We start from the raw sequence: 69,828 nt of genomic DNA on the forward strand, positions 1-69,828 counted from the left end.
TTAACTTTTATTAATTTTCTTAAATATGACAAGTCAATATAAAATGTGTGATCAATGAATGTTGATTTTAAAAAAAATCTTAATTTAAGAAAAAAGGGGGTTATTATTGGTATTTTAGTACATTCAAAAACGTAACTAGCCCCACTTGAAAAATTTTCCACGAGAGTGACGCAGTGTTAGTGACATCACAAGGTGACATCAGGAAACAATCGTAAGCGTGTAACAGTACCTCACGCGCTCCTTGTATGACGTGTAGAAAAGACAAGGGTATTATGCTGATATAATCCCTCTAGATTCCACGTATTCCGCGCTATTCAAGAGCGTGCATACAAGCGCGCGTGGTATTGTAAAATAAAATGGATGTGGAATTTTCCTCCCAGGTTCCTTCAATCTTCCTTGCATTTGCCTCAGCAAAAAGAAATGAACTCCCCTACATAAAGGGATTTCCTGAGCTCCGTTTCTGGTTTACTACTAAGCCTTAGGAGAAGAGAGATCGGTTCTTGACACGCACCACTCCCCTCCCCCCATAAAAAAAACCAAAAAAAAAAAAAAAAGAAGAAACAAGAGAGAAAAAGATGGAGTCTTCTTGGCCTGAGAATTTACCCTCAAATAGAAAGAAGGTAATCGATGAGCTACTTAGAGGTCAAGAAATTGCAAAAAAACTTAAATTTGTAATGAGTAAATCCACAGGGGACGATGAGTCTATGTCTGCTGAGAATCTTGTCAGGGAAATCATGAATTCTTTCAATAGTACTCTTTCTATATTGAATGGAGGTGGGTATGATGACGATGTCTCTCAAACTCCAGCAACTACAAAAGTGTGTTCACCTCGTTGGGATGGCCGCAAGTTATCAGAGGATTCCGGGGAGAGTAGCAAGAGCACTGCCGCTGTGAAGGTTAAGGACAGGAGAGGATGCTACAAGAGAAGGTAATTCTTAATATATATAGTGTATTTATGTCAACTTAATTACTTACCAAGTAGAGCTTAGTAGAAAACAACTAGGGATAAGTTTAAACGATAATCTGGCCCTTTTATCTGGGTTCATCAAGATTCTCCGGTTCGAATCTTTTCTTTCTTTCTTTTTAAAAATTAGAATGAGAAAGCAATTTAGTTCCAAGCTTGAGGATCCTTGCTGTTTTCTTGGTTAATTAGAAAGATTTTAGACATCTATCAGTCTCCTTAAGAAAGAAAAAACAAAGATCTCGATCGAGATGGTAGATGGGATAGTTTTACCCTTGATGTGCTGTGTTGCTTGTAATTTTTACTTCTTTTAGACTAAAGTCCCATTGTTCTTGCTTAAAGAAAAAGAAAAAAGAACACAAGTTGATAGTTCGGACAGCACGATGGCATCTCTGCTTTTGAGTGGACAATATATATATTGGTTCTATTTGTTATTCTTAAGAGAAAAGGTAGTTGCATATTTTTATTTAATTATTTTACAACTTGTAAGAATAAATAATATACTAAAACTAAGGTAAGTAATCGATTCCATATATAAAAAAGCAATGATCTCTGCATTACGATGACTCTTTTTTAACTACAATTTTTTTTTTTGTTTGGTGCTGCATCGACCTAACTATGAAATTGGATCTACTTGTTAATTACCTGCAGAAGAAGCTCTCACTCATGGACAAATGAGACCTCCACTCTAACCGACGATGGCCATGCATGGAGAAAATATGGACAGAAAATGATCCTTAATGCCAAATTTCCAAGGTAATATTAATATTGGTATAGCTAGAATCAACACGTTAATTAATTAATCTCAATTATTGTTCATATTTTCCAATATATATACCCTTGTTGTGGCTTGCAGGAACTACTACAGGTGCACCCACAAGTTCGACCAACATTGCCAAGCAACCAAGCAAGTGCAGAGAGTCGAAGATGAACCCCCTTTATACCGCACAACATATCACGGATATCACACATGCAAGAACTTGCTGAAGGCTTCTGATCAATTTGTCTTGGACCCGATTGATCACTTCCATACAGATTCTTCCACTCTTATGAGCTTCAACAACAGCAGCAATCACCACCAGATGATGACAAACAAACAAAACCACCCATTCTTTACCACATCCTTCCAATCAATAAAACAGGAATATTACAACAAGGAGGACAATGACATGCCAGGTTATGATCCAACGATCCACAATAACCAAGCATTATCCTCCGATTATCTCTTGCCAACTGACGACCATGATCGCATCTCTACTTTTGATCATGGAGATCTGATTTCTGGGGTCAACTCATCTTGCACCACCAGTTCACATAGCTTAGACATTGATAGCATCATGGCGGAATCTGTTGGTTTCGGTGACGGCGGTGATGTTTTAGGATTTGAATTTTGTGGATAATTTCGGTGCATAATTATATATTGCAGCCTCTTTGTATTTTCCATGTACAAATTAAGATCAGTACTAGAACGTACGAACCATGTAGCTGTACTGTATCATAGGAGTTGAATATCTTTCTTGTGTAGTTGAAATTTGCCTTGAAATTAAGAAAATAATCGGGGCCAGTACTTTTCAGTCTCGATCATTTGAATTTCTAAGTAGAGAGAGAGAATCCCCATGCTTTTCTACCAAGGAAATTATTGAATGGCTATATCAACAATAAACATAAAGGTGTCTTCTATTATCTGATAGTCAGTTCTCAAATAAAAGACAATTTAAAAAAATCACATAAAATTGATTGAGAATTTTTATTTCATAATAAATTAATATCACAACAAAGAAACAAATACATACTTCAAATTTCAACATCAAGAACAAATCAATACATCTTAATTAGATAAATCAAAATCAAAATCAGTCCGCATTCATCCAACCTCATCACGAGTTGTAAAATAAATTTAAGGTTGAATTCACCGCATAATAGTATGAAGCTCAACACTTCAATATTTTATCATAATACACATCAAAAACATCAAAATCAACTACATGTTAAAAATTATTCACATATAAATATTTCATCATAATATTCATAAAAATTAATAACATGTTAAAAAATATTTAAAAAAAATACTAAAAAGAAAAATCTATTCATTTGCATCCATCAAGAGACATTAATTACTCGAAATTCTTAAATATTAATCTCTATTCATAGATTCATCACTAAATTAGAAATATATTACATGCCAACGATAACTTTGTGAATTAAAAATACACGGATGGCACAACCATTTACACTTTAGCATGACACAATGAGCAGTAATCATTTTTTACTCAAAATTTTGATTTCAAATTAAATAATAATAATAATTAAAAATATCTTTCATAGTGAAACAATATCTGACATTTAAAAATAATTATTTCTTCAAAACAAATTGCAGGAGCAGCATGATTTGATAAATGATAATAACCCCTTAAATGACTTGAGTGTGAAGTGACTATTTAGGAATGTGAATGAGGATTTATTTGAAAGTTTTTTTGCTTCAAAATATATTAAAAAAATATATGTTTTATTTTTTATAATTTATTTTTTATATAAATACATCAAAACAATCTAAAAATTTTTAAAAAATCAAAAATAAATAAAACAATGTTGAACTACAACACCAAATAAGAACAGAAGATGAAGACAGAGATGTAACATGATTCAAACTGTACTATAGTTTGTCCCTCATGTTTAACTACTTTTGAGAAGTTTGAGTTTAACTATTGTATTTGTAGTAATAATAATAATAATATTTTATTTTTATTATTATTAATTTACTACTACAATGTTCAATGCTCTGTTATTGTGAGATAATATTGTTTTTGGAAAATGTTAACAAGTTTACCTGGATAAAGTTGTTAATATCACAGTCAACAAGTCAATTTATTAATGTAATATTAGATAATTTAATACCTAATTTCAATAAATTAACATGTTAATTATTATATATTACCATGAGTATTGACATGGTTCTCGACAAGTTGGCTTTGTTTAATAAAAATTTATTTGATTTTTATTTTTTATACAAATAAACAAAAATACCTTTTGACTTCAATTGTTTTTGGATTATTTTTTAAAAGTTGATTAAATTTTCATCATCATCATCATCTATGAAAAAATTCAATTGAAAATAATAAAATATAAATGTTTTAAAAATAAACTTTGTTTAATACTAACGGCCAAATCAAACGGAGGGATAATATTTGCTCGAAATATGATAGTTTAAGGATAAAAGTGACCAAAATTAATAACACATGTCTCATTTTTCCACAACTCCAATAATTCAGAGCACAAAATGCCATTAAAGGGAAGCTTGGATTCATTATTTTATGAAAAATAGATTAAGATATTTCAAACTTTAATTTGAAATTCAGTGATATACTTAGTGACCGGTGAAAGAGACCATGTTCAAATCCTAGGATAATCGTATGAGAGAATATATTTAATTATTCTGAAAGTATTAGGTTGATGTAGAGGATGTGTTTTTGCCATAGATTTGAAACTCTTTCTAATCTGACAGGTTAATTTAGAATTCAGCCAGCTTGAGACTGAAACCAAGCATAGAACCAAGTAGGGTTGAAGAAAAACTAAGAAAATAAAAAATTCAGTGTAACTTGATGGGTTGATCCAGCAAAGCCTGGTAAAAAACTTAATTACAATCCATTGATTTTTATTTTTTGTGTATAACTAAAACAAATTTATTTTGAATTTAAAAAAATCTGTACAACCCGGTAAAAACCCGGCCGGCCATTGATAGAGGTCTAAAAATGGTTTTTATGATATTCTTTTGTAGACTTCTTTTTATTGCATGGCAGAGTAATGATGGTTTGCTCGGAATTAAATAAAAACTAAGACTGACAATAGTGACAAAATTTGAAAGATTCACTTAGAGATTTTTTCCACGGATGGGTTGGTTGTTGAAATATATACATCAAGCAACTATTCTTGGATAGATTTTTCTTCGTGGAGCGTTTGAGATTGTAATATTAATTGTTTTTAAAGTAATTTTTATTTAAAATATAAAAATAAATAGAGTCTACCTTGTTTCACACCAGTAACAATGTGTTGCACGTGATGATTTAATTGATGAAAAAGAAATCATTCTAAGTTACATATTGATATTCTCTATTTATTTAAATGGATATTTTTGTCAATTTGTATTATAATTATCACATATTACACACGTTACTATTAACAAAGACGAGTAATTCATGTGTTTAAGAAGATAATAATGATATGTTCCATAGTCAGGAAAACTAAAATTAGAATAATCCAACCATCTAGATGTTGGTCATTAATAAGAGTTTAGGACCAAGATGTTTGTTCTCTCTATGATCTCAGGTTCGAGCCATGTGGTTGCTTATATAATAGTTACTGGAGACTTAGATGGTCGTTAACTTCAGGGCTTATAAGATTAGTCGAGGTGCGCGTAAACTGACCCAGATACCCACATTAAACTTAAAAAAAATTGAAATAATCCACCATTCAATGCCTTAGGCTAAAGCAATCAATCACTCGTTCGAACCCTACTCAATGATTTTTGTCTTTGCTGACAAAAGAAAGAGCTGTTGGTGGAGAAGGATAGAGAACTTTGACGTGGAAATAGATAAATGCTGAAATAGAACGTGCCCCATGGTTAAAGACAGGAGAAAAGGAAAGCGTACGGATGATGAGTGGGACGTTTATTTTTACATTTTTAAAATAATTTATTTATTTAAAATTAAAATTTTTAGATGTTTTCAAATTATTTTTGATATGTTGATATTGAAAATAATTTTTAAAAAATAAAAAATTATCATGTTAATATATTTTTAAATAAAAAACATTTAAAAATAATTGCTATATCATTTTTAAAAATCACTAAAATAGACGTGTTTGTAGTGAAAGAGAAGCACCACATGGGAGTACGTGCCCCAAGGTTCAAGACAGAAGAAAATGGAATACGGGCCCACGGTTAAAGAAAGGAGAAAAGAGAGTAATGTTTATTTTTATGTTTTAAAAATATTTTAAAAAAATTAATATTTTTTATGTTTTAGATTATTTTAGAGTGTTAATAATAAAAATAATTTTTTTAAAATAAAAATTATTATTTTAATATATTTTTAAATAAAAATCCCTTTACAAAATTATTGGAAGAACATTCTGAGACACCACCAATATAAACATGTCTTGCAGTGAAAGAGAAACACCACATGCAATACGTGCCCCGAGGTTAAAGACAGGAGAAAAAGGAGGCATGTTTATTTTTTTAAAAAAATAATTTTTAAATTAATAATCTTTTATGTTTTTGGATTATTTTATAATATTTATAAAAAAATTAAAAAAAAATCAAAAATATTTTTATATACTTTTAAATATAAAACATTTTTAAAAAATAATCATTTGTACACTCCAAGCATCACCGAAATGGACGAGTGAAAGAGAAACAGCACATGGAAAGCCATGAGGTAGTTTCATATCAATGTGGAAAGTAACTAAACGACAATGAAGAAATGCATAATCTTTTCCGGTCACTGTCAAATCAGTCCAGCTTTAAAGGCCTGCCTGGAAAATTTAGCAAGGAGGAGCGTGTGAACGCATCCATTTTTTCCGAACAGTATCTTCCTTTCATCTTCCACCCCCGTGGAATTTAGATTAATGAGAGGGTCTCATTTTTTTTCTTTTTTTCTTTTTTTTTTTCTATATAAAAGACAAGCTGATTGAGAAAGGAGTTTGCTAGCCACTCCAGCTCATTTGTTCGCATTACAAGGCAGATATTTTTCTCGAGCAGCTTCGTTAACTCTTCCAATGGCACCTGGTACTGTCACATCTCTCTACACAACAACGTTTCGAGGACATCATTTATAAGATGCAAGACAGACAAACGTTTGAACTTGAGGTTGTGTCCCAAAGATGGAAGGAATTTCTTCCCTTTTCTCTGTACTAGGATTCAAGTTTTATTATATATATATGTTTGTCACCTCGTGATGTTTTATATATTTATTAGACTTGTTGGATATTTAGTGAATCTGAAAATTAATTATAATGCATGTAAATGAGTCCAAATATTCCAGATTAAAAGAAAAAAGATAATCGAACGTTTTATATGTTATTTTCATGCTGAGGCTATGCTTAAGCCCGTTTTAGAATATAGTTTTTAGAATAATTTGCAAATATAGTTTTGTGTTTTTTATTTGAATAAAAAATCATCAAAACAATGACTGGATGGACCAGAACCTAACAACAAAGGGCTAAGATGGAAATGTTATATTTTATGGGGATCATTACGTACAAAAATGCTATTCGTTTTTGAAATATAATGATAGTTAATTTAATGCTGTAAAAATATGATTTTTCTCCTAATAAAAATATTGATTTAACAATTTATGAACTCCTAACAAAACTAGTTTTATTTTTTAAAAAGATATAAAAATATTTGAATTAAAAAAAAAACTACATTATGATACATCGTTACGCCCCAATATGCATTTAAAAAATAAACTAGTACATGATGAACATTAACTTTTTGATTGTCTGTCATTTACGGGAAAGAAATGATATTAATAAAAATGTAAAGTTTATTTTTAACATTCTAATATTAAAACAACAAAAAAATCAAAGCAGGAATATATAGTAGTGTTTCAAATCAATCAAAAGATTGATTCATGTTTGGTTAACCTGCCCTTTTCTTTTAAGTACTGTCCTCCATTTTTTTTGTTTTTTCAATCTTATCTCTTTCCACCTTTAAATCATTACGCTGTCCTTGAGGTTCTTTACACGTCGTCTAGTCAGAAATTTTAGTTCGTGGGAAAGATATAGGTAGAAGATTCAATATAGATTAAAGTTAGATTCTTCTAGCGTATTTGGCAGTGTGGTTGCGGATGCTTTTCAAATAATTTTTTGTATCAAAATACATGTTAACGATGTTTTTTCATTTTTTAAAAATTATTTTTGATATCAGCACATCAAAACGATCCAAAAGTTACAAATCATATTAAATTTTAGCAAAAAAAAAAAATTTCAAATTTTTTGGGAACGCGGCCGCAGCCACGTTCCCAAACGGTGCCTTCATCCAAATTATACTGCGGCTCAAGTTAAAGTTTTCTTTGATGTAAAAAGATATTTAAATATTATTATTTTTTATCAAATAAATAAAGATTTAACTCATGAAAAGATTCACTTTTAAAATTTAAAAATAACTTGGATAACTTATAAATATATAATTTAACTAAAAAAAATTTACCATGACATATTTTTTTTAATATTAAGATAATAACATATTAGATTGATTTAGATCAACTCGGATTACCATATCAAATTTATTACCTGGATTATAAGATTATAATAACTCATAGAAAGTAAATTAAAACAAATAATAAAGTATAATTTCTACTCAATTTAATATTAAATGATGAAATTAAAAAAAATTAAAACCTAAAAAACAATTCAAGTTAACTTGTAAAACTTGCGATCCGGGTTATAAGACCAAGATAACTGTATAGAAAGCAAACCAAAGTAAATTATGAATGAATGATGCTTTGTGAGGAGGTGTATAGTAAATCCGCCTTCTCCTTTAGTTTTTCTAAGATAACAATATATTAGATTAAATTGGGTTAACCCGAGTTAACATGATAAATTCATGACCCGGGACTATGATAACTTTATAGAAAGCAAATTAAATTAAATTATGAAGCCCAATTCCCAATTAATCCAATGTTAAAGGATGAAATTAATTTTTTAAAAAAAAAATAACTTAAAAAAACCCGAGTTAACCTGTCAAACCTACAATCCAGGTCATAAGATCAAGATAACTTCATTGAAAACAAATTACAAATTCCAATTACAACTTAATGAGAAATAAATTTTAAAAAACATAAAAAAACTACTCGTGTCGTGCTCATGTCAATCCGTCAAACAAATGACCTAAGTCATGAGACCGAGATAGCCTCGTAGAAAGAAAATAAGAAAATGACATGATTTATCTCAAGTTAACTTTTTAAATCTGTGACTCTAGTCAGGAGATTGATATAACCCCATATAAAGCAAATCATAACAAATTATAAAACTCAATTTTTAATCAACCATGTCAAATCTAACGTTCAGTTATGAAATTTATAAATATTTTAATTAGCAAAATGATACAACGGATTAACCTGTTAAACACTATTTTTGAGTTATGAGGTCGGGATAGCCTTATAAAAGACAAACCAAAACAAATGATGAAGTTTAATTCTCAATTAAACATAATATTAAATGATGAAATTATAGAAAAAAAAAGTCAATTAAAAAAAATTAAGTTAACCGGATTAACTCACCAAACTCACAATCTAGGTCATATAACGTGAATAACTCAATAAAAAACAAATCCAATATTGAAGGACCCATGATCCGAGTCATGAGACCAAAATAATCTCTTAGAAAAAAATTAAAAAAAGAACCCAATTTAACTAGGGTAAAAAAACCAAAACTTGCGATCTTGATCATGAAACTAAGATATACTCATAAAAAGCAAATCAAAACAGAGTATGAAGTTCAATTCACAATTGATCAAATGTTGAATGATTAAATTAGAAAAAATTAATTAAAAAAGGACACAAAAATGACCCGAGTCACTCGGGTTAACCCATTAAATACTATTCTCGAGCATGAGGTCAGAATAACCTAATAGAAAACAAACAAAATAAATTATGAAACCTAATTCTAAATCAACCCAATATTAAAAAAAATTAAGAAAAAAAAATCAATTCAATTGATTAACCGTCAAACACATGATATATGCATTATGAGAATGAGATAACTTAATAAAAATTAATATTAAAAAATAAAATTATATATAAAAAATCAAAGAAACAATATAAAAAAAACATTATTTTAATGAATAGTGCTTTGTGAGGAGGGGTATAATAAATGCCCCTCCTCTTTATTTTTTTTTAATAAAACTAAATGTTTTTAGATAAGAATTAAAAAAAACCTTTTAATTACTTATTCACTATATGATTTCTTATAAAAAAAAAATGCCGTCTTACAAGCTAAAAACAAATGCAAGAGCTTAATTCATTTAACAGAAATTAAATTAAAGTACATAGTAAATAAATAAATAAATACTAAATTTATATTGATAAATATCAAGGACAATAAGGGAATGAACAGGAATTGCGTTCTAGTTGTCTATTTTTTTTTTTTTTTAACATTCTCGATATTAGATTGGGCAGCATAAAATCTTTATTTAATTTGAAAAAAGTACTAGCCACATAATTTCATAAAGAAAGATAACAGAAAAAAATCTATGTTATATTTTTTAATAAAATTGTTAAACCTAAGTCAATTCCAGCTAAATAAAATACAATATACTTGAATTGATCTAGCCCACGCATTCCAGTTACCAGGGTGTTTGGATTCTGGGGGCAAGCAAGGAACTGATCAAGTGTTCTTCCGGGAATTATTTTATAATTTTCACATGAAGATCAAAAGTCAGTCTTAAAGATACAACTTGTTTTTTAAAATATACTTCTCCCCCTTGTTTTAGCTGAGCTTGGGCCTGGTCAATATAACCCCGCAAGGGTCCATTTAGTGTGAGCGGTAATCTTTCAGGGGCATTTTCGAATATAACCAAAGAAACTTGCTAAAAACCTAATTTGTCATCCACCACTCCTTCAAGTCCAATGCCCCTAATTTAAGGTGAGGATTAAGCTTTTGTTATTGTCTTAAGTCCTAAGTAATTGCTTTTTGGTCTTAATAATTATTTTTTTCTTTAATAAGTAAACGTACATGTATCAGTTTAGACAAGATTTTAATATGTAAGCACAACAAGTATATTTTTATCATTAAAAAAATATGAAGCAGTTTACCTTAAGTTAGATGTTTTCGGGTGATTTTTACATTTTTTTAAATATAATTAGCCCCTTACCAAAAAGTTTTAAAAAATCAGTTAAAGTTTCTAATTACCATTATTTTTTTTATTTTAATTCATTTTATAAATTTGCTTCTCAAGATGTCCCTCGTGGTAAAAACATTCAAGTTAGATAGTTTTAGAAATACTAGTTTGAATCTTCATGCTTCATTGTGAGATGAAGCAAAAATATTTCTCAATGCAAAAAAGACGCAAGCATTGTTACTATTTTTTACCATCAAGAAAAATTGTACTTGCAAACTAAAAAGTTTATATATACGTTCAATAAAATAAATCAACATTATATATGCTAATAAATAATAACAAATATGCTTTTTTAAGTAAATATTGAGTCATGAAGTTAAGATAATTATGATATTTCTTAAAAAAAAGGCTAAACTAAATCAAGCATATAACTTTAAGTTATTATTAGCATAACAAAAAAAGAGGCTAAACTAAATCAAGCATATAACTTTAAGTTATTATTAACATAACAAGAATCCCATATAAAGTCAACCAAAACAAAACATCAAACTTAATCTCTAGCCAACTTAATGTGAAATGATCAAATTGAAAAAAAAAATTAATAAAAAAAAGACAACACTGTGGATAACTGTTGCAACCCACATTAATTGTGTTTTTCTCTTATTTTGTATTTCCATTATGTTTTAATATTTCTACAATCCCACATTGTCTTGTGCATTTATGATTTTAAACATCATTTTATAGTTTATCAAGGATTAATTTTGCAAAACTGAATTACAATTGTTGCTAAAAATAATAGTAAAAAAAATAAAAACCAAATTTTATATAAATAGCAAAGAGTTAGGTGCAAAAACTGAAGAGAGGATAAAGAGAAAAAAAATGAAAGAGTTGTTAAAGCCACACAAGAGGGCCTTTATTTCATGTGCCACTGGATAAAAAAGCCCTTGTCGTGATAATTTCATTGGTACCATGAAAGATCATGTCTAGAGCTTGATGGTGGTTGCATATGCCATAATAGTCCTATTGTCTTTTTAACTTGTTGACACGTATGTTACAAGTGTTAATCATGTTTTCTTTATCTGTTCAATCTAGTATTTAAGAGTTGGATATTTATTTCAGATTTAAATTTGGTTTTAAAAGCTTCAATTATTTTAAATTTATAATATTAAATTTTAATCATGCCTAATCAAGTATTAACCAAATGTCAAAAAATTTCTAAACATCTTGAGAGTCTTATATCAAGCCAAACAAAACAAATTATCATGCTTAAAGATAAAAAAATTTAATATGAAATGATTAAATAAAAACTACAAAAATATAAGGATTATTTTAAAAAAGTAGAGAGAGTGAAAAAAAGAAGAAGATAGACGTTTCATTGTTGGTATAAATAATAAAACAATTTAAATATTTAAATATTTTTTTTATAATTTATAATTTGTAATGTGGTTCACAAATACAAAATATTTCATGGTGCACAAAATTAAATATTTATATTCTATTAATTATTTTATAGGCTCATTTAAAAACAAAAACATAGACATAATAAAGAGATAGGTAATAAAACATATATCACACCTAAAAATAATAAAAATATCTTTATTTAAAATTTATATCTTCTATTTATATCTTTTTTAAAAATAACTAAAAAAATTAGTAATAGATCACCATAAAATTTCTCCACCAAATACAACCCAGTAGTTAAGCACATGAGCAAGTGAAGGCAAATAAAATCAGTTGTAATTGAAGGCGAGGCCTTACCGAGCCCAGATCAAACAGCAAACAGCCCTTTTCAGGTCCAGTGTTATTATCAACATTGTAACTGGTCCGGTGCTGGTCAACTGTTCTGGTGGTACCATCCTTACCGATCAAAACGCCGACCATCAGTGTTCTACAGAGATTGGAAACAAGCAGACAAAATCGAATTTGGAAAGAAAAACGAAAAAAAAAATTCAGAGATGGAACAAAGAGGAATTAGGGCTACTAAAACCTGTAGCCAAGGGTTTTGGATAAGCTTACTAGTGTTCTTATGCATGATCACAACAACACAAGTGGAGGGATCAATTCATGAGTACAGAAACGAAGCTTTTACTCCCAAGACAAATGCCTTCTTTTTCCATGGTGGTAGTGAAGGGCTCTATGCTTCTAAAGCTCCTCCTGATTCCTCTGCTACCACCCAATCAGGAAAATCTTTCATAAGGTAATTTTTATTTTCTTCTTTTTAAATAAAAAAAATAAAAATTCTTGCTTCTTTTCATTCACTTGTTAATTTCACTGTTCTCTTACTCAATTTTATGTTTTAATTTCTGGGTTTTTCTTAAATCTCTAGATATAGTAATTAGGGTTGTTATTTTTTAGGATAATGGCGTAAAATGGGTTTTTTTTTTGTGATTTCTTGATGTTAAGTACTGCCATTGTATTGAGAATTGTCAGATTTCAGTATTTGTGGATCCCACATGATGGACCGACGAGTATTGAACTCACTGAAATTTAGCCCTGTGATTGTTTTGGGTGTGTAAGGAAATGTGAATGTGGTTGTGAATTTTAGGTTTGAAGGAGTGACATTTAGGAGGACTAAAGAGTCGGCGAGTAGGCAAGAGGAAATGCAGCAGAGTACTGGAGTGGTTGAAGCAATCATACTTGATGTGAAAGATAGGAAGAGGATTGGAGGGGCATTTTTGAAGACTAATGCTATATGTTGTAATAGTACACTTGCGGAGACGGGTTCTTGCAAGTTAGGAGAGGTGATTTTACAGAAGAATCCAGATATTCCCAGCTGGCCGAGGGTTATCAAGACGCACTTTGCAGGAAAAAATGAAGAAGTGAAAATGGGGAGTGAGGAAGTTGAGATAAACAGTAAAGGAATGTATTACCTTTATTTTATGTTTTGTAACCCAGAATTGAAGGGGACATTGATTAATGGAAGGACTTTGTGGAAGAACCCGAATGGTTATTTGCCGGGAAAGATGACTCCTTTGATGACTGTCTTTGGAATTATGTCTTTAGCTTATCTTGTGCTTGGATTAGTATGGTTCTTAAGGTTTGTTCAATTCTGGAAGGGTATCACACAGTTGCATTACCATATTACAGCAGTTATTGCTCTTGGGATGTGTGAGATGGCTGTTTGGTATTTTGAATACGCCAATTTTAATTCTGCTGGATTGAGACCGATGGGTATTACATTGTGGGCTGTCACTTTCACCACTGTGAAGAAGACTCTATCCCGCCTTCTTCTTTTGGTTGTCTCGATGGGCTTTGGAGTGGTTAGGCCAACCCTCGGTAGCATAACATCAAAAGTGCTTGTTCTTGGTTTGGTATATTTTATTGCTTCTGAGGCATTCGAGCTCGTTGAACATCTTGGAAACATCAATGACTTTTCCAAGAAAACAAAGGTGTTTATGGTACTTCCAGTTGTTTTCCTAGATTCCTGCTTTATTCTCTGGATTTTCTCATCGCTATCAAAAACTTTAGAGAAGCTTCAGGTAATCTTCTCTTACCTTTCTTTCCAAAGTTTTAAGTAGTAATCACTGATGATGTCTCATTAATAAAATAAACCTCTGAGTTTGTGTGTTTGAGTGGGGATGGATGTACCTCTTGGTGCTGTTTACTGTGTGTGGACGCGTGAAAAATGGTTTGTGGGTGGTCTTTCTGCCATTGAATTGCTGGTTGCAATATCTTCTTATTGTGCTTTTGAAATGATTCCTCCTCTCTACTTTTTTGCCCTTGTTTTGTGGCCGCAGATGAGGAGAAACATGGCTAAGTTAGAACTGTACCGGAAGTTTACCAATGCCCTTGCAGTGTCTGTATTGCTCTCCATTGCCTGGATTGGTTTTGAGGTGATATTTATTTTCTTGTTCTGGATCCTAAATTAGTCATTCTTTGATCTTCACCTACAGATGAGATTTGATAGCTATATTATTTGCCGATGTATTTATTAAGAATACTCTTCCTCCTCGGGCCTATCTTGCTTAGCTATACTTCAATGCAACTGATCCACTAAGTGAGCTGTGGCAAGTTGCATGGGTCATCCCTGCTTTCTGGACTCTGCTTGCGTACTTTCTCTTGGTGGTGATATGTGTCCTCTGGGCTCCTTCACGCAACCCAACTAGGTACTTTGGCATCACCTTCACTTTTTTTGTTTTCTACTTTTGTGACTCAATGTCATGGATGCTGTGGGCTCATTTGCCCCTTTCCAATTCAAGCAGGACCTTGGTTCTTTTCTGTTGTTAGGGATATTGATATTGCTACTATTGTTCTGAATTGAATCCATGCTGTTTCATGAACTTGAAACTGATATGTATGTGAATTGAAGTTGTGCTAAATTTGTTGTCATATCAATCTGGCAAGTTGATGCTAATATTCATTTGTTGTTTTTGTTGTTCTCTGTTAACTTTTAAATTTCTGCATACTTCTTGCAAACTTATTTTTCTTTGTTCACTTCTCTCTCACTCTATCACAGCCATTTATACAGTTTCTGTAATAAAGAAGACTAAAGTAATATTTACGTATTTTATGTGTCATGGAAGATTGTAATTTTCACAAATCTAGACAGCAGATGAATTCAACAACTAGAGTGGGTCTTTGGAAACACTATATTTTTCATAAATTTAGACATGAATTGAGCAATTAGAGTGAGTCTGCTGTTGCATGAGATGCCATGTTAGGATAGTACTTCTATCCAAGTTTTGGAGGTAAGTTCTCGGAAGTTCTGGCTTCAAGAGTTGATCAGGGGGGGCAGTATATTATCCTTTTTGGAAATTAATTCTATGACTCTTACACTAAAATCCGGTGGTTATTCTATGGTATAGACAAAGTGGAAATCCCATGCCCAGAAAAGGAAAAAAAAAACAAAAAACTAGAAACAAAATCATTTCTTGTTTTTGTTGTTCCCTACTAACTGTTTAATCTCTGCTTGCTGCTTGCACTCGTCTTTCATTTTTTACATCTTTCTCTCTTCATTTATATGGTTTTCATAATAAAGAAGAGTAAAGATTTATGTATTTTACGGGTAGTGGAAGACCCATAATTTTCATTATAATAGACCGAAGATGAATTCAGTAATTAGAGTCAGACTGCTGATGGCTTGTAATTTCATAAATCTGGACAGAAGATGAATTCATTTATTAGAGGGAGTCTGCTGTTGCTTGAGATGCCTTTGTTAGCACCAAGGATAATATTATTATCTAAGTTTTAGGAAGTTCTGACTTCAAGAAATAATCACAAGCAGCATGTTCTCCTTTTGGAAAACAATAACATGAACTCGTACACAAAATTCTGTTGGTTCTTCTTTGATTTCTTGAAGTTAAAAAAACTATTAAGCATTTTGCCCTTACCCTTGGATTTTTTTACAAGGTGAGACGTTGACCATATGCATTGCCTATATTTTTGTCATATGAACCAAAATAGTAAAATTAGTCGTAGTAAATATGTTCTTAACAATGAATTGATAAATAGATATGTAAGATGCTGCTGCTAATTGGGGGTGCTCCTGCAGGTATGCATATTTAGAAGGGGAGGACTTTGATGAGGAGGGTATATCATTGACAACTGGGGATATCACGACGAAGCTGGAAAGGAATGCACTTGTTGAAGATCTTGAGGAGGATAAGCAAGAGTAGATGAATAATAACTAGTAAAGGTGAATCTGATTGGCGCTTAAGTTGCATATCCAGGTATTTGTCTGTAAATCTTGGTATGCAATTTGTGTTGTGTACAAAGCACCTGTGAATGAAGTACAGAGATAGAAGAGTTTGATACGAGTTAGATTTTAGGCGATGCACAAAGGAGAAATTGTTGGTCGGGCTCTTATATTACATGCATTGAGTTTATCACTGCTTTGAGAAATCCGCATATTGTGTTCAAAATCATCCTCGAAGTATGAAATCTCTCATCCCTAACCCCTGCAAGCTTGGAGAAGATACATACCATACCGTTTTTCTCTCTGTTCTATTTATTTTTGTTAAATTATCGCCGGGGTTTTCTGTTATGTGGCACCCCCAGATTCTTTCTTAATAGAGGGAAAGGAATGCTGGGCCTGGAAACCTGATGCTGCTGATTGAGGCCTCTAGAAACCTTCCTCCACGGCAATTCCTGACAATCAATTGCTGCTTTTTGACCTTATTGGGATTGTGATAAAGTTCAGTTAGAAAAGGTGAATCCTCGTGGAGATGGCTTAATTGTTAAGAATTTGTTTAGCTAAAAGGTGCATCTGTGGTCAGTTTCCTGCAGTGCTAGATGCAAACAATTCCATCTTCCAACTACTTTTGTCAAAACAAATATGAAAAGGATTCTGCTTCAAGGATGATGTGCAATGTGTGGACAGGTTCTCTTCGCCTGTAATTGGAGGTTTGGTTGCTTTAAATGTGTTGAAAATGCACACCTGTAAGATGTTGTGAGCATGGTTTACAATTCTGTTTCGGTTGTTTTTTTGAATTTTTTAATTAGAATTATACAAAGTTTTAAGACCCGGCCCGGTGGCCGGCCCGGTCTAAGGCCCGGGTTTCGGGTTTTGGCCGGGTCATCGGGTTTGACCGGATCGGCCGGGTCAATTCTTTTTTTTTTTTAAAATCAAAACGATGTCGTTTTAGTAAAAAAAAACAAAAGTCAACGGGTTTGTCACCGGGTCTTGACCGGGTCTTGCCGGGTCAGCCGGGTCACCGGGTCGAAACTATGGAATTATATATTTTGATTTCGAAATGTTTGGGGTACCGTTTCTGAGGCAACATCATAATGTTAGGTCAATAGCGAAAAGATAAGCACCTTTTACTTTAGTCCTCAAAAATTTTGAGGATTTTTTTTAATTAAATTATTTTTTTTTAATTTTATTCTCAAACTCAAACATTGAGATTACTTGGTATAGGAATTTATAATTTGTTTTGATTTGTTTCTATGGAGTTATTTGAATTTTATGATCCAGATCGTGAGTTTTGTGGGTTAATCAAATTAACTTAGGTTATTTTTTTATTATTTTTTAATTAATTTTTTTCTAAAATTATTCTTCAATATTGGGTTGATTGGAAATTGGGTTTTATTATTATTTTTTATTTATTTTCTACAAGTTTATCATGGTCTTATGACTCGAGTTTCGAGTTTTATGGGTTAGTCATGTTGATTCAAACTTATTTTTTTGTTTTTTTTAATTTAATATTTTTTTCAATAAACTATATTTGTACATGTAGTCTAAAAGTAATACTATTACTCTTAAAATCTTTAAGAACCTTTTTCTAAAAGATAATGTGCCTTTTCAAGTTTTTATTCTTAATATATATATATATATATATATATATATATATATATATATATATTTCTTAAACATAAGTATGATATACTCATTTCATAATATTTTGATTTATTTTATTAAATGTGTATATAAACTTTTAGTTTGCAATAATTATAATTTTTCTTGATGGTAAAAAATAGTAGCAATGTTTGTGTCTTTTTTTGCATTGAGAAAGTTTTTTGTTTCATCTCACAATGTAGCATGGAGATTCAAACTAGTATCTTGGAAACTATCTAACTTTAATGTTTTTATCACGGGGACATCTCGACAAGCAGATTTATAAAATGAATTAAAATAAAAGAAAATGATGGTAACTAGAAGATCTTAGGTGAGGATCACACTCAATTCATTTGCTAAATAAATAAAGGGAAAATTCCCATGATCATATACTACAGTTTGATTGTTCTTTTTTTCTTTTACCTCAATTCTTTTAAAAAGTATAGTTTATGTATCAGGCCAATGTAATTTTTAAATTTAGAAAAAATAATGAATTTATCCTTGTATATAATATAACACAAACACCACAAATCTCTTAGCACTTTCTTTAAAATCAAATTATATGTTGAATTAAATTATAGTGAAATGGGAAACTTAATTTGGATGGTTGTGGATTTTTCTGCACCTTATTCCTTGATGAATTGTTCTGGTGAAATTGTTATGAGATTACATGGCACATTATCTCTTGATGGCAGGCTTTTTAGCCTATAGTTTTCTCTGATTCCAAAGTTACCATTAATCTGGAGCCAAAGGACCATCCCGGGGCACTCTCCTGGGCACCTCTTGCAAATCAAAAGGCAACACTCTCCTGTTATTTCGTTCAATCCAAGCATTTCTGGCCAAGAAAGGGATAAATCATGATGCTTTATTGAAAGAGAATGCAGATCATGGTGGCATTGGTGTAGCTTGTAGGGAGGCCTTCTAATTGTAGGAATAGGCCTTCTAATTGTAGGAATAGGCCTTTAAAAGGACAGGTCGATCAATCCTCCTCCAAGGAGAAGCAATGGTGATTAATTAGAGAAGCTCTCTTAAACACAAAAACAAATTAACCTCCATATATCTTGAATTTTACTAAGATTTAAATTGTTAAATGGTACCTTTGAGATTAAGAAACAAAGCCATTGTAGGTTTTTACAAGACAACAATCAACACAAGCCAAAAACTAGATTATAAGTTTTCAAACACATGGGAGTGAGTTATAATCACGTTGAAAACATTAATATTTTTTATTTAAAAATATATTAATATAATTTTATTTTAAATTTATCTTTTTATTTTCTACATTAATATATTAAAATCATAAAAAATATTAATTTAATATTTTTTTAAATAAATACATTAAAAAAGAGAGTTGAAAACACAATCTCAAGCGGTGTCGCCAGCCGTATCCTTGATCCAGCTTGGAAGTGTATTAAATATTCCAGCATAGCATGTCTAACGCGGTGAGACGCTGGAATAGTTCCTAATTTATGACACAGGGAATCCTGGGTGATGATGCGAAGCAATCTCTTCTACCATTGCTTTGCAACTCTCAATTTAGCTGGCTCCTTGGGTTGTTAGGCTTATATTTTATTCATGTAAAAGTCAGAGTCTCCTCTGAAGGTTTCAATCTTTGCCTTCTGGGCATCAAATTTCTCAAGAACTGGTCTCTCTCATAGAAAGCCATTCAATTGTTTCTTTCTTTCTTATTCTTATATATCCTACCTTCTGGTTGGAGCAGTTCTTCGTTGACACACCAGATCGAGGAAGATAACAAGGGCTACAAACATACACACAAGGTTTGATCTTTAACTTCAACTTCTTCATACAGAAAACTAATGTATCTGTTAAGGAAAAGGGTTCTTGGAAATATGGTTTACTAGTGTTTTTCTCCTTTCTTTTTATGTGTCTCTGATAAGTAAAGAAGGTCATGGGGCATCACCATCACCATCACCACCATCATCATGAAGATAGCCCATATGATGATCCCTTGTTGGCTTGCTGTTGCTGCCCTTGCTTGCTAGTTTCTTCCATGCTGAGAGGATTTGGGAGATGTATATTTGCAGCTTGTTACCCTCTCTTGCGTTGCTTTGGATTGGATGACCACCACCATCACCACCACCACTACCATTCCTTTTGATCATTGCTTGATAATTTGTTTCTTTCGTTTTGTAGTTTTACAGTCAAATCGATTGAATAAAAAAGGATTTAATTCAAAGTGAGATGTTGAATTTTTTGAGCTTTGTATTTCAGAATTTTCACTGATTATTGCAATACAGTTGATTTCCTTATCTTCTTCTTTTTTGGCTTTTTTTTTTTTTGGCTTTTTGGTAATGATGAATGGTAACATATTGTCATAGCTTATTATGAATTTCTCAAACATTTGCCTGAGTGTTTATGAGCATCCGACAAACAAGATTAACTTCTGGCACATCTTGTCACCCTATCTGCTACAAAGATTTTGCTCGGAAAGATTTGCTTTTGAGAAGCGTTTTATTTTTTTTTTAAAAAAAATTATTTTAAATTAATATTTTTTTTGATGTTTTCAAATTATTTTTATGTATTAATCTTAAAAATATTTTTTAAAAAATAAAAAAATATTATTGATATACTTTTCTGAGTAAAAAACAATTTAAAAAACAACCACATTTCTAATAATTATTATTTTTTTGATAATGATAAATCGTAATATAATTGTCATCACTTATTACTAAAAGAAAAAACATTTGTTGATTTCACGGTAATTTCTTTCATACAACATTGTTCATAAGATTAATATTTTTTTTAGTCTTTAATTAAAGCTTTTTTTTTTAATTTAATTTGCCTTAAGATTTTGTCAAATATTTTTTTAGTCTTTTAGTTTGAAAATTATTCTTAAGTTTAAAAGAGAAGAGATGAAATTGTTCAAAACAATGAATGAAAAAGAAAATGTTTGGCTAGCCCTATTTCAAAAACTAAAATGGTCGTGTGAACATGTTTTATTCAACGAGAAGAATACAATGCTAGTAGTTTTATCCTATAAACATGTATGAAAAATATACATCATGGTCCATTTAGATTTCTTTTTATTTGATTGTTTTTTAGTTATTTTAGGATGTTTTGGAGTTAATATGTGGTTTGTGGAGATTTTTATGTTATTTTTAAGGTGTTATAATGTAAAAATTATTTGAAAATTTGATTTTTTAGGTTCAAAACCTTAGACCCGGATTTTACTATAAGAGGAGGTGACTAAAACATATAATATGAGGTGAGAGGTTGCATGCCACAACATGCAACCTCTAGCTCGTTCAAAAAAAGATAACAAACGGGTAGATAACATGAACTATATGAAGGTGTTTAAGTGATCAAAAGAGAATTTATCATCCAAGTGAATTAGAAAAAGTGCTCCACTATCAGAGGTATTTTGGTAATTTTAGTTTTGACAGGGGCAAAATGATAATTTTACCCAGGCCATGGATATTTCAGTAATTTCTCAAGTTTAAATTTTATTTTTATTTTATTTGTGTTTATAATTAAAAATAATTGTGCTATTATGTGTATTCATGAATATTTACCTGATTGAAGTTTTTGTGGCGTGCCAGAGCCCATCAAACATGAGGGGTCTGAGAACCCTAGTTAATTTTGAAGAGAAAAAAGCACTATCAATGTTGTACAATGAAACTGGAAAGACAAGATTGTGATTTGATTTTTGAGCATTATCCAAGATGAGTTTCGATTTTGTTTACTGAATTAATGTTTGAATGATTATCAATGATTGGCTTGCATGATTGATAATTTAATTAATTATAATTATTGCCATGTATGATTACCTGGTGATTTATTGATTAATTGTGTATGATTTATCAACATGATTTATTTTGTGAGATGAGATCTTGAGTTTTGTAATTCAATTTTAATTGTGTAATTTGATTTTTCATATATGAGATGATTTGGTGAATATCAATTGCTTAATTATTTTTGTGTCATAATCATTGATATGAGATGAATTTTGAGGATTATCAAATAAATTTAAAGATCCATGTTTAATTGATCTATTTATTAACGGTTTATTTTTTACCTATTAATTTTAAAACTTATGTATTTTTAATCGATCAACACATAATTTTTTACCAATTAAATGTAAAACAAGTCTATTTTTAATTAGTTCACCCTTGAGAAGATTATTTGACCAATTTTTATTTTAAAAAAATTCATGTGTTTAATTAGTCCATCTTTTAGTGGTTTGTTTTGACCAATTAATTTTAAACCCTATTTTTTTATTGGTTCACTCATGGATGGTTCTTTTCTATTCGATTATTTTATTAAAATCTTGTGTTTATTTGGTCCACTCAAGAGTGGTTTGTTTTGATCATTTGATTTCAAAACTTGTACTTTCTAATCAGTTCACCTATAAGCTGTTCATTTTTTACCGATTTTTTTCTGAAAATATTATGTTTATTTGATTCATCCAAAAATAGTTTATTTCTACATTTTAAATCTTGTATTTTCTAATCAGTTTATTAACAAGTGACTTGTTTATGAGCGATCTTTTTTTGAAAATCATGTATTTATTTCATCCACCCATGAGCAGTTTGTTTCAACCATTTGATTTAAAAACTTGTATTTTTTATCCGTCTATCCGTAATTTAATTTTTTTATCAATTTTTTTTTTGAAAATCCAAGAGTGGTTTGCTTTGACCATATGATTCAAAAACCTGTATTTCCTGATCATTTCAAAATATTTGATCATGGTAGTTTTAGTGAAACGGTGCGGTTATCGTTTCACATCTGAAAGTAAATGTAAATGGCACCACGTGGTATTGTTTTGTTTTTTTTAAATAAAATAAAATAAAATAAAATATTTAGAAATCAAAAGATTAAGAACCGAATTTAATATAGTGAAGAAATAAATAAATTATTTAAATTTTTTTACAACTTTAAAAAAATATTTTTTTTCTAAAATAAAAAGGAAAATATATTTTTTAAAAAGGCCAAATTTTTCTTTAATTGAAAAAATATTTTTTATTGATCAATTTTTTATATAAATAAACACAGAAATATTTAGAAAATATATTTTTTAAAAAATTATTTTTTCATAAAATAAACAGGAGAGAGAATTTGGACCATTCCTTTTTTGTTTTTAATTAACGGTACCTATCGATTTTAAATTGAAATTTGAAAGGGCTTTGACAAAAAGAAAAAAAAAAAAGTGAGCATACACGTGGATCACATGCAAGGTAAAAATCTCTATCATGAAAGGGTCCCCATTATTTTGACAAATTGACAACGCAAACAAGCCAAAAAAGAAAAATTAACATAAGCTATTTTAATATATAAATAGATGAAATAATGTTTTATTTAAACCAAAATATATATTTTACTTGACATATTTGTTCAATGATTTAAAAAACTATATATATTTTTTTAATATTTCATTACAAGAACCGACTCATCACAAGAATTGGTCTCAGAACTTTTATAATGGCACTAAGCATTCATGTTTCTAATATCTTGCTCTTTATTTATATTTAAGCCTTGTTTGTTTTTAAGAATTTATTTTTCTGGAAATCATTTTCCCACTTTCTCATGTTTAACAACTATAAGGAAAACTAGTCAAAGAAATTCAAATTCCGGTCAAAGGAAAATAATACACTTTAAGCCAGGAAAGTGTTTTCCTTTCCTTATTTTAAGGAAAACACTTTCCTTTCCTTTGTTCACAAAACATGTGAACGTTTTATGACTTTTGATGATTTCTTTGTTTTTTTAAGGGGGTGATTTTATAAATCATTTTATTGTAATTACAAGACAGTTTTGTTTCTAAATTAAATTTAATTGGTTCCCAGTGACAAAAAATTAAAATTAAAATAGTTGTTAATCTAATGTAATATATAACTCTTACTATAAACTAATTTGGCTTTCTTTATATGAAAAAAAAACTTATTTTAAGCTTTTAAAATTGAAAAAAAATATATTTAACTTAAAAAATATTTCACAAGCTTATTTCTCTATAATATGATATGACATATATAGTTATATTTTATAAAATAAGCTATATATGAATATAAGATATAATAAAAAAATTCATCATTATACTTTTTAGATTTCATTCTTTTATTGTAAGTGATTAAATATTTATATTAAATATTTAATAAATATTAGATAAACTTGAAAAAAAAATTAATTCATTAATAAATTATTTTCCAGTTCATTTTTCATAACATAACCAAACACTGGAAAGTGTTTTCCAGTTCATTTTCCATAACACTACCAAACATCAGAAAATACTTTCCCGAAATTCACTTTCCAGGAATTCATTTTCCCCGAAATTTACTTTCCAAAAAAAAACAACTTTCCTGCAAACAAACGGAGCAGGGTTGAAATTTGATATCAATTCTTTTAATCAATACAAATAGAATAACTTTAAACCATAAAATTAAATTAGATTGACAAAAAAAAATGAAGACGAGTTGATTTTAAAATATGTTTACAACTTGAAAAAATATTAAATTAATTTTTTTAAATAATCTTTTATAATTTAATATGTTATTATTAAAAATATTTTCAAATAAAAAAACTTTTAAAAACTATTTAGCCACACATTATCAAACTAAGACTAAACTTTGATTTCACATTCTAGATAAAAAGCAAATAAATAAATAAATTATAATATAACAATTATCCCTTCTTTAAATATATTACCTTTTATATTCTTTTCCCTTTCCAAAAATAAAAGCTCCCTCCTGTCTTGTGTAAATTCAGCTCTCAACACCCAGCAGGTAACTTGCTTGTATTTCCCAAAAAAAAAAAAGCTGTTTTTTTGTGGAAATTTACTTGTATTTTACACCTGGGTTTTTCAATAAACAATCTTTTTATCCACTCAATTTGCTTGAATTGATCGAAAGTTTGTCTCTTCTTTATTTGTTTTATTTATTTCTTTTTCTTTACCTTTAAGATTCCACTTTTTATTTGTTTTACATTGGAAGAGAGAATAAAACTAAAACTGGGTCTTTTCTTTTTCTTTGATTCATTGAAATTTTGAGTGAATTGGATTTTTAGTGTAAAAATGAGGGAAAAGTTAGGATTTTTAGTTGGTGTATGGCTTTTGCTTTGTGGTTTTTGTTTTGGTAGGTTTGTAGTCGAGAAAAACAACTTGAAACTAACATCACCTGATTCATTGAAAGGTGTTTATGAATGTGCGATTGGTAATTTTGGAGTTCCTCAATATGGAGGGACCTTAGTCGGTACTGTGGTCTATCCAAAAGCTAATCAAAAGGCATGCAAAGGTTTTGATGAGGTTGATATCTCTTTCAAATCTAGACCTGGAGGGTTACCTACTTTTGTCCTTGCTGATCGTGGAGGTTAGCTTCTTGAATTTCACTTCTTTGATTTCTTTTTAGGCTTCCAATTTAGTTGTGTGTGTTTTTTGTGTAATTTTTATGGTAAGTATTAATTTTTGGTGGAGTGTTTATACTGATGACAAAGTAATTGTGGGATTCTTTTTTAGATTTGATTTGAGTGGTAATTATACTATATATGGCATGTTAAATTAACTGGAATATTCGTAACTGATTTTTAGTACTTTATGTTTATTATGCTGCAAATTTGTTGGCTGCTGCTGGATTTAAATTGCCCTTGTCGGACTTTATATAGCTCTTAATGAGGGTTCTGATTTTCCATACTTCCTTTCTACTTGTTGATAGTACAATTGGAAAGACAGCAGCATAATTTATTTTAGAAATGTATTTGCTTTTCAAGAAATTTTGAACCATGCTTGTTCTCTACTTCAGTGAAAATCTTACCTTGATTCTGGAACCAAAGGTAATTTTGTGACTGGTGGTGATTAGTGATGTTTTGGATTATATGCTGTCGTGTGTGGCTGATATTCCTATGGAAGTAACTATGGCGTTCTTCTCTCCCTTTTGGATGAGCGCATCCGTAGCAGTAATTATGTTCTTCTTGCCTGCCTATAAATGTAGCTAATATATATAAAATGCAGATTGTTACTTCACCCTGAAGGCATGGAATGCACAGAATGGTGGAGCAGCAGCTATTCTTGTAGCAGATGACAAGGATGAACCATTGATTACCATGGACACCCCTGAAGAAGAGAATGCAGATGCTGATTATCTGCAGAATATCACTATCCCCTCAGCACTTATTAGCAAGTCCTTGGGGGATAGTATCAAGAAAGCTATATCTAATGGAGAGATGGTTAACATGAATCTTGATTGGACAGAGGCTCTTCCACATCCTGATGAGCGGGTTGAGTATGAGTTTTGGACAAATAGCAATGATGAATGTGGGCCAAAGTGTGACAGTCAGATTGAGTTTATCAAGAACTTCAAAGGTGCAGCACAGATACTTGAGCAGAAGGGTTATACTCAGTTCACCCCTCACTATATAACATGGTATTGCCCAGAGGCATTCGTTCTGAGCAAACAATGCAAATCCCAGTGCATCAACCATGGGAGATACTGTGCTCCAGATCCTGAGCAGGATTTCAGCAAAGGGTATGATGGAAAAGATGTTGTAGTTCAAAATCTACGCCAAGCTTGCTTTTATAAAGTTGCCAATGAAAGTAAAAAGCCATGGCTTTGGTGGGACTATGTGACTGATTTTTCAATCCGTTGCCCAATGAAAGAGAAGAAATACACCAAAGAGTGTGCAGATCAAGTTATTCAGTCTATTGGTGAGTCAGTGGCTCTATCATATTTATTTGCATGTCTGCCTTTCTGTAGAAAACAACTGCTCTATGTTGTTTGTTTAGACAAAATTTCCCAAATGTTTTGCATAGCTTTGTTAATAGCTATTACTGCAATGTTCTTGACCTTTTGTTACACCAAAGAGTGTGCAGATCAAGTTATTCAGTCTATTGGTGAGTCAGTGGCTCTATCATATTTATTTGCATGTCTGCCTTTCTGTAGAAAACAACTGCTCTATGTTGTTTGTTTAGACAAAATTTCCCAAATGTTTTGCATAGCTTTGTTAATAGCTATTACTGCAATGTTCTTGACCTTTTGTGACATTCTCTGTTCTCCATGTGTTGTTGGTGACTGAAGCCATTTGTTTTCTTTTGGACAAAATGCTTCGTCTGATTCTTCTGTTCAGAACAAGAGAGGCTTAGTTAATTTATTTGCTTCTCAATTAACTTCTATGTTTATTGAGAGCAAAGAAAAGCAAGCTTCTGAATATTGTTGTTTTGCAAACTTAGGTGTTGATCTCAAGAAGATAGATATATGTATAGGAGACCCTGAGGCAGATGTGGAAAACGAAGTTCTTAAAGCTGAACAACATGTGCAGGTTTGGGTCATCAAAATTTATTTGCTCTAAACTCCCATGCTATCCACTCCTTTTCAAGGTTTTATTGTTTGGATAATCAGTTGACTATTATTTTTCGGGTTTTCAATTTTCAATTTAGATTGGAAAAGGTTCTCGAGGAGATGTGACTATACTTCCAACTCTTGTGATAAACAACAGGCAGTATAGAGGTTTAACTCTGTGTTCTTATTGTGATGCTCAGCTATCTAATTGCTTGAATGGTCATTTCCAATATGTACTTGTCACTGATTTCAGGTAAGTTGGACAAAGGAGCAGTTCTTAAGGCAATTTGTGCAGGTTTTGAAGAGACTACGGAGCCAGCCATTTGTTTAAGTGAAGGTTATCTTTCAGGCTTTGAGTTAACTACTGTGATATGTTTATAAGTGCTAGCAGTCACCCATTTGTTCTAGTCCTGGTGTGCTAGTTCACTGTGCAGAAGATGCTCAAATTGTTTAACACATTAAAAGAGCACATTGTTGCAGTATTGGTTTTTTAGTGATGATGACAGCAATTCCTTTTCAATAACAAAATCTAGTATGATTAACTATGCTCATATAATTTCACTGCTGATTTTTTGGTAGAGACTTGTCAAGATGGAAGTCTTTATTTGTTATTTTTTCTTTGCAGATGTAGAAACCAATGAGTGTCTAGAAAATAATGGTGGGTGCTGGCAGGACAGGGCTGCTAACCTTACTGCATGCAAGGTGTCTACAGAATTTCAACATTTTGTTGGTATCATGTTTGCAGTACAATTACTGATTCTAAGTTTATTTTTGTCCTGGGATTTCATTGTTATAGGATACTTTTCGGGGTCGGGTATGTGAATGTCCAATGGTACAAGGTGTGAAGTTTGTTGGTGATGGTTATACTCATTGTAATGGTAAATTGCTTTCATTTTTATCCAAGGTTCAGTATTGACTCAACTTTAGGAATATCTGTTTCAATTTCAGTGCACATCATCTTTCTGCTTATTTGTTCACCAGCTTCAGGTTCTTTACGCTGTGAAATTAACAACGGAGGATGCTGGAAGAAAACTCAAGATGGCACTACGTTTTCTGCTTGTGTTGTAAGTCTTGAATTTGATGGAACTCCTCCGTCTTTCTGTTTTCTTGCTCACATCTTTGATATGATTATTTCTTTTGTGACTTTTTGTGATTCTTTGTTCCTTGGTTCTCTAACGAGTTTCAGGAAGATCGTTCACAAGGTTGCAAGTGTCCTCCAGGATTCAAGGGTGATGGAGTAAATTCCTGTGAAGGTACCTTCCTTCTTTTCTTTGTTATTGTGCCAGCATTAACTATTTGGTGGGATGCAGTTAGGATTTGCTGGCTCAACTGTGTTATTGTTCTTCTCCTTGAACCATTATTGTTGATGTTTTTTAAGTCCTAGAGAAGAACTGCTCAGTGAAGATTATGCAAGTTTCCCTTGGCAGAGTTACTAGATGAGCAAATTCAAGATTTCATAGTCCAGTTTTATGAAAACACCTTTGATGTAATATGTGGTTCCTTCCATTCCAAAATGTTCGTGGAACCCATCCATGAACCTTGTCATCAATAAATAACTTGACAACAGTTTTGGTTTCTGGTTAAATGATTTGAGGAAATAATATTCTTTTCTTATTTTAAATTTCCATGCACTTTATCAAAATTGCATATAGGGTATTAGTGCACTTGCTTCTTTATAAATTGCAAGCAACATGTCATTTTCTGTTGATGAAATAATGTAGATTATGAGGCACTCATCACATGTTCCATTTTGGCTTTTTTCTAGACGTGGATGAATGTAAAGACAAGGTAGCTTGCCAGTGTCCAGAATGCAAATGCAAGAATACCTGGGGCAGTTATGAGTGCAGCTGCAGTGGTGGTTTATTATACATGCGAGAACATGACACTTGCATAAGTGAGTATCCTCTGAGGGTTTTCAAAAACTTGCTCCGTTAACCAAATAATCAACTTGCAGCTCAGTATTTGCACCACGTACTGCAAAGACCTTATTTTGAAGCATTTTTCTTTATTGATTTTACTTTTTAACTATGGTACAATTTTTCATTTTAAATTGATTGATTTGAAGGATGTCAAGATTTCCTTAATAGCTCTTTATTTTTTTTCCTTATTCTGTCACTGTATTTATCACAATGAAATGTGTGGTGAAACATAGTTTATGTTCTATTAGCTAACATAGAAGCTCAAATCTTATTGGAATCTGCTCTTAAAACTGGTAGATACTCTCCTGTATTTGGTATGAACCTGCATTTGAAAATACTGTAAAGCACACTAGAATTCATTCTAAAAGTGTCAATTTCAAGTTCACTCCAAGTTGGCACTGCTTTTGGTTGACTATTTCTAGTATTCCTTTGCATTTCAGTTCTGCTTTGGCCACTGCCGCCTTAAAAGCAATTTTCAGTTGCAACTAAAGTCTGAGATGAGACTAATTTCAGTTATTAGCTCTTGGAATCTGCTATGCTACATGGGATCACTAGCATTCCACAATACATTTGTTTCTGTCATGTTAGGCCCCCATTGATTTATGTTTTACATTGATTCAGGTAATGCTGCTAGGGCAGAGTACAGCTGGAGCTTTGTTTGGATTATTATTCTTGGCTTGGCTACTGCTGGAGTTGCTGGATATGCAATTTACAAGTACAGAATTCGGGTATGTTTCTTTGAATTTTTATTCTACTCTATAATTTTCTGTAATGTAGAAAAACACATGGCACATGCACCATTTGTCAACTCATAGTAAACAAAATGGAACAGGACAAATATATTATTTATGTATATCTTCTTTTGTGTGAGTGTGTGGGGTGGGGTGGGGATTGAAGGAAGGTGTAAAAGTGAGAAAAATCATGATGTACATGCCTGTTCATCCAAATTCCTAGAGTATTTGAGCCTGAAGATGCCGACTTACTAACAGATTTTATGCTGTTGAGATCACTTTACAGGATTTGTTTACATTTGAAATTATTGGTTGACAGGTCCAGTTTTTTATGCTAATAACAATAAACTGAATTTCATCTGTTATGAACTTTTGTGCAGAGATACATGGATTCAGAGATTCGGGCTATCATGGCACAGTATATGCCATTGGATAGTCAAGCAGACATCCCTGTTCATCATGCTCCCCGTGGGGACATCTGAAGGTGAGCTGATGCATCTAGTAAACCAGCAGCATCTCCAAATTATAAAGCTCTATCAGCTTTTATTTTGTTATCATTGAGTGCAATGTTTTTAAGTCGTCACTGGTAGCTATTTCAGCCAGCATGCTGCCACTCTTATATGTAAAAAAGTAATACTAGTGGGGCACATAATTCCCAGGAGCACAGGAAATTTTCAATTTGATGTAAGATGCATTATGGTTAGGATTCAAATTCTTAAGGCTATCTTTGGCTTTGCGTTCCAGTTTCTTACTGCCTTGGTTTTCAAGGGTTTTTCCTTTTTTTCTACCAGATGCTAAATGAATTCCGAACTGACCCTCTAGCTGGGAGAGCCATCATAAGTCCTGTGATGGTGGGCATTTTACATTGTATGGCCTGGATCTTAATAATAGTGTTGTTTGTGTTTTAGATCAAATGTTTCTCCAACATGTTCAAGGTAACTAAGAAACTTTTTGATCTTTCTTTACTTATCTGTGACAGTTGACCTCTCAGTAAAAATTTCTACCTTAATGACATATTAACTTGTCTTCTAAAATAACAATAAGATGATGCTGCTTGCCCAAAAAAGGCAATCATGACTGGTTTAAAGCTTTTACTGGAAAACCGTATGGTATAAATTTATGCCCAAATGAGGGTAACAAGTTAAAAAAATTACAAGGCAAACGCTATTAGCTTTATTTACTACGTTTTCCCACCACTGGTAACTGCAAAGAAGTATCCTACTAATTGATTTGTGATTTTGTGTCAACTCTAGAAATTATTGAGTAAACCTGAAGTAATGTTCTGCAAGTTCTTAGGAGCTATGACCGTCTATTTCTCCAAGGGCAGTGGTTAATGATAATTAATAATTACAGGGAAAGCCTTCTGGCTGGAAACAAGATTCTGCAAGCATTTTATATACAAGTAGGAGTAAAAACAAAATAACTAGCCACTATGTGATGAACAGATATCAATACAACCCTATATTGGAGGGAGAGAACACCGGTAATTTCAGCACATCGAAGGAAAAGAAAAATCCACCAGAGTATTGTCACTTCTCCCATTCCCTGATAACACAAACTAAAAATTGATAAAACACCCATAATCTGTAATCATACGCTCCAGAACCAAACATTGTTTTATGGGATCCCATCTTGCTCTTCCAGAGCTACTTTAATCTCGTAAACCTTCTACCTGGAGGTCATAGGAGAAGTTATTTAGATCAGCTACCATATGGAAGTATGGAAGACCAACTTGGCAGCAATCTTACCAATTTTTTTCTAGGCATAACATTAATGACAGCAACTTGAGTGCTTTTTTTTATTAAAGAAAATGCTGGAAAGAGTGGAGAATCATATTTGATGAAGTTTGCATCGCATACAACTATCAGTATTTGTGAGCAGGTGGACATCATACACACATTTACAAGTATGATGTCATTTGTTCAAGAAAAGAGTGACGGTTGGGTTGGAGGGAGGGAGAAGAAGAAAGACAGGCAATTCAACTGACCCGTGGAATAAATGCATCAACCTTCTGCTCCGTGTCCCAAGTCTGACCCTTTACTCTGCTTACCATCCAAGGCAATCTTATATAGATAGAATGCAGCCATTGCACCACTGAAAGCAAAGCCACTTATCAGAAAACCAACCGCACATACAATGAAATAAAGGCCACTATATATAAAATGCTTGACATTTTACATGTATCTGAAAATGGAGATAGTCATGTCATCTTATGGAAAGCCCCCAACCCCTCCCTCTATCCAAAAAATCAAGCATATACATAATGCAAGTCCATTCAGCCTCACAACTTAGAGCAGGACATGTGCACGACCATGCATGGATGCAGCAAGAACAGCACAGATACACCAGTTCCAGAAGCGGGATTTCTACTAACCAAGATGAAGAAAACAAAAGGTATAGCCTCAAAGTATCAGAAAAGGATAAACTCAGAGATGCTACATGTAAAGAACTTGGCTAGACTGAACCATAATAAATACTAGATCTCGCAAGAGTTCACAAGTATGAGATTAGCAACAGTTCCAGTATTGGATTGAGACTACTTTTGGTATTGGACCTATGTAACTTGTCTGGCGTTACTGTTGTAAGGCAAAGTACATTATTTCTATCTTAAACAAAAGTGCAGTAGAGGAGCTAGAATTTTCTCTCATCAAAGTTCACACACTGTAGCTCCTTGTCAATTGTTAGTTTATACTTAATAAGTTTTACTTTTACAAGTGAGCCTTCCCATCTGCAACAATTGAGAACCTTAGCAACCTAAATACTAACATAAATAAAGGAAATATGATAACAAAAAAATTAGGGAACAAGGAACCTGATGAGGGTTGCAAGAGGAGTAAGAAATGAAGTTCTCTGCAAAAGGCAACAAAAAAAAAAGAATAGATTGTTAGAAATTTAAAACATAACAATTATACAGAACACCCTATAAACAAGGATAGATGATATGGCTGTTTGAAGAACTACTACCCGAGTCAGTATGATGCTAATGTCCCGAAGAAAGATGATAGCTGCTATTGCTGCAGGACCAAACATGCCAGTTAAAAACTTAAAGTTAAATATACAACAGAAGATAACACTGAGAAAAGATATATATATATAAAACCAACGATCATGCAATGACCCAAAATAATAGTTATTCTTTCTCATCATGAAGTAGCTCACAAACTATTATTATCAGAAAACACAATCAAAAGGCTTTAAGGGGAAGAGCAAGAAGGAAAGAAAAGAAAATAGTCAGCCTACCCCAAAGCACCAAAAACATGTACTCACAAAACCTACATGGTTAAAATATGCAATGGACGCAAAAACCTATAGAAGCGGAAGAGCTAAGCTAGACACTAAAGCTCCTATCTACGATAGCACCTCATCCCTATGCTCTGAGACATTCTACACAAGGCACCTGCTTTTAAATTCATAACTTAAGAGCATTCTTCGTTACATATGATATCGTATTCCAAAACTTGTAAAAATGACCCAACCATGAAACTAATAAATAAGAAACAGAAAGCAGCCCGCCAAAGCCAAAATAGTTTAGAAGCTATCCAACAGAAGCAAATTGAGATTTTATTGCATGTATATATTTTATTATAGAATATAACCACATACTAACCTGCCTGTCCTTTCAAGGCTAAGGAATATGGCTCTGCTCTTTTGTAAGATTTTAAACTTGATACACTTAAAGCCAGAAGCATGCCGCCAAGAATGACACCAAACCTAAGGGAAGAGATGCTTCCGGACAGCATGAATGAGAGAAATCCAGAAGTAGAAAGTAATAAACCTGTGAAGCATAGGCAATAACATAAAAAAACATTGAAGCCATTTAAAAAAGTAAATACACTAAAAGGCCATTACCCAGTTCAGAATAACCAAAGTGGAAGTTGATGGGGGGAGGGGCAATTCACATAAAATCCTAACCTATTCAGTTAATAACATGGGTGTTGCTACTCCTAACAAATTCTAATTTACAACAAAGAAGGCCCATTCAACAAATTTGTATAAATGAATTCCTGTGGCGCACCACTCATACCATATGGTATTCCAAGATGGAAATCGCGGACTTTAGAAACATCGTTCAAATTATCAGTCGAGGAAGTTAATGTTTCAACAACCTCCTTCACTGATTCTGGAGAATTCTCTGTAGCCACCGTGAGTAACTGTATACTATCTTCACCAAACTCCTTTGCTAGCTCGCCCAAATCACTTTTTGCCTTCTCTGCTTGAATTTTTAACTTCTCTGAAGTTTCTTGCAAAACAACCATGGTTTTCTTTGAGTAGATCTCATATGCTTCTTGTGAAACACTTTGCAACTTCAAAGCTTGTTCTTTGAATGACTCCAGTGTCTGTTTCCATACTTCCTCTGATTCTTCGCCCCCTAATTTTCTATCTTCGCTTTCCTTTTTCACTTCAATCTTTGAATGCTTATAGATATTGCCCACAAGAAAAAAATAAATAAAGAGAGAACTCATTTATATCTCACTCCAATTCAATATTGAAGAGAACTCATTTTAAAAATCTCTCTTAAAATGCAAAAAGATACAAAAAGCTTTAAAATTTGGCACGGACAAGATGGAATTGATTAAAATTCAAAACCAAGTCAAACCATAAAAATTTCAATGTTAATAAAATAATACAGCCTTTTCACGTTCAGCAAAAAACACTAACATCCAACTCAAAATCAACATTCAAAAGACAGAGAGACCTAGTTGAAAAACACATGAAATTCACTCAAAAAGAACTAAAATTTCAAAATGAAAACAGTAGAGACAATCAAAAGAACAAAATTGGGAGTTCTTACAGAATCCTCGTGAGAGGTAGCAAATGCCACGATTGGTCGATTCAACGAATTCCCAGAAAGAAAACCAACACCAAGCCCTTTTGGGACAAAAGCCCTTGAAGATTCAAAAGACAATCTGTGACCACTAGGTTTAAGCAATAAAGATTTGAACTTTAAAGATGGAGCTAACAAAGCCATTGAAGAAGATGAACAGAAAGGGGGTCTTTTCAAGGGCAAAGTACTAAAGCCAGCAGATAACAACTCCATTGACACACTCATTTTCTTCTTTTTTGCTTCTTGTTTAGAGTGTGTTTGGTATTGCGGTAGCTGTTGTGGTTGTGGTTTTAAAAAAGTTGTTTTATAAAAAGTACTTTTAGTTGTGGTTGGTTTAAAAAAATAGGTGTTTGGTTAAAACTGTGGTTGAAATTGAGGTTGAAGAAAAAATAGTTTAATGTGCTTGGTTAAGAATGTTTTTGAAATTGAGGTTATAAAATAATTTAAAAAAATATAAATTAATATTGATGGTTTTTAATTTAAATATTGTGTATTTAACTATTGCGGTAACATTATGAAATAAATCATACTTTATATATATAAAAATCTATTATTCTATTAAACTATCTACAATTCCATTACGTACAAAATTTATCTGACAAGAACTACAGTTTCTATAATTTTTTAGCGTGTAATAAAATTAGATAAAATATTATTATGTATAAAATTCACTCTAAACTAGTTTTGTTTAAAAAAAATTAACAAAAAAAATTAAAAAAAAAAGAGTCTACGCAGTGTAAGTGAACAGTGAAAAGAATTGCACTGTTCACTATTTTTAACATTAACAGTGTATCACTTTTCACTGTTCATGCTAATTCTCGTGTGTTGCTACACTATTCAAGTGAATTAAAATTCACTTGAATAGTGTAATGGTGATAAAAGCAAAGCGGGAGGAAGATGAAAGTTGAGCACTTTTCTATTCCTCTGTTCTGCTCCTTCTCCTCTTATAGTGTTTGCTTGGTGCTGAAGTTGGACTCTTTCCCTGTTTTCCCCAGCCCCTCATTCTCCTTCTCCTTCTTCTTCTGCACTTCAATGTCTTCACTGTTCACGTGAACAGTGGAGACATGGAAGGGCAGAAGAAGAAGAAAAAACGCGTGCCTCTGGTTACTGGAAGAAGAAGAAAACGCGCACCCCTCTGGTTACTGGAAGGAAGTTCAGTTGCGCGCCTCGAGTTACTGTGCTGTAGCACAGTTTGCAAAAAAAGCAGCTCCAAGCTGCTTCGACTCCCCCTGCGTTGTAAACGCAGAAAACAATGGGGCCCATGCATAATAAATCCTATTTTTTTCTTTACCAAACAGCTCAAATATGCGGTTTATTCAAAACGTAACCGCGACAGCGTAAACAAACGCTACCTAATTTTAGGGGAGTGTCACAAGGGAAGAAGAGAAGCGAGGGTTTTAGGGGAGGGCGAGGGTTGCTATAATTTTATTTTTTTTAAAAAAAAAAAAAACTTGTTTCCTTTATTGTTTTAATATAATAATATTAAAAAAATTTAAAAAAATTATTTGAATATATTTTTACATAAAAAATATATTAAAAAACAATCACATCCTGCCATTAAACCAGCCATCACATTATTATCTTAATTTTATTTAGGAAATATGTTCGGTGATTTTCTTGAATTTGTCATCACATGAGATAAAGACATTATTTTGATAGTGCGGTAGTTTTAGTGATTGTAATTTTTAAAAAATAATATATATATATATATAGATGTAATTTTAAAAAATATATGTTTAATTAAAATTACTATAAAAAATTTTTATATGTAAAATAAATAAAAAAATAATAATTTTAATTTAAAAAAAAATAAAAAATAAAAAATAATTATATGCAAAGCCTAGAATAAAATACATAAATTAATTATCTAATCAAATTATTTTTTTCCCTGTTACGATGAAACCAAATAGTCTGAAATGATTATCTATTTGATAACTTTTTCAATAAGATAAGATTTAAATTTCAATAGTTGGTAACAATTTTTTATTATGTAGGAAGTGGGGCCGGGTGGGTTAAAGTTTAACTTGGTCCTTGTAGTTTGAAATGAATTATTAATCCTTTTGGTATAAAAACTAATTACAAGTAGGTAGTCCAGTGTCGATTATTCTCAATTCTGTGCTATTTTCATTTATTTATTAAAAAAAAGCGTTATTCACTCATCAAATTTTCTCGTCTTATCTAATTCTTCTTTTATTTTTTTTATTTTTCTAAAAATAAAAAACAATTGGATAGATTAGAAAACAACATGAAATTGATGGGAGGATTTATAAATATAAAATTAAATATGTATTTGTATAGAGATTAATTGATTAGTTTTGTTAAACCACAAAAATCAAATTATTATTTACTCCTCGAAATAGTTCAACTTTCAGTTATTTTATTTTATGGATAAAATTAGCTAATCTCATTATGTAGAGGTCAGCTTACTTGTATTGTTTGCACGAAGTTAAAGGGTTCGACTGAAGTTATATTGGCAACCATATATTATTTGTGAAGTAAATAATAAGGTCATTAATTTGTTTACTTATTAAAAAATAATTAATAATTTTTTTAATTATAATAAACGCGAAATACAGAGATATTCGATTAATGTTAGGTGATGCTTGAATTCAAAATTTTCTCTATCTGATTTTCAAAATATATTTAATTAATAGAGCATGTTTTCTTCTTCTATTCTATGGTTTTAATTTCAATTATTATTATTATTATTATTATTATTAATATTAATAATATTTAAATAATTTTCATCACACTTTCAAACTCACTCTATGCTTAAAACGAGGCAATGTTTATGGGTCTATTTTTGTTTCCTTTTTATTTTATTGTCTCTCCCGCTCCAAGTCCTCTTTTTGTTAGGAAGTAATTAACTAATTATACAAGGAACGAAAATGTATTTTATTTACTCTAGAAATGATGACTTTGTGACTATATAAGTGTGGGGTTTTGGCTATTTTGAAAACGGTAGAAATGATGATTTTTTTTTAATTATAAATGGCATTGATGTAATTCTCTACACTTCTTAGTTTTTTCTTAGAAGTTTCTTTCTTTTCTACGTTAATTATTTCTCCAAAGCATCTTTTAGGAGTTTCTACTACTAGTTAATTAGCCAACAAACTTTGGAAAGAAAAAATCTGCTCTTCTCCTTCTCAAACTTATTCCATAAGCTCAACTTAAATAATAATAATAAAAAACTTAATACCATGAGCTCATTTTTGAAGAAGAATCATCGACTCATTCTAAAATAATAAATATTATATTAATAAAATAATATTTTACTTTATCCTTTCATAAAAAAACAAGATTTATAAATTATAAATACATTATAAATTCTTGAAATTTCAGATTCACAATCTCTATTTTATAATGAATATATATTTTCATATTATTTTTTTTAAATATTATTGTATTTTTTTCTCTAAATAATATTTATTTAAATAAATAAGATTTTTCAAATCCACCCAATAAAACCTTCAATCACGACTAACCCTATGTATTTTATGTTTTTTTGGTTGAAACTAACCCTATGTATTAATTTAAATACAAAGTTACCACTCAATAGTCCGAGGTTGGTGGGGTTGGCTACGAACCATCCAAGTGGAGAAAAATGCCAAAAGAAGTATGTTTTTTTCTTCTCAGGTTACAAAATAATAATTTTTAATTTTTAATTTTTTGATGATTTTACAAGGAAATCTTACAATACAACCAGGTTGGCTGCTGGATAATACAAACAACAATAAATATATATATATATATATATATATATATATATATATATATATATATAAAAAAAACAAAGAGGAATTTTGGCCACATTGTAGTGACTAGTTGACCACGCATGGATCAATGAAAACTGCGACCAGGATTTGCCTTCTGTTGTACTTTGCAGTCCAATCTTGGAGCCTGAATTAACTATGGCGTCACTGAACAATGTACAGAAAGAGGTGCTGCCTTACTAGCATTTCAATTCCTCTTCTTCGGTAGTCTTTTCAAATTAGGTGAGTAATGTGGCCAGTTAATTTATTCTCTAATTATATATTAACCTTGATAATTAACCATTGTTAAATATTTTGCCTTTTCATATCAATATTCTCAATTTCATTCAAGATTTCATATCATTTTCATTTTTTTTTATCTAAATTCTAGTGATGAGATGTTTCGAGTTTATTTTTTTTGTTATTGTCGAGAAGAAAAAAGTTGACAAAACTAAGATCGAGTACTGTCCTAGCTAATATCCATGCAAAAACATCAAAAACCCAACGTGCAACCTGAAACATCAAAATCAAAATCAAAATCAAGGCCATGGCATCACTGTCAACCTTTGACGCAGCGCAACCAGCCACCGTCAAAGGCCTCGGTGCTTGCTCCCTCGGCGGAACCAAACTTCATGTTTAAGTCATGATCTCGCCAGGGTTTAAGACCCAAAAGCTTGAGGTACCAAGAATTTCTTGACTAGCTATTGAAAGCCTATACAGTTATGCCATGGATTCCGGCAGGCTTTGGACCCTTTCTCTAATGTTTCGTTCCCCCCCTCCCCCCGTAGGAGTGGTGCTGTGGTGGCAAGACAAGAGTGTCTACTTTGATTTGGAGGATTCAGGCAACACTACTAGGCGCCAGTGAGACTTGTATGGATCCGATGCACCTTCTATCAATTCCAGTGATGAGTAGGCCATACGAGTAATTCTATGTTCTCTTATTTTCAAGCAGTTCATTTTTACGTTATTTTACACCACTCAATTAACCTAGGGAATGCAAAATGGTCAGTGTAAGGAAATTAAGGGGAAATTAGGTCGAAAATCAAAATTTATTATTCTAATATAAAAACAAAAGGCCGAATAAAACAGAATTAATAACCTTAATATAAAAATATTTTTTAATTGAAAATATATCAAAATAATATTTTATTTTTTATATATTTTGATATTAATACATCAAAATTATTTTAAAAAATATTAATTTAATAATTTTAAAGTAAATTACAATTTAAAATACAGTTTAAAAAACAAGTTGTATCATGTAAACAAGTACTCAAATAAAGAATAAAATATCCTGACAGCAGACATTGGACAACAAATTATTAAAAAAAAGAAAAAAAAAACATGAGAAGAATTGAAGAAATGCCACGTTGTATCTATAGACATAGGATTCTCCTTTGACCGTCAAAATATTAAAAATTAAAAAAAGAAAAAGAAAAAGAAGAAGAAAACAAAAGGGAAATCCTTTCTGCCTTGTCATCTGTTTTCTCTCCGGCGGAGTATGGTTTTTATTTTTTCGAAAAGAAAGATAGCAGCATTCCATAACAGCACAGCATTCTTTACTCTTTCTTTCCTTTCATTGCACCCACCAACACCAACACCAAAACAGAATCATTACTGTTTTTTTCTCTCCTCTGACACCATCCACCATTGAATGCTCTTGCTCCCCTCTTCTCTTCTTCTAATCCCTTTAAAATTTGTTAAAGATATCTCTCTCTTCCTGTGGTGTTTCTTTCTTTTGGAGATCCGAGGTTGTGTTTGTAAGTATTTCTATAATCTATATACTAAAGTGGGTTCTGCAGCTGTGATTTTATTTTTTCTTGCTTTTGGTTCCTTTTCGGTCCAAAAATATAGCCACCCCACCCACCCACATTCTCGTTCTTCTTTACTCTCTCTCTATCGTGTTTTTCTTTTGTTGACCCTGTAAATTGTTCTAGCTTCTTCCATTGCAGGGCTTTTAGCTTCACCATCTTTAGCTTCTACTAGCTGTGTCTGTTTATAAAGACAGAAACTTTCTACTCCCCCCCGTCTCTCTCATTTATCTCCAAAGATTAAAAGAAAGAAATAAAGAGAACAAAACTTTCTTGTTTTTACTCCCTCCCTGCCATTGTTAGGTGTAACGTCCACCTTGTTTTCTGTCGTTTGACACGGCAAGCGTTTGTTACCATCTTTGATTGCTCAAAAAATCTCCCCTTTTCAAGTCATATACCCCCTTCGCTCCACTTTTTTGCTTTCTTTCATGGGGTCCTTACTTTTCTAGCATCAAATGTATCAAAAGTTTGGATTGAATTGAAAGAAAAATGCTACTCAAGTTCTTATTTCTAGTTGGTTTAGCTCCATTACTGGTGGTACAATGTTTGGACTCAACGTTCAATGATGATGTTCTTGGCTTGATAGTATTCAAGGCAGGTCTTCAAGACCCGAAATCTAAACTCTCATCATGGAATGAAGATGATGATAGTCCTTGTAGCTGGGTTGGTGTTAAATGTGAACCGAATACCCATCGGGTTACTGAACTGATTCTTGATGGCTTCTCTTTATCTGGGCACATTGGTCGTGGCCTTCTAAAGCTACAGTTTCTTCAGGTTCTTTCTTTAGCTAATAATAAATTCAACGGGACTATAAACCCTGATCTTCCTAGACTTGGGGGTTTACAAGTTATTGACTTGAGTGATAATAGCCTATCAGGGTCAATCCCTGATGGGTTTTTTCAACAATGTGGGTCGTTGAGGTCTGTTTCGTTTGCTAGGAATGATCTTACAGGGATGATTCCTGGTTCTTTGAGCTCTTGTATGACGCTTTCATTGGTTAACTTCTCGTCGAATGGCCTTTGTGGTGAATTGCCATCTGGATTATGGTATTTGAGAGGGCTACAGTCTCTTGATCTATCTGATAACTTGTTGGAAGGAGAGATTCTCTTGATCTATCGAAAATCAAAATTTATTATTCTAATATAAAAACAAAACGCCGAATAAAACAGAATTAATAACCTTAATATAAAAATATTTTTTAATTAAAAATATATCAAAATAATACTTTATTTTTTATTTATTTTGATGTTAATACATCAAAATTATTTTAAAAAATATTAATTTAATAATTTTAAAGTAAATTATAATTTAAAATACAGTTTAAAAAACAAGTTGTATCATGTAAACAAGTACTCATTGTCACCTGACTGAAACCGAAAATAAAAGGACAAGAATAAAATATCCTGACAGCAGACATTGGACAACAAATTATTAAAAAAAAGAAAAAAAAAACATGAGAAGAATTGAAGAAATGCCACGTTGTATCTATAGACATAGGATTCTCCTTTGACCGTCAAAATATTAAAAATTAAAAAAAAAAAGAAGAAAAAGAAAAGAAAACAAAAGGGAAATCCTTTCTGCCTTGTCATCTGTTTTCTCTCCGGCGGAGTATGGTTTTTATTTTTTCGAAAAGAAAGATAGCAGCATTCCATAACAGCACAGCATTCTTTACTCTTTCTTTCCTTTCATTGCACCCACCAACACCAACACCAACACCAACACCAAAACAGAATCATTACTGTTTTTTTCTCTCCTCTGACACCATCCACCATTAAATGCTCTTGCTCCCCTCTTCTTTTCTTCTAATCCCTTCAAAATTTGTTAAAGATATCTCTCTCTTCCTGTGGTGTTTCTTTCTTTTGGAGATCCGAGGTTGTGTTTGGAAGTATTTCTATACTCTATATACTAAAGTGGGTTCTGCAGCTGTGATTTTATTTTTTCTTGCTTTTGGTTCCTTTTCGGTCCAAAAATATAGCCACCCCACCCACCCACATTCTCGTTCTTCTTTACTCTCTCTCTATCGTGTTTTTCTTTTGTTGACCCTGTAAATTGTTCTAGCTTCTTCCATTGCAGGGCTTTTAGCTTCACCATCTTTAGCTTCTACTAGCTGTGTCTGTTTATAAAGACAGAAACTTTCTACTCCCCCCCGTCTCTCTCATTTATCTCCAAAGATTAAAAGAAAGAAATAAAGAGAACAAAACTTTCTTGTTTTTACTCCCTCCCTGCCATTGTTAGGTGTAACGTCCACCTTGTTTTCTGTCGTTTGACACGGCAAGCGTTTGTTGCCATCTTTGATTGCTAAAAAAATCTCCCCTTTTCAAGTCATATACCCCCTTCGCTCCGCTTTTTTGCTTTCTTTCATGGGGTCCTTACTTTTCTAGCATCAAATGTATCAAAAGTTTGGATTGAATTGAAAGAAAAATGCTACTCAAGTTCTTAGTTCTAGTTGGTTTAGCTCCATTACTGGTGGTACAATGTTTGGACTCAACGTTCAATGATGATGTTCTTGGCTTGATAGTATTCAAGGCAGGTCTTCAAGACCCGAAATCTAAACTCTCATCATGGAATGAAGATGATGATAGTCCTTGTAGCTGGGTTGGTGTTAAATGTGAACCGAATACCCATCGGGTTACTGAACTGATTCTTGATGGCTTCTCTTTATCTGGGCACATTGGTCGTGGCCTTCTAAGGCTACAGTTTCTTCAGGTTCTTTCTTTAGCTAAAAATAAATTCAACGGGACTATAAACCCCGATCTTCCTAGACTTGGGGGTTTACAAGTTATTGACTTGAGTGATAATAGCCTATCAGGGTCAATCCCTGATGGGTTTTTTCAACAATGTGGGTCGTTGAGGTCTGTTTCGTTTGCTAGGAATGATCTTACAGGGATGATTCCTGGTTCTTTGAGCTCTTGTATGACGCTTTCAATGGTTAACTTCTCGTCGAATGGCCTTTGTGGTGAATTGCCATCTGGATTATGGTATTTGAGAGGGCTACAGTCTCTTGATCTATCTGATAACTTGTTGGAAGGAGAGATTCCTGAAGGAATTGCAAATTTGTATGATTTAAGAGTCATTAATTTGAAAAATAATAGGTTCACTGGGCAGCTACCAGTGGATATTGGAGGCTCTCAGGTTTTGAAACTGCTTGATTTTAGTGAGAATTCTTTGTCTGGTAGTCTTCCAGAGTCATTGCAGAGGCTCAGTTCATGTGCTACGGTTAGACTAGGAGGAAATTCATTCACTGGGGAAGTTCCTGAATGGATTGGAGAGTTGACAGATCTTGAAAGTTTGGATCTTTCTGCCAATAGGTTTTCAGGCCGGATTCCTGTTTCAATAGGAAACCTTAATGTCTTGAAGGAATTGAATCTGTCCATGAACCAGCTTACTGGAGGGTTACCTGAGTCGATGATGAATTGCCTAAACCTTTTGGCTATAGATGTTAGCCATAATCGGTTGACAGGTAATCTTCCTTCGTGGATTTTCAAGTCGGGGTTAAATAGAGTGTCACCTTCGGGCAACAGATTCGATGAGAGCAAACAACATCCTTCAGGTGTATCGTTGGCGGTCTCTATTCAAGGTCTTCAGGTCTTGGATCTATCTTCAAATGTCTTCTCCGGAGAAATTCCATCTGACATTGGGGTTTTAAGCAGCTTGCTACTCTTGAATGCATCAAGGAACCAACTATTTGGTTCGATTCCATCGAGCATAGGAGATTTAACAATGATTCAAGCTCTGGATTTGAGTGATAATAGGCTAAATGGAAGCATTCCTTCTGAAATTGGAGGAGCAATTTCACTCACGGAACTGCGACTGGAGAAGAACTTACTAACTGGGAAAATTCCCACTCAAATCAAGAAGTGCTCATCTTTAGCATCTTTGTGAGTTCTTCCTCGCCTGCTTAGCTTTTACTTTGAAAGCTATCCATTTGGTTCTTCCCTTAGTTATTTCCGAGTGTTTTGTGCTTGCAGTAGTCTGAGAATATAACTCTGTTTTTACAACTCAATTTGCAGTCCTTTGGTAATTTCGATTGAGAGCCATTATAATCAACCATTATAGAGTATACAATTGCACACTCGTATTGTTCTAGAGGGCAGGTGGTTGCTTTCTTTCTTTTAAAATTTTTACATGGAACAACTTGATTGGTATATATACCTGCTCTTTGTTTACTTATGTGCGTGTTGGTGCTTAGCCTGACCTATGTGGGCAAACTTTATTGCCATTTTGGTGTACTATGAAAAACTATCTAGGTTTTGTAGACTCACCAGATGAAAATTCACATATGAGCTAGCATCTATGCACCAGGACCTGATTGGGATGATTATTATAATAATTTGTGTTTAAGGGTGTTTGTCTTAGCTGTTTATTCAGTGGCGTTTGCTATTGCTTAGTAGATTATCATTTGGTGCCTGTTTTAAATCTATCAATGAGATTCGGTCATTTGATATAATATAAAGTTTCTGTTAAATGGTGAACTGCAGAAAAAGAATGAAAGAATACACCAACTAAAAATCTAGACTCTTGATCCGTGCTTGATTGTATTTCCATTTTGTAAGTTATAAGTTATTGAACCTACATTGTTCTGACAATTTCTCTCTTTTTTTCGCCTTAACTGTACAGAATTCTATCTTGGAACAACCTTACTGGTCCAATACCAGTAGCCATTGCAAACCTAATCAACCTTCAATTTGTAGACTTATCTTTCAACCGTCTCTCTGGAAGCTTACCCGAAGAGCTGACTAATCTTTCCCATCTCCTATCCTTCAATATTTCCCATAACAACCTCCAAGGTGACCTCCCACTCGGGGGTTTCTTCAACACAATTTCCCCCTCATCTGTCTCTGGTAATCCATCCCTGTGTGGCTCTGTTGTCAACCTATCCTGCCCTTCTGACCATCAGAAGCCTATTGTTCTGAATCCCAACTCTTCTGACTCCTCCAATGGCACCTCTTTAGATCGCCATCACAAGATTGTTCTCAGCATCTCTGCCCTCATTGCTATTGGTGCAGCCGCTTGCATCACCCTTGGTGTGGTAGCTGTTATTTTCCTCAATATTCATGCACAATCTTCTATGGCACGTTCTCCTGCTGCATTCGCATTTTCTGGCGGGGAAGATTTCAGCTGTTCCCCAACTAATGATCCGAACTATGGCAAGCTTGTCATGTTTTCTGGCGATGCTGATTTTGTTGCCGGGGCCCGTGCATTACTCAACAAAGACTCAGAACTTGGTCGCGGTGGATTCGGAGTTGTTTACCGAACAATACTTCGAGATGGGCGTTCAGTTGCTATAAAGAAGCTAACAGTTTCAAGTTTGATCAAGTCTCAAGATGAATTTGAAAGGGAAGTGAAGGAACTTGGAAAGGTTAGACATCGTAATCTTGTCGCCCTGGAAGGTTATTACTGGACTCCAACCTTGCAACTCCTTATTTATGAATATGTATCAAGTGGAAGTTTGTATAAGCATCTCCATGATGGGCCTGATAAGAACTACCTCTCCTGGCGACATAGATTCAACATAATTCTTGGAATGGCTAGAGCTTTGGCCCATTTGCATCACATGAACATAGTTCACTATAATTTAAAATCTACCAATATTCTAATAGATGATTCTGGTGAGCCAAAGGTGGGAGATTTTGGCCTGGCAAAGCTGTTGCCTACATTAGACCGTTGCATCTTAAGCAGCAAAATCCAGAGTGCGCTAGGATACATGGCTCCTGAGTTTGCTTGTCGAACTGTGAAGATAACTGAGAAATGTGATGTGTATGGGTTTGGGATCTTAGTTTTGGAGGTGGTGACAGGGAAGAGACCAGTGGAATATATGGAGGATGATGTGGTTGTGCTATGTGACATGGTGAGGGGAGCACTAGAGGATGGCAGAGTGGAAGAATGCATTGATGGCAAACTTGGAGGAAAAGTTCCAGCAGACGAGGCAATTCCTGTGATAAAACTTGGTTTGATATGTGCATCTCAAGTACCATCGAATCGGCCAGACATGGAAGAAGTGGTTAATATTTTAGAGCTGATCCAATGTCCTGCAGAGGGTCTTGAAGAGTTGGAGTGAACTGGACCTGTAGAGTTCAAGAAAGAAGCACATATCATGTTTTCTCCAATGAAGATGAATCTGGTTGGTTTGTTCAAAAGAAGAAAAAAAGAACACATTGTTCAATTTACTTCACAAAATTTTTGTTGTTTTTGTGATTTTATTTTTATACAATTTCTTTTTATGACAATATTATTTACAGTTTCCACTACCGGATTCCTTTTCACCGGAATATTGGGCACCTACAATGCTGCATCAATGGTATTTCTCCTTATGGAGTATATACTTGACTGGCTCCTCATCTTTGTTTTAGTGGTATCTTATATTTGTTTCATGTTGTTTTATTGTTCACTCAACTAGTAACAGAAAAGTTCTACATCTGGACATTCTTTCTTGTTCATATATAGACAGGAGTTTCCACAAGAAAATGAAAGGAGAACAAAAACAATAAGCTAAAGAACAGCTGAAGTCAGTATCAAATGACTTTTTGGGAAGTATTGAATGGTATGATGCTCATGAAAAAAGCACTCTTTTGCTTTATTCATACTTCTACGCCTGAATTTATCTCTGCTTTAACCTTTTGCTTTTCTGGGAATTTATGGCACCCTTATGCAAGATTGTCAAAATCACGAATTAGACTTGTAAAATCATATATTCTATAAGTCAATTTGTATTTAGTATGCAAAATCAGATAAAAAACTTGAAAATTAGTAAAATCATGCTCGACTTGAGTAAATCCAATAAAATTATGCAAATTCGTGATTTTATATTAATTTTATGAGTTTTGATGGAGTATAAATACTATCTTAATTAACCCCGTTCTTTCAAATTAAACCAAAAAAACCATAGCCCACTCCTCTCTATCTCTCAAATAACCCGACACCCTTCTCTCTCCCCCTCTTTTTGCTGTGTCTTGGAATAAAAAGGACCTAGGTTTTGTTTTGTGATTTCCAGGACCCATTTTCCTTTAGAGGAACCTATGCAGTGCAATTAAAAAGGTAGTGCCTAATCCGTTCTATAATGTTTTGATTGTTACACTCCGAGAGTTTTAGTCTTAGCTCAAAGAGTGTGTTCTCCAGGTAGATGAAAGACATGGAAAGACAGTGACAAGGAACTACTTTGTATTTTATGCTCTAACAATGTTGTAAGTGTTGCTTTAATTTGTGTTTGGTGTTTTGTACAATCTCCATGTGACATGAGACAAGATTGCGATTCATTCATGCATGCTTTTCCAGGATCCCACCATGTTGCAAAAGAGATGTTCGGACCGAGATAAACTAGGAATTATTCGGGTTTGAGATTGCAAGTTGTATCGAGTTTTTACAGAAAAGCAGTTATATTTTTAGTTTCAAGAGTTCTTGGAACTTTTTGGCACCTGATTATAAAATTTAAAGGCAGTCAGTATGATAAATGTCTCTCTGTATTTAATTTCTGGACTCTAGGATGCAGATTATGGTTCCCCTATCCCTTGTTTGTTAATAAATTTCAAGATCTCTGACAACAAGAACCGACAAAAATATTTGTACCTATTTTCTCCATTATTTCCCCGAGTGTTATTCCGAGGAAAGTTTTTATCTGGGACATCACTCGGCGGGATATGATTTCAAAGGCATCATCTTGCAGTAAGTGGTCTTAACAGGGGTTGTTTCGATGTCTTAATTGCTCTTTTGACATTCCTTGCATTTACTGTCCTTCGAAAGAGTTGGGATGATCTACATATGCAGTCTTTCCGGGTTCCTGTGTGTTGATGGATGCTTGTAACTCCACCTGCTTTGCATTTCTCAGCTAACTGCCGCTTACAAGCGTGGAGTAAGGAGGAGTGACACATGCGATAGCTCATGCTGCATCTTGCATGTTCTTTTCAAAAGTATTTTTCGATAAATTTTACGATCCGATTATTTCTACTCATTGCGTAGAACAATCATGCTCCCAATTCTGTGTACCAACCGATGCCAATTAGACTACCAATGCTCTCCTTCGAAGTTGGTCACACGGTTTCTAATTTATTTGGATAAACAACCTGTATATCTGCAAGTAGAGCAAATAATTAACCCTTAGATTTGAAGTTTGTATAATCAAAAGGTGTTGGATCCCAAAGGGAACCAAATGAAGATGGACATGGAAATCATCAAAGCAAATCACACGGGGGTCCTGAAAAGCACCCCCACGACACTTTTTGAGTGGAAATATTAGTGCATGGCGATCATGTTGTATTTTCAAGTGGGAACTTTTCATGATATTCATTGGTAATATGCCCTGTGCAGGGAAAAAGTTTAGCATGCATGCTCTTATGAAATAGAGTGCTCATACCTTTTGATTTACATCTTAATAATTACCAGTGATATGAAAGGAACGTTCTGAAACCATGGAAGAGAACAAAGTTAATGAGAGTTTCGCAGATATGTTCCCCCAGGTTGGCTTTGCATCAACCATCATCTTAATCAATGGCCATTTATTATGTATAGAACTTGGAATCCAAGAAATTATTTTGCAGGCTCTGTTTTGTTTTTTTAAGCAGACCAGTTTGTATTTCTAATTTCTAAGGATGGTCCAAGAGATCCAACTCGATTCGAAGCCATGGTGCTTTTGTGTTGTAACAGTTACTCGAGGAAAAATTATACGAGTCATTTGATCCAGTAGAAAAGAAGAATAGTTTACCTTCGCCTCTAGGCTCCTGTTTGAGAAGAACATGCGCAAAGGATAGTTTTGTGGGGGAAGGCAGACCTGTTACCCTCCACTAATGATTTATTTGGGTTTTGAGGTATTGATTTTTTTTTAATTAATATAGTTATCAAAACTATTGATTTTTTTTTAATTAATGTAGTTATCTAAACTAATTTATATATATCTTAATTAATTTATATCTTAATTAATTTCACAAGTACTGAAACACTGATTTTCTAACCACCACTTGCTAAAAAGCCAACAAGACGAAATATTATTTGACATGTTTTTATTTTTTGTCACCAGTCCAGCAAATTTAACAGAAAAATATAAGAGGGCCAGGAGCCCGAGCCTGGCCTTGCAGACCTTTTGCTTTATGAGCCAGATAAATTGGTCCATATAGGCCCAACTACCTGACCTATTTTGATTTTTATATTTTATATATATTTTCATAATATTTTAATTTAGATACATTAAAATAGATAGATTAAAAAATATATTTGAATTTTTTTATTAAATACCATTTAATTCTTACTTTGTTTTATATTGAGATTATAGCTTTTCTTTTAACGTAGAATATATGTTTTTTTTGTTTTTTTCTTAAATTTTACTCATTCATGCACATGTCTGCTTCTATTATGATATAATTAAACTCATTTGAATACATGATCTAATTATATATTTAGTAAGCTAAATTGGATTGATTCAGGTCTATTCAAAATATTATTGTTTTAATATTTTTTAAAAAAGTTAAAATGACAATTGTTTGGAAAAAAAAATTTAACTGGTCATGTTTGGATTTGTTTAATCAATAGATTCATATAAGGATAACTACAACTTGATTTAATTTGAAATTCATGCTAAACAAAACCCAACCCAATGTGTCTTAAATTTTTATTGAAATTCATTATAATAAATTCAATAAAAATATATTTGAGATATTATTTTATTAAATACTCGAACTTATTTAGAATTTATTTTATTAAATACAGCTTAATTTTTACTTTGTTTTCAAATGAAATTATAACATTGATTTTTTTATATATATTAACAAGCACTTATTCTTTACAATCCTCCATTATGTTTTTTTTTCAATGTTTTTTCCTTAAATCTTTTTCAATCATTTTCTTGCATGTGTATATTTTTATTATTATGTGATTCAATAAAAATTATTTTCAAAAAATAAAGTTATTAAACAATCATGAATGTGGTGAATTAGCATGATTTAACCCAGGTCAATCTAAATTATTATCAACTTAATATTTAAGAAAATACAGAAAATACTAGAATGATATTGTTTTTATTATTTTTGGTCAAATATTATGGTTAAAAAAAGCTGGATGTAAAGGTTACGTTTCTTATTTTAATTTTAGATTGTTCAAACTTTTTTTATTAAATAGAGGAAAGATTATACTAGCATATTATTTAGTTTCAATAGGATATAAATTATTAATTTTGTTATAAAAAATACTTCATATCTAATTAAATGAGAAAAATTAAATAAATCCTCACGACACAAGATCATGTATCTTAATATATATCTATTTCTTAGCCATTCAATTTAATTTTTGATTTTTTAAGCAATTTTATATATTGGCAAGTGTAATTATCGACTATTTTTGTTACACAGTTAAAATATTTTGTTAACAACGCCTAAAGATTTGTATTTATTTTTTGGGCGTTACAGGAACGTGGATACGTTGACTAGTGAATAGTCTATTTAAGATGGATCCAAGTGATAAGAGATTTAATTTTCATATATGAAAACCCATAAAAATAACATGACTATTAAATAATAACAAAAAGAAAGGTTTCAGATAGAATATGCATTACACACCCGGGACATTTTGACAAGAGAGTGTTTAGTGTCCCGATCCAAGTCAATCAGCATGCTCGCCATTGTTAGCCTGAAAATTGACTTCGAATCAAAATAGTTGAGCGGACGACAGGGAGAAACTTTTGTCCACGGTTCAATCAAAAGATGATGTGGAGAACAGTGAGATTCTGGGCTGCCTGTTCTTGATGCGACTCTAATTCATGGGACCTGCTGGTTAGAGAAAAAGGTAAAAAGCACAACCATATCCACAATCCATGACTGGAACATACCTAGTACGAGTGGGGAGTTGCATTTTTGGACTGAATGGCAGGCACCGCTTCTTTTCCAGCTTCTGGGTCTCGACCTCTGTATATATGGCACTGATTCTGCTACACCCAGTTGGCTTCAAGCCATAAATATGACAAATAAAAGGAGATCATCCTTGATCGTCTTCCTGTGTTGATCAACTGCCCTTTTAGGCCTTTTTATATGTCCCAACTCCTGTGTTGTTTCCCTTCATATGCTGGACCGAAAACAAGGACTGGGTTCCCCTCCAATGAAGAAAAACAGGGCTTGCAATGAAATACATTTCAGGGTGCTTGTTAAAGAAAGCAGATTGCACAAAAACAAAATGCTAGCCAAAAACAATTTACATTTCACAAAAAGCAGAAAGATTACATCATCTTTGTGTTTTCATTTCCTCTCTGGACTCTCACTGTTAAATGAAACTACAAATGCCTCACTCGTGTCATGATTTACAATCAAATTTTCGTATCTCCTAAGTTTTGTATATCTATTGATTTTCTTGTTCCCCTCCTTGTCCAAAACCTGGGGAAGGAAGAACTTTCCTCTTTCCCTTCTCCCTGCAAAAGTCCTAGTCATCCCAATCATTTTCCCATCCATCTTTGTTTAGACTCCTAGAGGTAAGGCCGTTTGCTGAGACACTCGCTGAGTGACATGCAGCTGGTGACTTTATTGCATTTTCTTCATCCCAATTATCATCCCAATCATTATCCCAGCCTTCTGCTGTTTCGACAATATTTGCAACACCAGATTCTGGCATAGCCATTTCAAGCTCCTGATAAGCAGTTCCAGCCTCCCGTCTCCTCTTCCTAAACATGCAGCAAGTGAATGTCCCTCCAAAGACTACTGCTGTAACAATTAGGAAGTAAGCACCATTGATGGGGGTAATTAGCTGGTCATAAGATGGGAAGTGCAAGAAAAAGTTTCCATGAGATTCAAGAGGATCCAAGTGTAGAACACATTCCCCGTTTTTAGCATTTAATATCACCTCTGTGTTTTCACCAACAGCCAAAATGATCTGAAAAGTAAACAGTGAAACTCTCTTAAAAAGGAGGCCAACAAATGCACCTGTAAATTGCTAAAGGCGACGCACATGAACAATTTTTAGGTCACCTACATGAAACATCACAACACAAACCCAACCAGCAAGAAAATATCCCAATTTAGTAGTATGTTTTACCCTTGCTCCATCCGATTTTTCTACAGTTTCTAGTAAATTTAATCCTGTATCTCTATAATTTTCTCAGTCATGTCTTTCCAGCCATTATATATAATAATGCATTCAGTCAGCTAGTGGAGACAAGAGCCAGTAACACCTCATGAGTTCTTGCTGAATTTCAAAACTGCTCTTACCTGTGCCAAAGGCATGTTACAGAAAGAAGCTTAACCTAACTTCATTTTCTTACTCTGTTTTGCTTTTATTGTTTCTAGTTTTTTAAAAAGTATTCCATATCTTATGCCGGTTTTAAGTCAGACCATAGAAACAACACGAAAAAGCAGGAAAAGGATCCATACCTTTTTAGTTTGGTGTTTCCCTAGTTCAACCAAAGAATTGTCAACAGAATTTGGGGCATGCACATCCACTGACAAATCACGTTCCCCGGAATTTTGTATAAGAACAATCCACCTTTGGGATTCTACAAAGAGAAAGAGACATTAGATGATGGATCACATAAAAATAGTAACATTGAGTACCCCTGAACATATAACAACACAACTTTCTAAGTGGGTTAGAAAATGTGTAACACGTAATTAAAAGAAGTTCTTCCACCGCGTGGCTTTAACTACTTGCAAGAGAGGTCAAAAAAAAATGTTGGACAGGCAATTGTAACCAAAAGGTTGCAAAGTAAAATGCTATCTGGACACAGCCCTTGCAACCAAAAGCAGTTGCTTCAGCTTATTGATAAATATTGGCTGATACGCTACTGCATATAATAGCATAAGCAACAATAAAGTATTTGAAACTGCAGATAAAAACTCACCACCTGATATGGTTAACAAGAGGAGACTAGCCAACGACACATGTTAACAAGTATATAATGATTATGGTTAGTGTCCATTGATCCAGGTCGCATGTTGCAGTCACATATACTATCACTGTCCAGAAATTGTGAGATGACCATGCAGAAATGTGTTTGTCTTAGCTTGTACGCTAGATATTCTATGTTCTGAGTTTAAGTGTGTTTTGCATGCCGAGAACTGTAAACAAAAGGTATAATCTACTAGTTGCCATGGCAATAAAACATGATACACTTAAATATTCCTTATGAAGCAGAAACAGCAAGAGTATCCACCACAAGTGAAAATGCCGAGGCACACCAGCTGTCCCTAAGAGAGACCTGCAACTTATGGATTATCAATAGCTAAATTGCTCAACATCTATAAGAAAGATGCCCGAGGCTTATCAATTTCATAAGAAGCCAAGCTTCAAGGGCAAAGAAACAAAAACAACAATTCTCCTGTCTCCACAAAGCAGCCTTCTAGAGTGTAACAATAAGAGAAATGGAAAGAATCTGAATTGTTGAAAATATCATAACTTTTAAATATATTTTTTTTAAGGAACAATTGATTCATGAATGGAGAGAAGCAATTTCTGGTGCAATACTATCCACAATGTGCAGCCACCAAGGAAGTATAACATCCTAAACCAAAGAAATGCTGCTTCTGAGCAATGACAGAGGACTAAACCTGTCTATACGAGGATTGGGATCTGGACAAGGCAGATCACAGGCTGAATTTGATACACCATGTCTGATTTAAAGTAGAAGTGGCTCAGCCCAAGAGCAAGATTGTGATGACACTTGTCCTTCATAAGTTCCAATAAGATAGCTTTCAATCGAGCATGTGCTCAAATCTCATCTTGATACCAAGACTTAAAAACATTTCTAGCATCTGTTGACAAAACCAAGTAAGTGCTTGTTGGTGTTGTCACCAACCCCTATAATCCATAGGTGGCACTCCTACTCAAATGGGGAGGCCTGTAATTGAAGTTAAGAAGAAATATCTGGGACTTAATATTTTCTTTTGTTCCAGAAAAAAGGGTCGGCAGTTATGTATTATAAATCGATCAAATAGCCTCAGGGGGGTTGTGAGTTATAGCATGAAACTCTTCATGCCATGACAAAATAGCCATTAAAATCCAAGAGTCATAATTTCCAGCTAAGGTTTCGGTGCCCAAACTTGTAAATAGTTAAAAAAGAGGAAAGAAAGGCTGCCATAAGGGCTTCTGAAAATCAATGAAAATACACACAACTGGAGTCACTTAAACATAGAACATGGCAATAAGGGGGGAATGAATTTTAACTAGATATCTTGCATTAATGAAAGTATTACATGGTTATGCCCATGGCTATCATGAGACTACACATAGGAGTTACAAGAGATCTTTTACAATCTCAATGGGCTTGATGCAAATTTGAAATATGAAGACTTTGTTTAAGAATAGACAAATGAGTCTCCTTTTGGAAACATGCCATTATTCTGATATCCTAAGTCATCAGACAACATTGACCACAAACTAATCAAGGTAAATGCCTCAATAATGTATGCACAGAGTAAAGCAAGCACTTCGAGTGTAAGCTTCATACATTTATTACTCTTTTATTGTTCCAATGGAGGCGGAGGTGTGCTGAATACTTCATTTACACTAAGCATATATAATAATATAAATGTTCCACTAACTAATTGATGGATTAAACGTAAAATAGTTTGGATTTGCAATTCCACAGTTTACATACTATCACTTATTTAAAATAAGAACGAGTGAAAGCTATCACAACAAAATATCTACAGTACGATTCTAAAAAATAATACAAAACAAAATAAAACACTACTGTAGCAATTAGCAATCAGTTTAACCTACCAAAAATACCACATCGTTGTCTACCCTTAACATACTGTTTCTTTACTACCAAGCAAACAATTCGATAATTTTAAATTTCAACATAATTGCATAGTAATCAACGACTAATTCCCTTGAGCTATTCAACATCACATATGAATTTGTACACAGCCACTCCAACAATAGCTCTTCAGAAACAAGTAATCAGATAGGAAGGTGAGGTGACCTTGAGAAAAAGCTATATTGAATCGCAACAAAAATGCTAAGACAAAGTTAAACAAATATAACAGGAATTATATGAGATTTTAGAATTCCAATGAGTTTAATGCAACTTGAAAAGTATAAATGAATTTGCATTTAAAAAAAGAAAGGGTGAATATGCAATTCTAATACCATAATCCTACTTGATGACTTTACATGAACCAAGAAATACTTGGCTATCAATGTCGATGATAGAAGTCTGAAAGCATGTACTCCACAAGCAATACTCATGCTACCATGAATTCCTATATCCAGGAAGCCCCAAATTGTTTCTCTGGAAATATCAATGTTGCCTCCTTTTAAAATTGACTTCCCATTTTCATGAGATCAAGGAACTAGATTTACATATCTTTTAAATTATGCATGTCTGCAAACTGCACCAACTGATGGACTGTAAAACAGTTTGTATTGTCAATACCAATGTTCACATATAGTCCTTATTTTTTATTAGAAAAAAAAAAAGTGAATGCGACCAGAGTAACTACACTACTACAGTGATCAGTTGCAACCAACACAAATATAACAAAATTGCCTGCCACCTATCTTAAATGTTGATGTAGCTACAAGACCCAATCCAAAGATAATGCCAGACACAGTAATCCAAGATTGATTCTCTTCTACTATCCCACTTTACGAATCAAGTTCTATACCACCAAAAGGTCCTGATTACATTCATCGTTTGGGCTCAGCATTTCACGATACAAAAAGCTCATTTCATTTCCATTTTCATCACTCACTCCTAAAACCGCACATATTCGAAACCATTCACTCGCAACTAGCAGCACACATAATATGCATCATTAAACTATCAAATTCATATAATAAACTGAACATTGCAACTAGAAATGGAAACTAAACAGCTGAAAACAAAACAACATCGCAATATATAAAAAGTCATTACCATTATCAAACCCAAGAATGCAAGCAGACATCGACTTGCGGTCCGTGCACCTCTTAGTACCCAATTTCGTACAATTCTCCCCGCCAACCTCCGATTCCGAATCCGTCTTATGATGATCCTTCTCTTCACTCACTTTCTTTTTTTCATCATTATTTTTTTCAGCTTCACTATCCGTTTGATTCCCCGGAATCGAGCTTGGACCCACAATTCCCGTGTTATTATTATCACTTTTATTACTGCTACTACTATTATTAATGCTTGTCGAATTATCAGCTTTCAAAACAGAATTTTCCTCAGTGTTTGTCGTATTCAGTGTATTAGCAGGATCTGGACTTGGCGATGGAGGTACCTTAATTAAATCAAACAAAAAAATAAAAATAAAACATGATTAAATTACTCTCTAAAAAACCAAAAAAAAAACAAACAGAGAGAGAAATTTTACTTGGATTTGGACGGAGTTGCTGTCGTCTTTGAGAGCAACCAATTGTCGAATCTTGGAAAGAAAAGAAGTGTTAGAAGCATCAGAAAAAAGCAAGAAGAGCAGCCAAAGAAGTCTCAAAATCCCATTTCTATCCATCGCTGAAGAGAAAAGAATTACAGATCTTTGCTTTATTCTTACTTCTTTTTTTTCAAATTAGCAAAATCCTAGTACATGCATTTTGAGAAATTTTAAAAACTGGAAACTAATAGGGTTTTGGATTTTTGCAGGTTGGCTTGTCTGTCTCTGTTTGTCATGTGTGAGAATGGAAGAAGGAAGGTACGAGGCGCTACGCTACCAAATTCGCTGCTGTCCTGTCGGCCTGTATTGCGACACTAAACAATGGGCTATTTATGGGCCAAACGTATTCAAATTTCACATGGACCAGACATTTCTCTGAGGCTCAGTTTGGATTTGGTCTGTTTACGGGCCTGAACTAAAAACAACGGGCCCTTGAATGTTAAGAATGGGCCTATTTTTAGTGAGCCCAGGAAAGCGAAATTCTTACTTTTGTGTGAGAGGAGGGTGTTGTTAAAGGAGGAGAGCATGTTTATTGTGTTTTTGAAGGAATAAAGCATAATCTCTTTCAAACAAGGAGGCGGCACGAATAAAGCGATAGCATTTAGCTCTGCTTGAAGTTGAATGGCTAGAGGGCTAAACTGACGACTTCCTTCATGGCTTATGAATACAGCCTCCAGGAACAATAACATCCACCCTCTTGGTCTTGGTCTTGGTCATCCGCAAATTATTAATTATTAAAAATAAAAATAAAAATAAAAACACTAAAGAGTGTGGCGTAAGGGTATTCATATTACAAATCTTCCTTCTCGTTTTTTATAGAAGTGTGTGATTTGGTTTTAGATGCAGGAAGTAGGACAAACAATTCTTAATTGTTGGTACCAAAAATAAAGCAGTTAATCGAGTAGCGCGGGCTTATAATAAGAGCTCGGTGTAGGCTAGTGGTCTTTTAACGAATTGATTTTTTTTTTTTTTCGTTTTTTCTTTAAATTTTATTTTTTAATATTATGTTGTGTTTAGAAATTATGCTTTATAACTTTTTTTAAAATTTTTTTTTCTTAGGTTATACATCGATCTCATTAATTTAGTTTTCTTCTTCTTGATTTCAATATTAGACATTGAAAATGGAGTTTCATGACTTTTTTTCAATTTCTATGAATTTATCCTAATTTTATGACCCAGGTCGTAGATTTAATAAATTAACTAGTGTTTACTTGGGTCATTTTTTTCATTTTTTCTAATTGATTTTTTACTTGGGTCATTTATCCTAATTTCTATGAATATATATAGCAAAAGCATCCATAGAGAGCATCTATCTCTCTCTTGGTGGTCTGTTCCAATAGAGTATGTGTGAGAAAACAACACTTTTTCACTTATAAAGTATGATATGTGTTCACAGGCCACGACCAAATAATCCATGGATGATCATATAATATAATTGCTAATCTCTCTCTCTCGCTCATACACACACACATATTTGACAAAAAAGATCTAGAAGAATTTGGTACGCATTTAAAGAATGAGTGCTAGCATCTTGAGTTGCATGCTTGCAACTATTGATCTTACAAGCTAGATCAATTGCATGCTCAATGGGTTTAATGGCATATAAAATATCTATGATTTTAATTTTTCTCGCATTACAATATCTACTAAGATAATGATTGTACGTATGATAACGGTTGTTTTTTAAAGTGTTTTAAACTCGGAAATATATCAAAAAATATCTTTTATTTTAAAAAAATTATCTAATATCATCACATTAAAACGATTCAAAAATATAAAAAAATTCAAAACTCAGTGAAACGCAATTATAATTAAACTCCACTAATCATTAATTTATAAACTTGTCTAAAATATCTTCCACTTAACATGACACTAGTTCTAAAGGAAATTAATTTTAACAAAAATAGGAAGAGAAGTAGCATTGTCCTGCATTCGAATATCTAAGATCAATTTCCTTTTTTAGAATGATCAAATTCAATGTAACTTAGATTGGAACTAAGTATCGTTGTGAATTCTCTTATCCTAACTTACTTTAACTAATTTGAAAAACAATTTTTGTTTGTAGATTTAGTTTTAGCAATAAAGTGAGCTTATTCCTCACATTATTATTTACTATTTAAATTTTAATAATCATAACAATTCACAATAATATAATAATTTATTTAAAATAATAATTCGCTTAAGGTTCAATCCCTCGTCCTTCGCTTACCAGCGAAAACATTCTCTTTCATTCACGACAGCAGATACCACTTGTCCGAACCAAGGGTCAACCGTATTCGCGACGACGACGTGGATGATCAGGAATAAAAAATAATAGGGGCAGTGGACACGCGTGCATCGACGAGCACGGTCAGCTGTCAGACGTGATGGGTCATATCTTGAGGCGCGTGAGTTAGCATCTCTCTATCAGTGTAGTAGGTGACCCCGCACTTACAGGTACTCTAACATCATCATCTCATAAATATACCGTCATAAATATCATTTTCACAAATAGTTTTTTTTTAAAAAAAGATTCAACGGCTGAAGAATACTGGTCGTTGACAGTTACAATGGCATGGGTACGTAGAAAACATTAGACTTTTAGGTGATTTTGGTAATTTTAGAGATTCATATATGCTTCTTGCATGCGAAATATGCAATTGGATAGAAAAGCGACTTATTAGTGGCGCACTTTACGGTGCTGTCCTGCCGCCGTATTTTTATATTCTTTTATTTCAGCTCCTTCAACCAGCACAGCTTTTATTTAACAAACTAGATAATTGTACAATTTTTTTCCCAGCTCCTCCAATTTATTTAAGTTCCTCCAATTTTTAACGTAAAAAGGTATTTAAGTGTTATGATTTTGTTTTCTGATAGGAAAAAAAATTAAATGAGATAATTTAACGGGTCTAAAGAATTTGAAAAAATATTAAAAACATAACTTGATTAAAAACAATTCAAGACGACATTTTCTTACTAAAATATTAAGACGAAAATATATTAAATCGACATGAATTAACCTTTCAAATACACGACTCAGATCATGAGACCTATATACCCTCTTAGAAAGCAAATCAAAACCAAATATAAAACTCAATTTCCAATTAAATCAATATTGAAGGATAAAATTGAATTTTTTTAAAAAAAAAGACCAAAAAACAAACAAGTCGAGTAAACTCGGATTAACCTGTCAAAGCTACAACCCGGGTCATGTAACTGGGATAACTCCGTATGAAAAAATCAGAACAAATTATGAAGTTCTCGATCAATTCAATGTTAAAGGATGGAATTAAAAAAAGATTAAAAAAAAATCTCGAGTCAACCTGAGTTAACCAACCAAACTCGTGATCCAAGTGATAAGACTAGAATAACCTTATAGAAAGTAAAAGCAAAAAATGAACCTTAATTCTAAATTAATCAACCAAATGTTGAAGAATGAAATTGAGAAAAAAATTAACTAAGAAAAGGACAAAAAAACTCAAGTTCACCTGCAACTCAGGATAAACAATCCCAATATTAAAGGATGAAATTAAAAAAAGATAAAAAAATAATTCAAGTCAAACCAGGTTAACTCGCCAAACTTGTGACCCGAGTAATAAGACCAAGATAACTTTATAGAAGCAAAAAAAAAATTGAAGCCTAATTCTAAATCAATCAGATGTTGAAAGATGAAATTTAAAAAAATAAAAAAAAATTAACTTGAGTTAACTTGTCAAAACAATGACTCAAGTCGTGACATCAGGATAATCTCATATAAAGTAAACAAAAAAATGATCTAAGTGAACCTAGGTTAACTTGCTAAACCCACAATTTAGATCATGAATCCATGATAACTCCATAAAAAGTAAATCAAAACAAATTATGAAGCCCAATTTTCAATAAACCCGTTGTTGAAGGCTGGAATTGAAAAAAAAATTCAATCTAGAAGCAAGACACAATAAAACAACCTCAGTCTACACGGATTAACTCACAAAACATATGACATGAGTCATAAAATTGAGATAACCTCATAGAAAGCAAAACAAAATAAATTATAAAACCTAGTTCATAATCAACTAAATGTTGAAGAATTAAATTAAAAAAATATCAATTAAAAAAAGACAAAAAAAAACCTTAAGTCAACATGCCAAATACACAACTTAAGTCATGAGACTAAGATAACCTTATAAAAAAGAAATCAAAATAAATCATGAAGCATAATTTTCAATCAACTTAATATTGAATGATGAAATTGAAAAAAAAAATTAAAAAAAAAACTCGAGTTAATAAAGTTAACTAGTTAAACCTGTGACACAAGTTATAAGATTGAGTTAACTATGTATAAAAAAACCACAATAAATTACGAAGCTTAATCTTCAATAAAATAAATGTTGAAGTATAAAACTAAGGAAATAAATATAGATTTAGAAAGAAAAAACAATGAAAAAAAAACATAGTTGAAATGAATAATAAAATCACCACCTCTTTTAATTTATAACTAGATTATTAACCTGTGCTATCCTGTGGATCAAGACAAAGTTTTCTTGAATATAAAAAAAAATATTTAGATGTTTCTAATTCTATTTTTCTAGTAGAAAAAAAATTAAATCATTTGAGGGTTGACTTTGCAAGTTTAAAAGCAACCTGGATGACTCGTAAAAACGTAATTTGACTAAAATATTTTCAAGATGACATTTTTTTTTAATATTAAGATAACAACATATTAGATTAACTTGGGTAAAACCGGGTTAACATGTTGAATTTGCAACCTAGATTATGAGACTATAATAACCTCGTAGATAGCAAATTAAAACAAATTATGAAGCATAATTTCCAATCAATCCAATGTTGAATGATGAAATTAAAAAAAAAATTAAAAAAGGGACTTAAAAAATAACTGAAGTTAACCTGTTAAACCCGTGACTGAAGATATAAAACCGAGATAACCTCATAGAAAACTAATAAAAAACAATTATGAATTCCAATTCCAAACTTTTAATCAGTTCAATGTTGAAGGATGAGATTAAAATTAGAAATAAATTAAAAAAATAAAAAAATAACCCAAGTCAATTCGTAAAACCCATAACCCGAGTCATGAGATTGAGATAATCACATAAAAAGAAAATAAAAAATGACATATTTTAACTCAGGTTAACTTGTCAAATCCTTAAATCTGGTCATGAGACTGATATAACCCCATAAAAAGCAGGTCAAAATAAATTATAAAGCTCAATTCTCAATCGACCTTGTCGGACCCAATGTTGAACGATGAAACTTGTAAATTTTGTAATTAAAAATGACACAAAAAATTGAGTTAAGTCAACTCAGGTTGACCTATTAAGCAATATTCTTAGGTCATGAGGTCGTGATAACTTAATAAAAAGCAATAAAAAACAAATGATAAAGTATAATTCCCAATCAAACACAATATTAAATGATAAAATTAAGAAAAAAATCAATTAAAAAAAATAATTGAGTGAACTGGGTTAACTTGCCAAACCCGAGACCTAGGTCATGAGACGGGGACAACCCAATAAAAAACAAATCTAATGTTAAAAAAATCACAATTCAGGTCATGAGACCGAGATAACCTCTTAGAAAAAAAACAATACTATTTAACTAGGGTAAAAATGCCAAAACCTACGACTTTGATCTTGAAACCAAAATATGCCCATATAAAACAAATCAAAATATATTATGAAGCTTAGTTCCTAACAAAACCAATGTTGAATGATGAAATTGAAAAAAAACCAATTAAAAAAACAAAAAAATGATCCGAGTTAACTCGAGCTAAACCATTAAGCATTATTCATGAGCCCAAAATAACATAATAGAAAACAAACAAAACAAATCATGAAGTTAATTCTCAATCAATTCAATATTAAATGATGAATTTGAGAAAAAATTAATTAAAAAAAATTGAGACAACTAGACTAACCTGTTAAACTCGCTATTCATGTAAAGAGAGAGTGGGTAACCCAATAAAAAACAAATTTAATATTAAAAAATAAAATAAAAAAAATTAATTAAAAAAATATCGAAGAAGAAAAAAAACAAAACACTATCTTTATGCTCTTTTAGGTTTTTTTTTGTTAATACAATAATATAATATAAATGATGAGGTATTAGCTTGAGTATGTTTCTTATATTATTATCATTATTATTATTTAAAATTGAAAGTAATATAATAAAAAATATTTTTTAAAACCATATCAATATAAGTATAGGTAATTTATAAAAAAAATTAATTAACTATTGGTTTGTGGATATCATAACAAAAAAAGGTCCACACATTAAAAAAAAAAAAAGAGGTTTCCAGTAAATCAACCATGAAACAAGTTGCTAATTTGTTTTTTTGAAATCACAATCTAATCACCACTAAAATAAAATAAAAATATTATCAAATCAAGTATTTATAAAGAAGTTTCTTTGTAAATATATAATTGATAATCGATATCTCACTTACACATACAATCCGCTACAATAATTAAAAACTTTTTAGCAAAGAAAAAGTCAGGCTAAAATTTGATAAGTAAGTAAATAATAGGTCGTATAAAATTATAAATTAATAATTTCAGATTGAAAATGTTAAATTACTGATAATTAGTTACAATTTGGCATGGAATAGAGTTGGTAATATATATATATATATATATATATATATATATATATATTAATAAATATAAATAACCGGATGAATTTATATGTATCTTAATAATTCTCACATGTTATAAAATTAACATCCGTAAATCTCCACCTTCGTTTTGTTCTATGGTGAGGGGAGTTTTAGCGTATTCAAATTAAGCAAAAGATTTATTATCCAGGAAGTCTTAAAAAGTAATAATGAAAAAATAAAGGGGAATTGATATACAAAAAACAAGAGGGGTAAATAGGGAAAAAGAAGATAAAAAAAAAAGAGAGAACTTAATAAGGTGGGCGAGTTCGCCGAGTCTTGAAGGAACATCATCGTGCAATGCATGCATCGTTTTTGCTTTCCAAACTCACCCTCTCTCTCTCCCCCTTCCACTGTTATTTTGTTACTTTGCATGCACATCTTCTTCTTCTCTCTCCACCAGAAAAAAATTAAAGTCCCCGTCGTCAATACCTCCTTCCTGTCACCGGTAACCGACTTGTCTCCTGATCCACGCACTTAATTCACTGTCTTAATAAATCTCAACTCGATCAATACCATACAGTACTTCAACTCCCAAACAACATGTCGTCGTCGTCGTCTCTTTATAACAGTCAACAGACGTAACCAGCTGTAGTACTCTGCCTCCTGTCTTAATACGAGGTTAGTTTTTTTTTTACTTGTTTTATTAACAAGTTGAATTAGAACTAACTAAACGTGATTGATTTTAGGGATTTAATTTTAATCTTGGAGATTTGATTGTGCTAATTTTGTAGATTAATTGAAATAAATTAAAAATGGCGTCCTCGTCGTTGTCGATTAAGAGTTGCATGAATGCAACTTGTGGAGTCTCAACGTCAAATTCTGGCGGGTGGAGAAAAGGTTGGGCACTGCGATCTGGTGATTTCGCCATTCTCTGCGATAACTGCGGGTAAATTTATCTTAATTCTTTGATATTTATAGTTTTCTTTCTTAGAATGTTTTGATATTTATCGTTTGTTTGGGGTTACTGTTTTAAACGGTTTTATTTACTATTTATTTCCGGGTCCAATTTTTCCGTTTTTGGATTTTTTGTCATGTTAATATTTCAGTGGGCATTGTTTTTAGCTCATTATTGGGAGTTTTATTTAATATGGCGTGCCATCCTTTCCAATTCATCTATTTCAATTACTTTTATTTTTCAATGAAATTAGGTGCGTGAAAAAGGCTTATTTTGGAGTTGAATTCACGGAGATAATGTTTTCGCCCCAATTTCTTGTTAAAATATAAGGGTTGAATTTCATTGTAAACTTAGAAATTGAGAAGGAATTGCTCAAAACGAGGCGCCTAACTAAGGTTGTTCTCATGATACTTACAAGGACTAATGAATTAGTTTTTTTTTTTTAATAAATTGTATGAAAGTGAAAATATGGCAACAATGGATTTAGTACATCATTTATGGACTGTCATATAATAAGTTATGATGGGAAAACATGGCTTCCTTTTATATGATGATTTTAATCAATAGTTATAATTGAGGATTCATGTTTGATATAGGTCTGCATATGAGCAATCGATTTTTTGTGAAGTTTTCCACTCAAAGGATTCTGGGTGGAGGGAGTGCACTTCATGCAGCAAGGTAAGTTGGTGATTTGTTTCTTTCATAGCCTTGATCTTAGTGATTCGTTGCATAAATCTAATTGAATTTGGTGTCGGCAGCGTCTCCATTGTGGATGCATTGCTTCCAGGTCCCTGCTTGAGCTACTTGATGGTGGTGGTGTGAACTGTACAAGCTGTTCTAGAACTGCTGGAGTTGGTCCTGTAAGATCAATTTTCATATGCATTTGTTTATCTTTGTCATCATATAGATGTCTGTTGTAAAGAGGATTTTCTGTTCTATCTTTACCTTAGTGTACAACACCCTACACTGGCACAGGAACCATCCTGCATCATGTTTAAATATGCTCAGAAAAAAAACATATTCTTTTGAATGGCTCCAATATGGTTTACTTTTGGTCTGTTGACACTTGTCATCTGCATGCATCTCTGGATTATAAAAACTACAGGGTCATCAAGGCAAGAAAGAGCTCTTTGTGAAAAGAAGTAACTATCTAGTGGTCAAGATACTGCTGATCTGGATCCACATTTTCTTATGTTTGTTTATGGCACAATCTTTTAGGATATGCCCTGCTAATGGTCATGTTTTCACTATCGCTAGACAATGCTTGGTTTCAAGCCCTGCAGTTCTCACAGGCAGAATTTGGGTATTTTGAGTGTAATGAATCATCTTTTTATGCAGATGAATGGTGATGAAAAACCTAATGGATTTGGCAAGCCAAAAGTTGATACCGTTGGAGAACTGAATTCTGCGTCTGCTGACAGCCAGTTGGCAGCTGAAACAAAGCTTATGCAGTTCGGCAATTGTATTGATGGTATAGGCATGAGGAATTTGCTTCAATTACAGAGTGATGAGGCAAACGGATCTTACAGGAAAATGAAACAGGAGGATATACTACCTCCTGTGGGAGAAATTGCAAGCGCAATTTTCTCGAATTTTAACCAAGCATCCAATGCATCATGTCAAACCGCCAAACCAGAGATTCATAGAACAGTTACTGCAGCAAAAGATTTATACGAATCACTAGCACAAACAAACTTGAGTATGAGCCTGGGTTCTTCTTTAGGAAATCCAAATCCCTTTCCAGGAGGTGTTGTTGATGAAAGGGTATCGAGTAAGGCATCCTCTCCACTCCAACAAGGACCCAGGTCTCGCCATCTATTGCCAAAGCCTCCAAAGTCAGCCCTTTCTATGGATGCAAATGCTGGCATGGTCTCACAAATACGCGTTGCTAGGCCACCTGCTGAAGGACGGGGACGGAATCAGTTGCTTCCTCGTTATTGGCCTAGGATTACAGATCAAGAATTGCAGCAAATATCTGGAGAGTATCCATCATTCTATTGTTTCAAAATCTAATATCATATTTATTTTCTTTTCCTGCTGTATCATGTATTTTTTGCTTATGATTTTACCTTTTTCAAGTTTTTCTGATGACTCTGATATCCTTAACCATGTTATCTTTGAAGTCCAAATTCCACCATTGTCCCATTGTTTGAAAAGGTTCTCAGTGCGAGCGATGCTGGTCGCATTGGTCGTTTGGTTCTCCCTAAAGCATGTGCTGAAGTAAGTTTGTGTAGTCTTGTTCTAGCTTTGCCATGATATTTGATGGTCATAATATTTGCACCTAAGAAGTCATTTTGTTGATAAACTTGCTGTGTATAAGTTGATATTGAACCACTGTGCAGGCTTATTTCCCTCCCATCTCTCAACCTGAGGGTCTTCCTCTACGGATTCAAGATGTAAAGGGTAAAGAGTGGGTATTTCAGTTCAGATTTTGGCCTAACAATAACAGCAGGATGTACGTCTTGGAGGGTGTAACTCCGTGCATACAGTCCATGAAATTACAAGCTGGAGATACTGGTATCTCTTAACCCCTTATAGATTTCTGGGAATGTTGTCATTATTTCAAAATATTTATGTTATTTTCTCTAGTTTTCATATTTCTGTTAGAACAAAGTAGATATCTCAATTGTTTTGTATTATAATCCGTACTTGAGAGCTTTTCAGTTGTGCCTCTAAGAAATGACGAAATAGTTCCATGTGATATTTGTTATGCTATAATTGCCCTAAGCATCTTTACTTTCACAAATCACTGTTTAAGTTTGTTCTAAAATCTTAACTGTAGATAGTTTCATGGGAGATAGTGGTGTATTTACTGTCACACTTAAATAGTCCATCATTTCTATTGCAGTAACATTTAGTCGTATGGACCCAGAAGGAAAACTTGTCATGGGGTTTAGAAAAGCATCAAACTCTATAGCAATGCAGGTAAAAACCAGTGTCAGCTTTTATGTTAGCAAACTTGAATATATAGTATTAATGCATAAATTATTAAATAAGCAGGACACCCAACCATCTGCCATTCCTAATGGTGTTCCTTCAAGTGAAAGTTACTTTTCGGGTGTTTTTGAGAACCTGCCTATAATAAGTGGTTACTCTGGCCTTCTTCAGTCACTAAAGGGAAGCACCGACACACACTTAAGTGCATTGTCCAAACATTTGCATTCAGCTAGTGGTGATATTAGCTGGAATAAATCTGAGAAGCAAGAAGACAGGACAAGGGATGGCTTGCTGCTACCATCATTGATGGTTCCTGAGAGAAAAAGAACACGCAATATTGGGTCTAAAAGTAAGAGGCTACTAATTGATAGCCTAGATGCTTTTGAGCTGAAACTTACATGGGAAGAGGCACAGGATTTGCTTCGCCCAGCACCAAGTGTCAAGCCTAGCATTGTCACCATTGAGGATCATGATTTTGAAGAATATGAAGTGAGTAGTCTCCCTGAAGTTTATAGTTGTTATATCCATACCCACGTCTATATATCATTCATTTTCTCTTTCGCTTGTACATATATGTATGAACATATGCACACCAGGGTTGCTTTCTGATGAAAAATATTCTCAAATAATTAATTTAACATTCTATTAATTTCTTTTTCTGCACATACTTTATGGTGGATAATCAAAAGTGCTACGTGTAGATAAATATGTTTTACAGAAGCATGGATATTTGGCAATTGGAACTGGTATCGGATATGAATAATATATGCCATATTTGTACTGCAGGGCCTTCTCTACTGAAAGTATAACTGTTGTTGAACACATATTTGACCCCTGGAATATGTAATATACAATTTATTGGTGACAAAGCCTTTCAGTTGATTTCATGATTATACATGTTTTTCCATGCAGGAACCTCCAGTTTTTGGGAAGAGGAGTATCTTTATAGTTCGTTCAATTGGGTAAGAATCACTGTCAGCTATATCATTAGTCTTTTTATTTAGCATGTGAAGGTGATGCACTCACAGATTGACCTACTGTCCTGGTACAAGAACTAACCTTCTGTCTCAGGGTCTTGAAACTCTTATACGATGAGCAAACCAAGTTCGATCTTTAAATATAGATGAAATCGATTCCTAATCAAGATCATCGATTTGTTCCGTGTTAGATACAATGCATATCATTTTTAATGATGGTTTTCATTTATGTCTGAAATGCACGTCCTTCTGTCAGTTTTTAGATTTAAAACTTAAAATCAAGTGATGACAGGAATTTACATCACTGAATGGTAAGAATCATAATTAACAGCTATTACTGAATCATTTATCAACAGATATCTAAGTTGACAAATGAAACTATTCAGGATGTCTTGCTAGTTTGTTATGAAAATGATCTTCTGGTTATGCCAGATTTAATTTATGAAGAAGGTCAGGACTCTGTGTGTCAAAGGACCTATTCACCACATTTGCTTTGTTTATAATGACCTCAATTTTGACTCAACCTCTGCTGGGGAATCATAACCCCTCCCTTTTTCCAGGCCTTTTTTTTCCCCTTTCAAATAGCATATTTCTGTTATTTGTGATGGAATTTGATTGATGTTTCTTTTAGTTTTAGATATATGTAAATGCATCTAATATTTTAGATACTATGCTCTGTTGTCAGGGGGCAAGAGCAATGGGCCCAGTGTGATAGCTGCTCCAAGTGGCGAAGGCTGCCAGTTGATGTTCTACTTCCACCGAAGTGGACATGTGTGGACAATGCCTGGGATCAAAGCAGGTCAACAACATGTCTGTCATTGCTGGTTTTTATATTTTTCCCCACTTTGTACCAGACTCGATTTTCTATAATATGATTTTGTGTCTTCAGGTGTTCTTGTTCTGCTCCAGATGAATTAGCCCCAAGGGAATTGGAAAATCTTCTCAGACTGAACAAGGGTATGAACTATGATGCCAGCAAGTATTCCCTTTTCTCCTTTTGTTGGAAGCATACATGTCATTGCAGCTTAAACTTCTAATCATTCACGACAGGGTCATTTTTATCGACGTGAAAGAAAGAAACAAAAAAGGAGTTTAAGCTGCATCATACTGAATTGTTGCATAGACTTGGTCAATGTAGCCCAGACCAATCAAATTGATTGGTTCAGTGGACCCTATTGCTGGTAATTTGATTGGTATGGTCTACTGTCTACATAAACTTGGTTTATGTAACAGTTATGTGGATCATAGTATCATTCTAGTCTTCATGTTACATGACCCCATGTGGTTGCTTCTCCTAGATTCCAAGTTCGATGGAGTTCATCACCTGTCCAAGGTTCATGTTGTCATTACTTCGTTTCACTGTTTTCATATTTCTCTGGGTCTAAAACCTCCCAAATACTGATACATGTGCAATCCTTTTTAAGGATTTTGCATGCTCTTTGGTGTGGTCTTGTATCTGCAATTTTACAACTTTAAGTAGGCCAATTTCAAATATCAGAAAATTTCATCCATCTATCTGGGATAAATGCATGAAAGCATGGTCATTTAATTAGTGAAATAAAGAATAGAAGGTTCAGTAAATATAGTGGTATTTGTGCATGTGTGTTTTGTCTATTATGATGTCCTTTATGAAATTGTTGCGTGACCTGCATAATGAGCCATCAATTTATAAATATCC

At 32.7% G+C, this 69,828-nt stretch overlaps 7 protein-coding genes and 1 long non-coding RNA gene across 14 annotated transcripts in view; 6 read left to right on the top strand and 2 right to left on the bottom strand.

Annotated features, from left to right (window-relative positions):
* Window positions 1-439: 439 nt before the first annotated feature.
* Window positions 440-2,558, top strand: LOC133690163 (WRKY DNA-binding transcription factor 70-like). Its single transcript, XM_062110379.1, has 3 exons — window positions 440-928; window positions 1,613-1,717; window positions 1,818-2,558. The coding sequence occupies exons 1-3, from the start codon at window positions 576-578 to the stop codon at window positions 2,359-2,361; spliced, it is 1,002 nt and encodes a 333-aa protein (XP_061966363.1). The 5' UTR covers window positions 440-575; the 3' UTR covers window positions 2,362-2,558.
* Window positions 2,559-12,481: 9,923 nt separating this feature from the next.
* On the top strand, window positions 12,482-16,910 carry LOC133690075 (uncharacterized). 3 transcript variants are annotated; one of them, XM_062110232.1, is made up of 5 exons: window positions 12,485-12,993; window positions 13,342-14,275; window positions 14,534-14,629; window positions 14,766-14,902; window positions 16,288-16,910. In XM_062110232.1, exons 1-5 carry the CDS (start codon window positions 12,752-12,754, stop codon window positions 16,409-16,411), a joined length of 1,533 nt encoding a protein of 510 aa, XP_061966216.1. In that variant the 5' UTR covers window positions 12,485-12,751; the 3' UTR covers window positions 16,412-16,910. The 3 variants fall into 3 exon arrangements, with proteins under 3 accessions (XP_061966217.1, XP_061966216.1, XP_061966218.1); XM_062110234.1 differs by having other exon boundaries at window positions 12,853-12,993; window positions 13,227-14,275; XM_062110233.1 differs by lacking the exon at window positions 16,288-16,910 and having other exon boundaries at window positions 12,482-12,993; window positions 14,733-14,902.
* Window positions 16,911-19,432: 2,522 nt separating this feature from the next.
* On the top strand, window positions 19,433-20,339 carry LOC133690315 (uncharacterized). Its single transcript, XR_009841419.1, has 2 exons — window positions 19,433-19,847; window positions 19,973-20,339. It is a non-coding gene; the product is annotated as an uncharacterized LOC133690315 (long non-coding RNA).
* A 4,396-nt stretch (window positions 20,340-24,735) lies between these two features.
* Window positions 24,736-30,740, top strand: LOC133688250 (vacuolar-sorting receptor 1-like). Of its 2 annotated transcripts, XM_062107675.1 has the most exons (13): window positions 24,736-24,803; window positions 25,209-25,385; window positions 26,024-26,716; window positions 27,239-27,327; window positions 27,446-27,515; window positions 27,601-27,684; window positions 27,973-28,049; window positions 28,144-28,225; window positions 28,329-28,411; window positions 28,534-28,600; window positions 29,113-29,241; window positions 29,888-29,994; window positions 30,378-30,740. In XM_062107675.1, exons 3-13 carry the CDS (start codon window positions 26,116-26,118, stop codon window positions 30,477-30,479), a joined length of 1,491 nt encoding a protein of 496 aa, XP_061963659.1. In that variant the 5' UTR covers window positions 24,736-24,803; window positions 25,209-25,385; window positions 26,024-26,115; the 3' UTR covers window positions 30,480-30,740. The 2 variants fall into 2 exon arrangements, with proteins under 2 accessions (XP_061963659.1, XP_061963657.1); XM_062107673.1 differs by lacking the exon at window positions 24,736-24,803 and having other exon boundaries at window positions 24,810-25,385.
* Window positions 30,741-31,309: 569 nt separating this feature from the next.
* On the bottom strand, window positions 31,310-35,086 carry LOC133688251 (protein FATTY ACID EXPORT 3, chloroplastic-like). Of its 2 annotated transcripts, none has more exons than XM_062107677.1 (7): window positions 34,790-35,086; window positions 34,022-34,403; window positions 33,605-33,772; window positions 32,962-33,011; window positions 32,810-32,847; window positions 31,985-32,091; window positions 31,310-31,669 (listed from the first exon to the last, which is right to left on the bottom strand). In XM_062107677.1, exons 1-6 carry the CDS (start codon window positions 35,045-35,047, stop codon window positions 32,001-32,003), a joined length of 987 nt encoding a protein of 328 aa, XP_061963661.1. In that variant the 5' UTR covers window positions 35,048-35,086; the 3' UTR covers window positions 31,310-31,669; window positions 31,985-32,000. The 2 variants fall into 2 exon arrangements, with proteins under 2 accessions (XP_061963661.1, XP_061963660.1); XM_062107676.1 differs by having other exon boundaries at window positions 34,022-34,412.
* Window positions 35,087-42,072: 6,986 nt separating this feature from the next.
* LOC133688793 (leucine-rich repeat receptor-like protein kinase PXC2) lies at window positions 42,073-46,800 on the top strand. 2 transcript variants are annotated; one of them, XR_009841204.1, is made up of 3 exons: window positions 42,073-44,263; window positions 45,003-46,506; window positions 46,625-46,800. XR_009841204.1 is itself a non-coding variant. In XM_062108405.1 (2 exons), exons 1-2 carry the CDS (start codon window positions 42,807-42,809, stop codon window positions 46,441-46,443), a joined length of 2,898 nt encoding a protein of 965 aa, XP_061964389.1. In that variant the 5' UTR covers window positions 42,076-42,806; the 3' UTR covers window positions 46,444-46,800. The 2 variants fall into 2 exon arrangements, 1 of the variants encoding a protein (XP_061964389.1); XM_062108405.1 differs by having other exon boundaries at window positions 42,076-44,263; window positions 45,003-46,800.
* Window positions 46,801-51,534: 4,734 nt separating this feature from the next.
* Window positions 51,535-56,994, bottom strand: LOC133688101 (uncharacterized). The gene is made up of 4 exons (XM_062107491.1): window positions 56,651-56,994; window positions 56,209-56,557; window positions 52,721-52,842; window positions 51,535-52,223 (listed from the first exon to the last, which is right to left on the bottom strand). Exons 1-4 carry the CDS (start codon window positions 56,783-56,785, stop codon window positions 51,777-51,779), a joined length of 1,053 nt encoding a protein of 350 aa, XP_061963475.1. The 5' UTR covers window positions 56,786-56,994; the 3' UTR covers window positions 51,535-51,776.
* A 6,638-nt stretch (window positions 56,995-63,632) lies between these two features.
* Window positions 63,633-69,828, top strand: part of LOC133688559 (B3 domain-containing transcription repressor VAL2-like) — a 7,388-nt gene continuing 1,192 nt past the window's right edge. The window contains exons 1-12 of one of the 2 annotated variants that reach the window (XM_062108070.1): window positions 63,633-63,959; window positions 64,073-64,227; window positions 64,833-64,914; window positions 64,995-65,096; window positions 65,575-66,218; window positions 66,360-66,456; window positions 66,579-66,753; window positions 67,085-67,161; window positions 67,237-67,662; window positions 68,086-68,135; window positions 68,836-68,949; window positions 69,040-69,107. In XM_062108070.1, the coding sequence (XP_061964054.1) occupies window positions 64,094-64,227; window positions 64,833-64,914; window positions 64,995-65,096; window positions 65,575-66,218; window positions 66,360-66,456; window positions 66,579-66,753; window positions 67,085-67,161; window positions 67,237-67,662; window positions 68,086-68,135; window positions 68,836-68,949; window positions 69,040-69,107 (1,969 nt within the window). In that variant the 5' untranslated portion in view covers window positions 63,633-63,959; window positions 64,073-64,093. The remainder of the gene's footprint in view (window positions 63,960-64,072; window positions 64,228-64,832; window positions 64,915-64,994; window positions 65,097-65,574; window positions 66,219-66,359; window positions 66,457-66,578; window positions 66,754-67,084; window positions 67,162-67,236; window positions 67,663-68,085; window positions 68,136-68,835; window positions 68,950-69,039; window positions 69,108-69,828) is intronic. The other variant, XM_062108071.1, reaches the window with a different exon arrangement.

Source organism: Populus nigra, chromosome 3, assembly GCF_951802175.1.
Source record: "Populus nigra chromosome 3, ddPopNigr1.1, whole genome shotgun sequence".
NCBI lineage: Eukaryota > Viridiplantae > Streptophyta > Magnoliopsida > Malpighiales > Salicaceae > Populus > Populus nigra.

Coding starts and splice junctions, on each gene's coding strand:
- LOC133690163 (XM_062110379.1), top strand. CDS start 576: ATGGAGTCTTCTTGGCCTGAGAATTTACCCTCAAATAGAAAGAAGGTA. Junction 929..1,612: donor AGAGGATGCTACAAGAGAAG/GTAATTCTTAAT, acceptor AATTACCTGCAG/AAGAAGCTCTCACTCATGGA. Junction 1,718..1,817: donor CTTAATGCCAAATTTCCAAG/GTAATATTAATA, acceptor TGTGGCTTGCAG/GAACTACTACAGGTGCACCC.
- LOC133690075 (XM_062110232.1), top strand. CDS start 12,752: ATGGAACAAAGAGGAATTAGGGCTACTAAAACCTGTAGCCAAGGGTTT. Junction 14,630..14,765: donor TTGCCTGGATTGGTTTTGAG/GTGATATTTATT, acceptor TATCTTGCTTAG/CTATACTTCAATGCAACTGA. Junction 14,903..16,287: donor CCTTCACGCAACCCAACTAG/GTACTTTGGCAT, acceptor GTGCTCCTGCAG/GTATGCATATTTAGAAGGGG.
- LOC133688250 (XM_062107673.1), top strand. CDS start 25,091: ATGAGGGAAAAGTTAGGATTTTTAGTTGGTGTATGGCTTTTGCTTTGT. Junction 25,386..26,023: donor TGTCCTTGCTGATCGTGGAG/GTTAGCTTCTTG, acceptor TATAAAATGCAG/ATTGTTACTTCACCCTGAAG. Junction 27,328..27,445: donor AAGCTGAACAACATGTGCAG/GTTTGGGTCATC, acceptor TTTTCAATTTAG/ATTGGAAAAGGTTCTCGAGG.
- LOC133688251 (XM_062107676.1), bottom strand. CDS start 35,047: ATGAGTGTGTCAATGGAGTTGTTATCTGCTGGCTTTAGTACTTTGCCC. Junction 34,413..34,789: donor CTACCTCTCACGAGGATTCT/GTAAGAACTCCC, acceptor AATATCTATAAG/CATTCAAAGATTGAAGTGAA. Junction 32,092..32,809: donor CCTCTTGCAACCCTCATCAG/GTTCCTTGTTCC, acceptor CTTTGCTTTCAG/TGGTGCAATGGCTGCATTCT.
- LOC133688793 (XM_062108405.1), top strand. CDS start 42,807: ATGCTACTCAAGTTCTTAGTTCTAGTTGGTTTAGCTCCATTACTGGTG. Junction 44,264..45,002: donor TGCTCATCTTTAGCATCTTT/GTGAGTTCTTCC, acceptor TTAACTGTACAG/AATTCTATCTTGGAACAACC.
- LOC133688101 (XM_062107491.1), bottom strand. CDS start 56,785: ATGGATAGAAATGGGATTTTGAGACTTCTTTGGCTGCTCTTCTTGCTT. Junction 52,843..56,208: donor CATTCTTGGGTTTGATAATG/GTAATGACTTTT, acceptor TTCTCTTTGTAG/AATCCCAAAGGTGGATTGTT. Junction 52,224..52,720: donor GGAAACACCAAACTAAAAAG/GTATGGATCCTT, acceptor TTTACTTTTCAG/ATCATTTTGGCTGTTGGTGA.